This window comes from Amblyomma mixtum, chromosome 6 (assembly GCF_055824585.1).
Source record: "Amblyomma mixtum isolate Tamu chromosome 6, ASM5582458v1, whole genome shotgun sequence".
NCBI lineage: Eukaryota > Metazoa > Arthropoda > Arachnida > Ixodida > Ixodidae > Amblyomma > Amblyomma mixtum.
The window spans coordinates 125,666,057-125,738,145 of record NC_143017.1 but is presented as its reverse complement, the minus strand read 5'-3'; the positions used below and the strand labels follow the sequence as shown (position 1 = coordinate 125,738,145).

Below are 72,089 nucleotides of genomic sequence, written 5' to 3'. Positions count from 1 at the left end.
CCACAGCCCCCGCCACACTCGGCTTTTGCGGCGAAACTTCCCTCCCTCCCCCGTTCTTACGGCTTGTCCGTATCGTGTTCAGCACGTGCCGCGTGCCTCTACATGTATACGCGGCTGGAAGGTTGTCGTAGTTGCAGCGGCTGTGCGCCAGTACCTTGCAGCGCGTAGGGACGTAGAACTGGCGTCAGCCAATGAGAAGACGAGTTCGCGAGGCTCTTTGCCCAACCACTAACCGTTCTTGAATGCGGACAGCGCCATGAAATCGGCTGCTGATTGGCTCGCAGGATTTGTAGCTCCTACCGCGGTGCACGGTTCTATAGCCGAGACGCAGCGTAGCAGCAGCTATAGCGGCAGCAGGTAGCAGCGTCGGCGCTTGGGTCTCGTCGAGCGGAGGCTTTCACGGTACGGTGTGCTTGCTTGTCCGGGGGCATGTAGGTACAAGCGTCGCTCGCCGATGCCGAAATCCATATTGGAGGATCGGGCGTCCGTGACGGCGCGAACCACGCACCGCTGATCGCGGCGGCATTGTGTGCTAATGCGGTCGGATGAGCGCCGGTAGCCGGTCTCTTGTGGGTGTGCACGTGTGCAGTGCCCGCGCTATACCCCTGCTGCACACGGGATGTTAGGCGGGGGAACCCAGCGCATACTCATCTGCGGAAGATGCGCGGAGCGTTGCCTCGCCGAGCAGGGCGAAATCCTGGAGGGGTGTCTCTCCCTAGATGCACTTTCTGTGTGTGTACTACTCAGGCGAAGCTGCTGAAATGGCTAGCCGACCGGTTGATGCTCCGGTCTTTGGGTAAACTGAAATCGAGTTCTCAGTAGTCGTTCCTGTTGAAGCGTATAACATGATATGGACTTAGATTAGGTGAGCAGGATTGCCTTGTTGTTCTAATATCGGCATTTCGGACGAGCCTCCCAAAATTCCTCATGCACCTCTGCCTTTGCCCTCTTCCAAAGCAGTCAGATTGCTACTTCCACTCCACTGGCGCTTGTGGTGACTGGCTGAAGCTTGCGAGCGAGAAGAAAAACGTTCCGGAGCGGCATGCTCAGCGTCATAACTAAAACGCGCGGCAGCGTGACTGCGTTGCAGCGGCGAGCCGCATAAACTGCTCCGAGGGGGTTGGTGGGGGGGGGGATGCGGCAACCAGCGCGGTTTCACGGCGGCCGTTCGCCCCTCATCTTGTTCCTCTTCTTCGGGAGCTGGCGGCGCGGACAAAAGCCGGGCCGCGACGCGGGCACCTATACCTACCCGCCCGGCCCCGCATGCACGAGACGACGACCACCAACCAGCACCACTACTTAACCGGTAGACGTGCGTGCCGGCTCTCGGTCTAGCCCTGCCTGTCCACGATCGCGGTAACCATTTTAGGCGGCGGATGCCTCAAGTGACTGCGAAATGCGGAAGTTGAGGTGGCGGCGGCGGGTGTGAGTGTGTGCGCCTGTTTCTTTCTCTTCTTAGGACTCCTAGCGCTGTGGGAGAAAAGAAAAGGCGGGGAGAGGGCAGGTATGGCGCTAGCGGGGACGCTTGGATGTTGCCCCCTTCTACCGCCGCCATCTGCGCCCGCGACTCTCGCGCCGCGGACGCAGTAGTGGCCAACGTTTGTTGCGGCGGCGGCGTTGCGTAAGTGACAGGTGATCGCTCATCCATCGCCGACATCACGCGGATGTACGCGCTTCCCTCTCCGACTCATCTCGCAGCCCTCGCAGTTCTGCTGTATTCTCTCTACGGCATTCCGCTTTTCTCTCTTTTCGTTTCGTTTTCATTTTCCCCCATCACTGTATATTTTTTTTTTATTCTGTCTCGTGTCCTCCGGTCAGTTGCGAAGGGGGAAGGTGCGGCCGAGGTTGTCGCTGCGGGACGCCAGATGGCACTGTTTGCTGCGCTGAGCTAAAATTACTGTACGCTGAGCTGTACGTCTGTGCGGTCGGCATCAGAGGTTGCTGCCGCGCTTTTGTGTATGTGTATACGCGAGTGTGTGTCCTTTCGCTGTCCTTTCTTTTAAGCGTGTACAGCCAGCTTGCTTCTACGTGCCGCCTGTGGTAAGTATTCGCGGTGCTTTTGAAACATTTCCTGCCCATGGGATGTACTTCTCGGTAGTGTTCCCCCTTAGCTGCCTTTATTTTATTTATCTGGTACCTCTGTTCTTGCTTGGCAGTCGTCAGCTAGCAGCCTAAATAGTACGATGTCTTCTAGTGTCTGTTGTTCGCTGAGTTGCCTCAGTTTGCATCCCTTCTCTAATGTTCCATTCTGGCTCTTCGATACACATTCTGTATACTCTGAACGTGTTGGCGGTGTAGAACGCAATCCCAGGATGCCAGGTTTCTTTTTCTTTCTTCCTTCGCCTTCCTCTATGAGATTCAGCACTCACTCTACTTTATGTATTATAGTGTGCAAGCGTCATACGTGGAATGTCCTGCTCCCTTATCGCTTCCGTTACTCGCTTCTGCTGTTGCCGCGCTTTCCAGAAACTCGCTTATCGCCGCGGTAATCTCTCTCCTCAGATATGCCTGGGCGTCCTTGTCTTCGAGTTCCTCATTCGCTGTAATCGACATCGTTCGATTCGCGTGCATATTGCGATATTGACTGCCGATGCTCCAGAATTACACCTTCCCGTTTTAAAGTAGGCACTGGTTGGTTCCTGGGCACAAGTAGGGCGAGGACGACGGAAAAAGCCCATATTGCCTCGGTCGAAACTCTACCCCGTTCCATTCGGCGAGTTCCCCCCAGTTAAACATTGACTTAGCCAGCCTGTAGGTTAGATTTAGGACGGAAAATCTTACATCTGTGTCCCCTACTGGTGTCCGACTTTTCATAATCTATTCATTCCTTCTTTCTCTCTGCCTGATCTCCGTCATGGTGTGCACGGAACAGTTGCGACACCAATAGTGCTACGCTCGGCCTTCGCTTCGCTTCGGCCCCCGTCGCTTCACGCCACTCTGGATTCCAGCTGTTCTTGACGTACAGGGAAATTGAGGTTTGACGCTGAATGTATGGACCGCTTTAGTTTTCACTGCTCCGGCCGACCGACTTCGAAAAGGTCGCAGGTGCTTCGCCGAAGCGCTCGGTTTGTTTTCTCTGTCCGCCTATCGAAGTGGGTTTCTGTGTGCCCCCGCGCCGTCCTTTTGTCGTTCGGTACGGTTTAGTTCGAGTGGTCAGCGTGCCGGCGACTAGTTGGCTCGAAGATAAATCCTTATCCTCGGTTCGAAATTCATTCGCCTGTGGTGTTTCATATCCGCGTCGGCGCCTTTTCGTGCTTGCTCCTTCCTTCGTGAGCTCAGTCTGGCCGCTTTGCGTGAGTGTATATACTTTATGCAGTTGGGAGAAGTGCTGCACAAAAAAAAAAAAGAGTTGGAAGCCTCGTTAGTATATACTGCTTTCTTCGCATACCAGCTTCGGTGAAGTACGCGTTGCAGTTGAGTGAACTTAGCTGCCCTCCATCATCCGCTAGACACTGCACGTGTTCCGAACGGGCATCATCTCATTAGCGCCCAAAAGGAAGTCGTTTTTATGAATCACCGGTCATCATTATTACTGCGTCCGATCGCGCTGCGTTGTTCGAGAACCCGATACACACAAAGGTATTTTAACGAAAAGGGTTTAAGAAACGGCCGGTGTCCGTATGCTGGTCACGATAACCAACGATATGAGAGTCGAAGCAACAACCGAGTCGCTAACCGTCTCTACGCACGGCTAATTTGGCGGATACGGCCTTACTGCTCGTTAAGTGGCGACTATTTGTTATCGCTTTCTGAGCTGCGAAGGGAGCGCTCACTTAGCCGCCATTGGTGTTTACGGCAGCTCCTTCCCTCATCCGCAGGTGAGCCAAGCTCGATAAACAGGTGAGGCACTGGAGTGGCGACCGCGTGTTATGTGTACGCAGGCGGCGGCTACGGGTGATGCCAGGTGCCCCGTCAAGGTCGTCCGGCGCGACGCTGGCTCTCGCTGCCTACGCCCCCCCCCCCCCCCCCCCCCTCGCCTATCTTTTCCCCTCCCTCTGTCAGTGCATCTTCTCCTCTTCGTTCATCGTGGGCGCTTGGCGGAGAAGAGGCGTGCCCGCATTGCACGTGAGTCGCTTCTCCTCCAGGTAGACCCGAGGTGGACGAAACACGCCCGGCGGACCGAATGAAGTGACCTTCAACCCTTGCGAGAAGCGACGGCGCCGCACACACAAACACGCCGTGCAGTTCATCGAGCCTTGTTGCTGCGACCAGTTTGCCCCGACCCTTTTTTTTTTTTCGCTCGCGCTCTTTTGTTTAGTGCGCGCCAGCGCGCATGGCGAATTTAGCTGTAGCTGGTTCTATGAGGCTACTTAGCTGGCGAAGCTGCCTGGCTACCAGCAAGGTTCGGTACATGCAGCTCGAGCAGTATTACAGCAGCTGTGACCATGGAGGCGGCGTCATTGCTAAAGAGAATGGCGTGAGCGCATACTAGACTGTAGAAAAAAAGAAAAGTTTGGAGAACGTTAGGACCACATAAGACAAAAAATAAGATTTTCATTAAAAAAAGGCGCTTACGTCCTAATATCCTTGTGAGAACCCTCTTCGTTATTGTAGCCGAAAGGTTGGGGGGTAACCTCGGTACTTTCGTAAGTGAAGGCATTGTCAGGGAGCACTGAGCCCAAATCAAAAATATAAAAACCTTCTATACATATGCGCTTTTCACATGCGGTCACTGCTGACAGATTAGAGCAGATCTCCTTACGGGAATCGTAGCTGCGGAAAGCGCTGCTCCTTGGCGGGAATGGGTAGCGGGATGAGTTGTGCGCAGCAGCGAAATATATAGAATAAAAACAAAACAGTTACTTTAGATTGCTACGGCGACCTCGAGTTGTGTGCGGCCCAGCCACCGGTTAATTGTACTTCATCAGGTGCTCTGGAGTGCATTGAGAACAACCAGGCATCTTTTGGAGTGCAAATGATAAGTGGCGCGAATACGACGAGACTTCACTGAAGACGGAGCTCTGAATACTCGACGTGGTTCGTCGGCACCTTCGACCGACGTCGAGCGGCCATCGTAGAGGCAAAGAGTGTACGTGAGTACGACGCCATTCTTTTCCCTTCCTCCAACTTCTCGTTTCCTCGTTTCATGCGCACACTGAGGCTTGGAATAAATGGCTCCACCGCCACCACCACTGTGTGTTTTTTCTGTCAAATGTCTTACAACTTTATCTGGTCGTTATCTAGCTACGAACATGAATAAAGCGACTATGAACGAAGTGAGCCAAGTTCTGAGAACTTATAATCGTCTGTGAAATATCGAATTCATTCCGAATTACAGCTGGCCTTGTTCAACACGCACCAGAATTCCAGTCACAGGCGTTGTTCACTTAGCCCACGCCGTGGTACGGCCTTCCAAGTGACAGGAAATCGAACGTGCGACCTCGTTTCTTCTGTGTTCGACAACTATAGCCACTGAACCACCGCAGTGGACAGGATGATCGCCGCGCAGAGGCCACACAAGCTTTCTACTCTTCAATCGCCAGCGGCTCATCGGCGCTTCTTCCGTTTACATGCTTTTCTATGCGGTTATTTTTTTTTTTCTGGGGGGGGGGGGGGGCAATTGCTGTGTCTTCACTCCGATCTCGTGAAAAGCTTCTAGAACATTCTCAGTTGGCTCGGTACACGACTTTGGAGCTTCAAGTCTACCAGCTTGGTACATACGTCACCTGCATGTTTCCTGCTGGCTCGCAGTCCCGCCTGGTTCAGGTAAGCACACCTATGTGTAAGCACACCTAAGCACACCAAAAAAGAACAGTGAAGGAGGTTTTGCCTACGGGACCAGAATGATGGGAGTGAAATATAAAAGGTGAGTTGCTTGAAAACCAACGCAAGCTCCAACTTCAGGTAAGTATTGAACAGCTTGCAAGGCTACTAATGCACCAACTAGCCCTCTCCAAGGCACCAGCCCTCACGCATCGTTTCTTCGATTACTTTCAAACTGGATTCATCTACCGATTAACCTCCTCGCTTTTCCTCCTCCTCCTTGGATGAGGCGTCTGCGCTGCTTCCGCATTGCGGTGGAATGTAGTAAATAAACAAAGGAAAAGCACGTACTGCTGTCGTTTCGTTATTGACGTATGCTCCCCTTCAGGGCCAATAAGAGAGCACTGGAGTTCTGCATGGCGTCTTTGAAACAACGACATTGAATTCAATGAGCGGCTGACGAGCAGAGCCACTCGATATGTGTGTTCCTTGTATCCGGAGGTGTCGTTATACTATTGAAAGATGGCAAAGAATCCTTCCAGGGAGAAGCGATCTCAGCTGGGGATAAATGAGGAAAAGGATAAGGGACCGCTGTGCACGAAGTTGATCAAAGCCATCCAGGGTTAGTTGAAAACAGCCGGCGCGTCTACGACAGAGGTGGAACGAGTGTCTGCTAATTTGGTATAGTTCGGGAACTACCGCAGTAGTTTACGTGTTGCGCAAATTGGCACTCTGTAATACCGAATATATTTTTGGACTAGCAAATTAATCCTATTTTCTTTTGTTCTTATACCTCATCATCAGGGTTTCGTTAGCATACAGCAATGTTTCGCTAGCATACACACATCCGTTTTTGGTTTCGCTTGGTGTGTTCCGACGTCACTTTCACAAGCGATATCTGAGAGTATGGCAGAGCTATTGATTTATATTACTCTAGCCGTCCAGAACATTCGTACGCTGGTGTAAACTGCGTGGTCCCATCTGACAAATTCAAACTCTGCACTTCCATGCTTGCTACGTGTGGCCAAGCGTCACCAAACTGCCGTAGCAACAATTAATCACACACATCAGATGCAGCCTCTGTTTCAACGACAGGACACTGCGCAAGAGAGATGAAAAGAGAGGAAGCGGTGAGGAGAAAGGGCATGGGAGGAGAAGAAAAGACGGGACATGAAGCTGCCGCAGTGGGTACCTGGCCACGCTGGTACCCTAGCAAATGTATAAATTTAGGAGGCGAAGGCAATGTAGAAGTCTGTTTTTTTTTTTTATAAATTCGGTGACATCTCCTTCATTAATGCAAACGTCCGAATGCGATAACATTTGTAGTGTGTAAGTTAGGGATTGATCTCAAATTGATACTCGGCTAGCAGTTGTGACGGCCCCACTGCGCAGTTCTTTGTAAATACATACTGGTACCAGCCGCAGAATAAACTAAATGAATTCGTAAACAGACCGGAAGCGGCATGCATCCAGGATGAATGGTGGTTAAAGCCGACCTGTGGGGTCACTATTAGTGACTGTAACGTATACATGAGGTGTAGTGCCTACCCTTGCCCTCCCTTTTTCCCATTCCCTATTTAGGCCACGGGCCATCCTACGGCAATAAAGGTTCATTCATTCATTGATGCAGGATCCATCACAGTACCTGCCTTTATGCGTTTGCGGTCACTTGTGGGAAAATGATGAGGCTGTTATGCGCTGCCCTCCGAATGCGCCGCAAAAGCCTGCTCTGGGGTCGCCACTGCATCACCAAGACGAACGTTATTTCGCGACAGAAATATCGCATGAGTCATGTGAGGCGCCACAAGCGAAAAAGAGAGCTCTGGGCGCCATGACAACTTCCTTGGATGAGGTAAACATCGGGTCCAAATATCGACACCTATGTTTTTTTTTTGTTCTTTTTCGTACGTTTACTGGTATAACTGCAACCAAGCGTAGGCTCATCTGCTCTCGCGCTTAGTGATCGGAGCTATTAGACTGATACGTATGCGACTTAGGGGCGTCCGCTGACATGCGAAGCATTCTGCCTTCTGGTTGATTTCATTAAGCGTGTCTGCGTCTGAGATTGACTGCTGTGAGGGCTTTATTTCGACTCGTACTATTTTCCATAACTCCCCTACCGACCGGAAGGAACAATGCCACGCTTTTCTTAAAATGGTGCGTTGTATGTGACAGGGGCCCTGAAGCATCATCTGAGGAGAGCACATCAACTCTCTCAATCACTGCATTGTGTTGTCATGAACACCTGAGTCAAATAATACTTTTACACGCAGCACAGAACCCACAATCACGCGCTAAAGTTTGCGAGTCCTTCCCGGAAACTTTTTTCAAACCCCAATAAACCAAACCAAATCGTTATAAAATCAAACGCAGGCTTGCACACATGCTAGGAATAGAAAAACGCTTCATCAGAACAAAGCAAACTTTGCGTGACATCAATTAAAAAGTAGTCAGACCACGAGGGCAGTGACCATGGCTGAGCATGCACCCTCCCTCCTTATTACCCTGACCGCTTACACAATCAACCTAACCAAGCTATCACGATGTTTAATTCTAATATTTGTGTGTTAAACACCCATAGCACAGCGGTGAGTAACGAAGAAGAAAAAACCTGTTCTTTTCAACAATTTCCTGCGTCTTCTTGATGTTTAGTTTAGTTTAGTTTATGGGGTTTAACGTCCCAAAGTGACTAAGGCTATGAGGGACGCCGTAGTGGAGGGCTCCGGAAATTTCGACCACCTGGGGTTCTTTAACGTGCACTGACATCGCACAATACACGGGCCTCTAGAATTTCTCCTCCAAAGAAATTCTAGCCGCCGCGGCCGGGATCGAACCCGCGTCTTTCGGGTCAGCATCCGAGCACCATAACCGCTGAGCCACCGCGGCGGCTCTTCTTGATGATGTGAGTACAAAAGGTGATTTTTTTAACACCTTTACTGCTTTAAAAAAAAATGACGCTGCTGGTCACGTAAATGCTGTGTTCACTGAGTACGCATTGGGCTCGGCGGACACAAGATAACGTGATGGCGGTCACATTTAGGCGACTAATTAGCCACAAATTTGCTGATTACAGTTTTAATAATTTACTTTATACTGCATTCTGCAAATGCAACAGTGAAACCTGCATTGATTCAAGACTTATCCAATTTACAGAAATCGGCAAAGTGCAAAGTGCAATAGTTGCCAAGATATTCATCAATCGATTCTCTGCTTTTTCGATCCGATTCCAAAACTAGGAGCTCGGCGTGGGCGCGGCGAGGGAGAAAAGGAGTAGGGGTGCAGCTCTTATCATCATAACTGCATAAACTATGAACTCACTGACATGCCGGTTATCAAATATAGCACATAGAGCATGTCAAAGCAGGCGCAGATATCACGCCGTTAAGGTGTGATTCCCAGCCGATTTTGTCCAGCGCAGAAGATGATACGCTGCTACTTTCTATAATTTGAACGGCGTTACACTTTCGCTGCTTCAGCATACGTTTTCTTGCATTCCAGTTCCGTTTAAAATCATCAAGTCCTCATGTCGCCATCGTTGTAATCGGCAGCCCGTTTGATGTCTGCTGCAAGACGAAACCCACTCAGTTCTTTCCGACAGCTCCTGCCCCACGTCATACTATTGTATTTCTTGGCTCCGGATGTTGTCACCGTATGCCTCCATCCTGCTCTCCGCGTGGCTATGCATTCTCGCTCTCTCGGCGTCCGGTCTACGTGTTGCCTTCTTACACGCATGTATGTATAAGGGCCAGATTCGCGAAGTTTCCTGTAAGACTGGTCTCGTGATTGGTCAGTACTATCGCTATCATCGCGACAGCTCTGGCTGACCAGCCCACAAGAGCCGGCAAGGAATGAATCGAGAGTACACGTGTGCAATTTTTTTTTAAGCCGGCCTTCAGATGGCCTGCCGCCCGCAATTTTAAGTTCGATATCTAGCGCACTGTTTCACTCGTTTACCCAGGCTGCCCTTTTTTCGATCTTTGGTATTACGTGCGTCTCCCTTCTTGTCCGTTGTTGGACTGCTGTTATCCTTCGCATTTGGCAACAAGGGTTGGCATAAGAATGGAAACATCTTCCGGCGTGCATGCGTAAGAATACAATGCTCATCTTGTTATAAATGCACCTGTTTCGTTCGTCCTGCATTTTCGAGGTTTTGCTTCCGAATATGGAGGCTGCATCTGAAAGGTGAGCACATTATCAGGCCTATACGATTTTCTGCAAAAACACGCACTGCCCCATGCTGATTTTACACCGGGTTTGCTACATGTCACTCCATCGGCGCGCCTCAATGCTAACAAACGGCAAATTCGGGTGCTTGTTTATGAAGCGGGCTCCTTCATTTTTTGATTTCAGAATAAGTGCTATTTGTCAGCAACATAAAACAATCCGTGTCCTTTTATTGCGTCTAATACCGCGTCGCTGGAATGGAGTACGTAACTATTAACAACTAACGGGGGCGTTTCGTAATGTTATGAGAAACTGACCGGCACGTATTTCTAGCCGCCATATGGCTCCTCCTCTGACTATAGTGACCTTGATCATCCCTCCCGATATTTCAACATGATTGAAACAACTGCAGCGCAATAAACACATTCACATTGGGACGAAATACTCTCACACGCGTACAAACGAGAGTCTCTTCCTAATGTGAATGCATTTGTTGCGCTGCAGTTATGTCACGAGACTGCAACCAACTCACCAAAAAGCTTAATTTATTCAAGTAGATTTCGGCATGAATTTAAACACGAAGCCCGGTGAAGCATTAGCAAACAAGCTTTCTCACAGCAACGCCTAGTACCTGCACAGCACAAAGGCGATTTACAGAGCTGTGGCAAACGCATATTCATGTCGCCGTGAGCATCAGTTGACTCACTAGCAGCTGGCAGCGCAATGCAACAACATTCCTCGCCGAAGGTTATATGATCACTATGATTAATCTGAATTGCGCTACGGCAGCTTGGCCGAGCAGCGTCATGGCACAAGGTGTTTTTCGCCTACACAAGGCAGGGTAAATTATGGATTTTTCAAGAATTTCACCCATGAGAAGGGGAGCGCCATATCAGGGGAAAGCTTGTGCCCTTTGGATACAGATGGGTAGCCGGTGGCACAAGGGATCGAACCCTGCCTGCGCCTCCCGCATACGAGGCGGATGCTGGAACCATTAGGCCAATGCTGCGCTAGGGCCACCAGCGCGACAAGCGAGAACTTTTCCAGTAAATTTTTCAATTGCGGCATCTTTTCAGTGACACTTTGCTAACCCCTAAACGTGCATAGATAGCCAAACTGCTGTTTAAGTCAGTGTCGAAATCAGTTCCTTCGAGAGTTTTTCTTCGAATATCACACGCAATAACGGCGTTACGAAGGCAAAAGAAGTTGCGCAAAGGCGTAGTTGCGATGGGATCATTATATGGCAGCAGCTATCTTTTCTGAATCCGGAGAAGCGGAGAGAATAATTGTGGTATTTAGAAAAAAATTCCAGCGACTCTGTCTAGGGTGAGCAGCTCTTTCAGAATCCAAAGGGTAAATATCTCGCTGTATAAACGAGCTGCAACATTTTGATCTGAGTCTGGACAAGAATTGTCCAGACTCCAGACTGGCGGGAAGGGGGGGGGGGGGGGGGGGGTGGCAGATGCAGACTGGGGGGCCAGTTAGTTCTTCGTTCCATAATATAGGAACGAAGAACGTAGCTTGAGCGCTTAAAAAAGGCGAGGACAGGACGGGCGCGACATTCTGTCCAAGCCACTTTTGAAAGGGATGAGGCTATAAACACGTTAACGATGCGGGAATGCATAGAAAATCAGCAATGCAGTAACTTTTTTGGTTTCATATCGGACCTAGAATAGTAAAGCAAATTTCTGTGTTATGAAATCCGAGACACAAGGGAAGGGGTACAGGGGAGGGGGCATGACGGATTCTGGCGTACATATAAAATCAGGAAGCGCATTAGAGCGATGTGCTCACCCTCCAACAAACTCCTGCGCGAATATCAAGCAGAGACGAAAATACAAGGAGAAAGCTGGTATCATGTTCCTTCCAGAACACTCAAATTTGAAACAATGGATGTCCATTTTGCTGAACTCAAAAAGAAATGCGTAAAGGCGTAACGAGAACCATTTCTTAATTTGTATTGTCGAATGCATTCGGATGGTATCAAGGAAGAGAAGATGCTAACACGGTAATAGCTCACCTGACCCGGAACACGTGCAAGGGAAAGTGGGCGGTTTCAGACAATGCTTCAGCATTCAGGAGACGTGCATTTTCAGAGTGTTCCCGTGCCTTTCTGCTGCTACTGGTCTCGCAAAGCAGGCCACAAGATTCATGGAAGAGTGTATACACATGTGCGCACAATATCTTGGAGGATGTTAGAGTTACTTGGAAAGAGCGGTAGCGCAATCCTCCCCCCCCCCCCCCCCCCCCCCCCCCCTCGATCTAACTGATGCATTCATCTGTGTGCAGTCCTTGCGAAGGCATATTACTTTCCAGAAGATGTCCTTCATTGTCGAAATAATGATATGAACCCGCAATAAATCAAGAAAACAGCACACATCAAGTAGTGTTCGGTTGAGATGACGTTGTGTTTGGCAAACGTCACAATACAAATGCCCCCGATATTGTCATCAAGGACTTTGTCTTGCTGAGGAGGAGTTGTGGCAATTCCACACTGAAATGACCGTTCAAGGTCGCAAAAACAGCCACCACGAATGATGTCCTGAAGACAGTTTGGTATGCCTCAGATGACATTACGGCGTATGCAGTACAGCCATATCGACAGTAAGAGTTCATACGTGCATAAATGGGATGCAAATAATTCCTACGGCAATGCCGAGAGTCTGACAGAAGAGATCAAAGATAGCTAATATATTCATGGTATCATATTCAATAGATTTCGCATTTTACTAGTAGTAAAATGCGTTCTACATCTGTTTTCGTGAGATCCACATATTTTAACCATCTCACACCTGAACGGGTGCCACTGGTTTTTATTCCAAAGCTCGCACGCTAAACTTATGCGTCGCAGCGAGAAAGCAACGGGTGTCGATGCAATTATTTGCCCCTCAAGCACTGCGAGATCAAGTAGCAGACAACAGCAAAGGTGAGATGCTGCGGCTGTGACGAGAAACAAGTTATCTGCCTAACGTAATGTGATGCTCAACGTCTAACACATGCTATTCATCTGGCTATTCTTGGTGGGATAACATGAAACAAAGCATGAACTTGGACTATTTGTTTCATGCGTTCAAATACAAACTTAATTCACCAGTTATGCATACACAGTCATAAATTCTGCCTAAGCGCATTTTGCTTGTTGGTTACTCAACCAGCACAGGAAGAATTCTTGGCAATAACGTATCAAGTTATGTAAGCACACTTCTTGCTTAAATACACTTCGCGGCGGAAAACGTTCTGAGAGCACAAAATGACATATACAACAGTACGAGTATAAACTATACACGAGACAGCCATTTCTTGCACCAACCTCTTATGTAGTCATTACGTGCAAGCCATAAATTATCATCAATCCCATTAAATGTGATTTCGCTCAACATTAGCGTAATGTCGACAACCCCTGATAACAAAACGTTCTGTATTCCTTAACGTATCACATTTTTTCACTGCGGCTTCATATTCATTTGAATAATGATAACGTGTGAAATCAACAAAATAAAACAGTTTGAGGATTTGGAATATACGCAACCCGCCGTGTTTATTTTACGTGTCGGATGAGTGCGACTTGGTGCAGTAGGTTACAGTATTCCTTAGTATCGCAATTAAAGCTTGATTGTTATAATCTTAACAATTGGCATATAAACCTGTATCTCAGAAGAGCTTTTACTAAAGCTTTGTAAATTATCTGTCTAAGGTGGAATGGAGATCTGCCACGAAGGTGATACATTATGGTCGTAATGGCTCTAATCTTTCTAGAAAGCTTTACGATGAGGTTGATCCATGTTAGATGTCGGTCAAAGTGAATGCCCACGCTTAACAGCACTCTCTATTTGCGTACCTTCGCAATGAGATGAGCGTAGGAACAGTGATTTAAGCAACCAATATATGAATTAAATTAAATCAAATAAAATTTTATTTTTCTTTGCGATGCGTGCAAGGATGGTGAAATCCGCAAAAAAGCTACTGCTACCAGCAGCTTGACGAGGCGTCTGCCCCAATGCATGACAGCAGCAGAGCCAAAATTTCGAAAGTCTCATTCGCAAGATAAAAAATTAAGAGCACATATGCTCTATACAAAAAAGAAAATAGCACGGAAAATTGTGCTCGTTATCACAGAAAGGGCGGCTGAACCACGCCAGTTCTCATTTACCACATTCACTTCCCATGTTCATGCCTTTACAAATCACATAGTTCTTAAAAGGTTCCAACAGGCCAAGTATTATCAATATCATCTACACATGCTTTGTAATTTGCGTGGCCTCCGAACCTGTCCCTCGCAAATGTTAGATACCCCGATCAAAATCCCGGGTGCGCGGAGAGCTTCTCAACGTAATAACATGGCGATAGCACCCGAGGTACAGTACAACCTTACCACCTCATCCTCGGTGTACTCAAGCGCATACCTCACACCGCTGTCAGCAGCAAATCACCGGGATCATCCTGCTGCAGCTCTGCCTCGCTTGGCCGAGGTATAGCCGCTTCCAGAACGGCTGCCAAGGGCCATTTTGTGCCATGAAGACATCGACGCACGCTAATCTTGGACATAGTAAACAATGTTGTCATGCAGTTGAATGAGAGGGATGTTTGGAGGAGGACGGAGCCAAATACGACGTGCTCAAAATACTCCTCTCACTTTTGAATGCACCAATTTTGTCTAATCGTTGTGATATAGACCTTTCCAATAAGAGGTCGAAGGGAGCGCAATTTTGTGCACTGGGCTGTGCTTGTAGAACAGGAAAGAATTTAGGGTTAATCCCCCTATGTTGTCTCCCAAGCCCCCCAAAAAACGGTTGCTCTGAGGGCCGCGAAAAGGTCTACGAGTATGAACACCAGCAATCCTATTGGTTCAACACCTTTGAATGCCTGCACAGAAGGAGCTCTGGTCGACCTGTTAACTCACTGAGTTTAATGGGCGTTGTGTCTGTACTGACGTGCGCAGTCTTGTTAAGAAAGGGCGTCTCACTTTGACAAAGCTGCAGGATGGCCCTTTAAACGCATTTGTGCCAACTGCGAGAATAGCTTCTGCCGCATACTGCCTCGTCTATTCAGCCTTCTAGTCCGCACTGCTGCTGACCATAAACCACGCAGGCAGCCCTGGCACCTGCAGTGTAGTCCACAATTTAAGGTTCGCTGCATATCAACATCCTATGATGTTTTTTTTTTTTTTTAATTCATAGTGTCATGATAGGTGGCTCTTCACTAATTTATACGCAAAATATAAACACGGCCAAGACACTCAGCACTGCATGGCTACAAAACACTGTTCACTTTTAAGGCGGAAACCTTTAATGTCTCATCGTTGTAAGCAGCAGTTGTCGACAGAAAATGTCACGCTTTTCAATTGGTGGAAACGGTCGTGACGTCACAGTGCGCGAATTTCAAACGGGGCCAATTGTACTTTGGCTAGTAACCATGCAACCACTTGAAGGGATCGTACAGTGATGCTCCAATTAAGTGGGACTGGGCTTAGTTAATTGCTTAATTACCCAATTAGCCTAATTAGCTTTACTAGTCAGGCCATATCAATAAATAAAACCGATTAAGAAATTGGTCGAGCTCAGGAATCGAACCCCGGTCTTCGGCGTGAGAGACGAGCATGCTATCCACTCGGCCATGCCAGCTCGATGGTTTGGAATGAACAAAGGTGCGTCTAGTGAATACGGTGTCTTCACTCACTCTCATCCTCCTCGATTTCCTTCCCGCGAGGTTTAGGTGTCCACTGACAAATGAGAGACAGATACATTTCCTTTCCACAAAAACCAATTTACTGACGAGCGAGGCGTAGAAACGAATGGGCGATGGCGTTCTATGGACTCCTTGGCAGCGTTGCAAGACGCTGTCGTGTTCCACTCGTAGGGGCATCAGTGACCACACTTTAGGTCAAAAAAGTGCACCCCCTGAATTTTGTGAGGCAGTTACTGCGTAATTTCCTTTCCTCAAATACAATTTTCATTTTCTTCATTACGGCTCCTCTTTATCTATCTTCTTTCACTCCCACTTCCTCCCTTCCTCTACGGTGCGGTTCAGGTGTCCACCGAGATGACAGAGAATTACTGCGCCATTTCCTTTCCTCAAAAAGCGTTGCGTTCAAAGGGCAAGGCATCGCACTGAACGGGTGGTGTTCCGTGGACTCCCTGGCAGCGCTACAACGCGCTGTCGCGTTCCACTCCTAAAGGCGAAGCTTAAGCGTAATTAATTAGTATTCAGGAATTAATCAGTAATTAACCGTTAATTAGTGATTTGTCATCACTTAGTAATTAGTAGTCAATTATATGTGACGCCACCGGTGCCACAGAAACAGCGAAGGTGGTGCGGAAAACGCTTCCGCCTCTACCCACTTAGACAGTCAAAGTGCCCCCTGAATTTTTAACATGGTTCACAGGATGAATTGGTTGGTTTATTGGGGTTTAACGTCCCAAAGCGGCTCAGGCTATGAGGGACGCCGTAGTGAAGGGCTCCGGAAATTTCGACCACCTGGGGTTCTTTAACGTGCACTGGCATCGCACAGTACACGGGCCTCTAGAATTTCGCCTCCATCGAAATTTGGCCGCCGTGGCCGGGATCGAACCCGCGTCTTTTGGGTCAGCAGCCGAGCGCCGTAACCAGTGAGCCACCGCGGCGGGAGACAGGATGAATTGATGCATTTCGCATTTGCACGCAATGCTGCGTAACATAGGTAACATGAAGCTTAGGTCAAAATGACATGCCTTGCGTATATTAACATATTGCCCAAAGAGTAAGCTAAAATACTAATGCTACATTCCACTTAGCATCACAACTTGAAGAATTCAATGCCTGAAGATTATATTTCAGGAGTGGCGCATTTTTTTTTTTGTGTGAGGAAAATATTCATTGAAAAGCATTCTCTTCAGCTCGAAGGACAACACCCATTCAATAAATTAACATGATACATTGTACGAAGAGAGACGTTTTTGTTGCGTCGTTAATTTCGGTGTCGGTGCTTATGGCTTGTATATTGTTTAGAGTATTGCCTTAGCCTATCGTATTAAACATCATCTGACTTTGCTGCACATATAACTCTTCATTTTCCCCAGTAAAACTGTCTTGTATTCGCCCTCGTTTTACTCTTAAATCAGTGTCCACACAGCCTCGGCATCCTCCATTCGACCAGCCTCGGGTCAAATGTGGTCGGCGTAAATTTGAAGTGGATTGGTTTCGTGCCGGGCGACGAAAATGATTTTTTTTTTATGTAACACCATCTTTCATTCTCCCAAAAATGTGGTGGTTAAACTTGCAAGGACGAAGGAGCCAATTGAACACGTGCATTTTTTCGGTCTTCTTGCAATAACTTTGCCTTAAAGTGATAGCTTCAAATTGACTCCCACTGCTGTCAGGGTCAATATAACACGTTCACTTTAGGCCCAACTTACTCGGATAAAGTGCTCTTCCGCAGATGATTTTACCAAGAAGGCCGAACAAAATACTTAGACGTAGCTGGCTGCTTGGTCCCACTGTCCTTTACCTCCACTTTTCCGCTTTTCTGGCGTGTGGAAAGCAACTGATGGTGCCGTTTGAAAAAAAATAAATAAAAAGAATAGAACTGGAGGGTGCACTTAAACTCCGCCTTGAGGGTATGACGCGATATATTTAGTGGTGTTAATGCCCATATATGCAGAATTGGTCATTCTATACTTTACGTTCATAGATCCCTCGGAGTCCTCGTACCACTCCTGACGCAGTGGTGCAGCGGTTAAGCGGTGCGCCACTGCCCTGCGATGGAAGGTGCTGCCACCGGTGGGGCTCGTGAGAACCAGGTTGCTCTTCCCGAGCAACTTCTCTCGGCCAGTCATTAATTTCACTGCCACCTGCAACGGTCAGCAGTTCACAATCAGGGGGCCAGGAAATAACAAGGTCATGTGAGCCAGATGGCGCACCTGCCACCTATGTGGGCCACTTGGGTGCCCACCTAGCTTGCTTCTCTGGGAACGGTGGTCAGTTTGTTCACAATCCGGGAGGCAGGATGTGATGACATCACAAGGTCATGTGACCTAGATGGCGCACCTTCCACTTAAGTGGACCGGGCACCTAGGTGCCCACCAAGATTCCTCCTCTGGAGATTGTGCGCTGACGTCGCCGCCGACTTCGACGACGCCGGGTTTTCCGCGGAACGGGACCCTTGATGTTATCACTTTAAAAACGTCCGTCAAGTACGGCTGGCACGAAATTGATCACCTCCATATTGATTCCGGCTGTACATTATGGAGACGAGGGTCACATGCCTCAAAAAAGTCTCGCATGCCGTCACCTAAGCAGAGCTGCGAAGCATGCGTGAGCCAAATTCTCTAGCTCACAGTACCATCGCTAAGACAGATGTGTAACGACTGTCCTTCTGCGACGTTCGGCCTTCCCCGCAGATGAAGCGTCAGCTGGGCGCTCTTCACGCAGCCACGTGCCGGAGACGCACGAGATCGCCACCAATATGTCGAGAGCCACAGCTGCGGCGCGCCTCCTATCACAGCCTCGCGGCGAGTACGTTTCATTATCACCGAGGGCCCCGTGTAATGAGCTTGGCCCCACTTGACCGCCTCCCCCTGCCGTCGACAAGGGCCGCCGCCTCTTCTCGCAGACGCCGCCGAGACGTTCTCCAGGAGACGTCCGGGGACGGTCGTGTACACCAGGGACTTGACGCGTTTGTCTGGCTGCTTCATTGTCCTTCCTGCGTGCTGCCCGAACCGGTTTTGTGCTATGTTGTGTTCCATTGTGTTCTATTCTGTTTCATTGTAATGTTATTGCATTGCATTGAACGGTACCGCGCTGCATTCTAATACAGGCAAAGGAGAAATTGGAGTTTTCAAGTACTGTGCGTCCGACATTAAAACGTTTAGTTGGCACAGCTCGACTCACAAGGCAAATGACAGTAATAAAAAGAGAAGCTGATCTTCACAGCGGTCACGGTATGCAATGTGAAGTCATAACGCACAGTCTGCATTTGGAGACGGTACACCTGGGGCCCGTTATTTCCTGGTTGCATGACCATTTTGTACTTTTGTGGGCCTCAAAGATTATTGACCTTGCGTCGTATACGGTTGCCGTAAAAACACTGCCCGGCAAGAGTCTGATGTACTTCCAGCTATCACAAGTCATGAACCAAGACGTTAATTCGTATGAACAAGCCAGTGGTCAACTAGCGTGTATCCATGGAAAGGTGCTGTTGCGGCGCCTACGATCCCTGACCATCGTCCTCCTTCTCTCCGCCAACCTCCTCTGCCAAGAACGCCGTTCATCGACCTACGTGGCCTGAAGATATTGTCTATCTCAGTCACATTCCCACACAGCGTGCATGCTCAGTGGTCAAACGACATACCCCGATCGCATCCATCGGCCGGCGGTGACGTAATTAACCGCTCTTGCACTTATGACATCCCATCCCATGGATAACTGTGTCTCAGGCTGGGAAAGCTTCTCATTCGTCTATGATTGCAGGCCTGCGTGTTATATATAGTCGGGGTTTCATGTACCACGAGGCCATATTTCACTGCTTCGCGGACGGCAGGAAAAAGCCACTTTACTCGTGGCGAAAAAATACTTCGCCGCTTGGGGAAGCTACATCAAAAGTGATAAGCTAGTGGAAAGAAAAGAGCAATCTAAACTCAGTTTCACTGTTAAGGTCCTTTGCGAATTAAATTTCGTCGCTAAATAATAAAGTTACTGTCAACGATTCGAAATGTATCAAACGCCCCGCATACGGCGCTGCACATCAACGCCACTATTCTGGTCTTGCTCAATAAACGCACACCGCGCGTGGCTCCGTGAGAGCGTATGCGGATATAGGGGGCATCACGCCACTAGAGCTTGGCTTAATGCCTTATCGCGTTCGCTAATCGCTAACGCGTCCTGGTCGCGCTCGCGCTATGCTACTCAAATAGGAGCAGCGGCTTTTCGTCCCTACAGCTTGCCAGCGGCACGGCGAAAACGACGACCACGTGGTGAAAATATACAGCGTGCCGTACCCGTCAGGTAGGGGTGCTGCCTTTTAAAGGCAACAGTAAAACCAGCGGTATGCCTTCAACCTCCGTACCGAGAGTTGTCTGACGAGAGTTCAGTTGTTCAGGATGGCACTGAGCATTACGATAGAGTCTGCCCGAAATGGAATGTCTGAGTGGCTTCACAGCCGCAGTGACTCAGCACAATGTACTATCGCGCTCAATATGAGTTGCAACGCGCGGTCATCGACCGTGGCTCGTTCCGTGGTGTGCCTCCTCCAAACAGTCGCACGGAATTCTGGGAGAAAGTGCTGTTCCAGGAAACAACAGCACCCCCGCTCAGGAAAAAGTTTCTCCCAGAATTCCGAGCGACTGTTTGGAGGAGGCACACCACGGAACGAGCCACGGTCGATGATCGCGCGTTGCAACTCATATTGAGCGCGATAGTACGTGGACATGACACAAGGACTGAGGAAAAGGTAACTTAACCGTGACAAGAATAGAATTCAGAACACCTGAAAAGAAGCCCGAACATGACAAGGACTGTAAATAATAATAAAAAAAGAAGAGAGCAATGGGAGCGAGGCGGGGCTTCGAAATTGCTGTCACGAGTTCAAGAGACGCATGCAGTCGTAAATTACAAGTGTACACAGCATTTTGGAAACGCCACACATGTTCAAGCGTTGCAATTTTGTTTTTTTGTTCCCGGACTAACGCTCTTTGTTTTTGCCTACCTCAGCGGCTGATGCGGTGGGCCGATCAACTGTACCAAGTTAAAGTGCTAAAACGCATATCGGGAACTTATGCCTGGTACTTATGGGCACTGGTAGTACTCATGGACATGCGAGAAAGGAAAAGCTCGCAACACGTGGTTGGAGAGATCTCCAGTCTGGTTAGGCATCTCGGTCGGCAAGGCTGGAGGGTTGGGGGGGGGGGGGGGGGGGGGCGCAGTCCAGCGCACCTCGTGCTGCGGGCCGAGCGTTGACTTTCAGACACGAAACCCGCCGATGGTTAACGAGAACAGAGGCGGCGACGGCTTTCCCTGAATCCAGTGGCCGACACGTTCGTTGCACTCGTGGCGCAGCGCTGCGGCGGCGGAGGAGCGGGGCCGTGAGGCGCGCACATGCGCTCCTCTCACCGGAGCCAGACGGCGGGGAGACGGACGACGTGTACGCACTCCCCGCCTCGTGCAGCATACGCATCGTGGCACACAGGCGGGCAGGCGCGAGCATTACACGCGTGTGATGCAAGTCGGCACTGGGAACATGGATTACGCGCGAAATTTTTTGCCCGATTTCGTTTTTTCCCCTCTCTCTGTTTCCTTCTCGCCCACTTCGCCGTTGGCTGCAGACACATACACCCTGGCTGGCAGAGGTCTTTGTCGCTTTGTGCTCTTTTATTTTCTTTTTGTTTATTTGTTTCTACGCCACTGCGCTCATTCAAGGACGACGAGTGTCGGCGCGGCCGCTGTGGAGAGAGGAGTAGAGAGCGAGCCGGCGGTGTACCGGCGCGCTCACACGCACGCACACAATGCCGTCGTACGCGCGGGCGGCGACGGCCGACGGCTGCACGTGGCTAGACGGGGAGGATGCGGGCAGAGCGCCGGACAAGGTCGGAGCGACGGGTGGATGCCACTGCCACTACAGAGGAAAAGCGCGAACACAACTGTACAGGGCCTAGCTAGCATGTGGTGCTAGTCTCCCCCTTCCGATATTGATACAATTCGCCGCGAAGTATGGCCGGGCACGAACTACGCTCACGGTGACGTTGCAGTCCGGATGCCGTCAGAGGCCACGCCACGCGAAACGAACTGCGGTCATTAAAAAAATTCTTTTTTTTTTAGTGTGCTAGGGTGCATTGCGTCAGTCTGTGCCCATTATGAACGTTTGTGACGGAAATGCGGTCACCGTAGGTATGGCCTCCTTTAAGCTCTGAAAGATGCCTTGAGTTTCGAGGAGATTTCGGAAGCACAAAGAATCGGGCAATTTGGACGACTCAAAACAGCTCGGACAGAATGTAAAATCCTCAGCTTGCTTGGATACAGGGTTGAAAAAAGAGACGGAAGAGATGGTACCGATACCTTTCGGTATAGCGGAACAGCTCGACGTCAAGCCCCTTCCGAGAACTGTGCGAGTCAAAGACCCAACTAAGACGTTCGTATACAAAGGCACGATGTGCTGTACACGGACGCAGCCAGGGATCAAATAAGAGGTGAGGGCATTGCGGTAGCTGCAACACTAGACCTAATTACGCACAAGTCTGGAATTAAAACCGTGTCCATTGAAAGAGGAAAATAGAGGGGCTAGCCATAGCAAAGGCCATCAGGCTAGCTACGATAGACGAGAACATCACCGCTGTATCCACGGACCCGCAGACGGGATATAGATATGTCTTAAATGGAATTTCACCCAAGGAAGTAGGGGAAGCCCTCAAGGATACCCCTCGCCTCAGCCGCAGAATATGCTTCGTCTGGGGACCAGTGCATGAGGTATCCCCGGAAATGAGCATGCTGATGTGTATACCCGTGAAGAACTGTTGCAGGAGTTGGAGCCATCGGAGAACGCTGTTTGGAGTCAGCTCCAGCAAGATAGCTCGCATCGCCCATCATGAAGCGTAGATTTAACCTCGCGTTACATACGAACAAGTGCACGCAATGTGGAAGGACGCGGCTGGTATCTTCCATTACGTTTCACAGTGCCAATCGCCAAAAAATCGGTACCCCATATTGCTAACCCTACCCGATCCTCTTATGAGGCGGCTCTGCAGGGGAAAGCAGCGCAGGCTGATCGAGCGGGAAAATCGTCAGGAAAATGTTTAGAGCCCCCCGCCCTAAACGTACACTATCGTGAGAGCCCACTCCTGCCTGGGGCATGAGCCACACAGGTGGATCACATGACTGCTGGTAGAACACGCTTACTGATGAGCAGAATGACATGACAGTGTACTCTAAGGTCACTGGAGGTCAGGGGAGCTCTTTGACAATGCAAGTGACGAAACTTCGAATCAGAATCCGGCGAGCCCTGCGGCCGGCTTCTGTACAATAGATGTATGATCTGAGGAATGGTAAAAGCGTCCCTTTGAAAAGGTGTTATGGAGGGTACTCCCATGTTTCGCACTTTTCCAGTGAAGTTAGCCGATGGAAGAGCAGCCTACGAGTCGGAAGTCGCCTGCTGGTGGCGCGAAGCAGTTTTTCTTTCTCCACCATGTCCCTGCACTGAGCAACCTGAGCATTTCGTGTGAATACCACAACTAGTGTGACAAGAAAAAATCCATCAGACTGATGGATTTTTGATATATCGGCCCTATGGGGAGTTTCCTGACATGTGTGGTCACTCAGTTCTGATTTGTGGGAAGGCGATTCCTCCACACTGTAGTGGATTACGACAGAAGAATTGCTACTGCTTCTCCTGTGCTACTGCCATTACCGCTACCACCGCTACTTTGTCTTCAACTACTAAAACAACCACTACTATGACGGTCATTGCTACTGCTACTACTACTGCTAGTATTTTGGGTATAACGTCTCAAATCGACACTGAGGGATGCCGTAGTGATGGGCTCTGGATTAATTAAATGCACCTGATGGTCTTTAACTTGCGCTGAAACCGCACAAAATGCGGTCTTTTTGCATTTCGCCTACATCGAAATGCAGCCGCCGTGACCCGGATTCGAACCCGAGAACTTTAGATCAGGAGACGAACGTCAAAGCTACTGCTCCACTGCGGCCTGTCCTAGTACTACTACTATCACTGCAGCCATTACTGCTACAGCTACTGATATTACTGTTAGTGCCCCTGTTGCTATACTGCGTTAGCTAAAGCTGCATGCCCTCTTTCAAAAAAACTCCGCGCGCGCATGTGTGTGTGAAGCTGAAGCCTCCTCCCTCACTCTTAAAAATTCATCTCTCACATACTAGCCACCACCCACCCACCTGTACCCTCCAGAAGCTCAACTTACCACTATTCACTCAGATCACCCTACGGAAGTTCTCCACCCACCCTCCAGAGGCCTCCACTCGCCAGAAACTCTCAGTCTCGGACCGAGAAAAGCATGGCAAAATCAAGCATCTACTCCATACCTACTGCCCACCTCCCCATTCCACAAACTTCACCGACCTTCCCACCACCAACCTCGACCCATCTTCACTACCAAAAAGGTCCCCACACACAACCTACCCACGTAGCTACCTTTACCGTCCAGAAGCCCATGCAACAGCTGAACTGAAAAGCGGCAGCGCAATCAAATACGAAAACCTATTGTAAGGCGATCAACGTTAAAGCGAAATGTACAACCAATACCCCTAACGCAGATTTTTCGCATCACATCGTAATATTGCCTTTGAATTTTTGCTACTATTACTGGCACTACTACTAATTGTTAAGTGTACAGCCAAGTAACGATTATATTACACCCGAACTGGCGTTTGCAAGCTGAATAGCATCTCCGGCGATCTTCAGCACACCATCGAGCTCTCAACTGATCTAACGTCCTAATCGTACTAGTTCACGCGGAAACTGCAAACATTCGCATCTGCAAACATAGGCAGCACTTGTAGCGTTTGCACGCATTTCTTAAGTTTGACACAAGCGACTGAAATTGTTTTCAAAAACATAATTCAAGGTTCTCAACGTGGTTAGCTACAGAAAAGGCGGCTCGCGCAGGTCAAGCCTATGCCAAGACCGCGCATTTTCTTCCTTATGGGGCAGCACGCGGCGTTTCAGCATCGCGTGTGAACGTGGTCTGTGCAAACTTCGTCGCTCGCAAACGGACGCAGGATTTGGGCGTAAGCGACAGTCGCTGCCGCAACTTAGTCGGAAACGATGTGGCGTGTGCAAATAGTGCATCCTAATATTCCACAGTAATTAAAAAGATGATTTTATTTTCACGCATGGCCGAGACGATAATGCAATAAAATGAAAAGGAAGAAGACAAAGCACTAGTTGCATTACATGCGTTAAGGGCTTATCTCTAGCTGGTTTATTAATGGTGTGTCAGAGGTTCATGGCAACCTTGGCGCCACCGGCAAAAAGCTGCCCGCTGTAATAGAACAGCTGCACGTGGACGCCATTAATACCTCACAACGCCCTCTATGCATCGTCGCTTTCTAGCCTGGCTTATCTCTCGTCGTGGCCGGCTGATTTCCGATTGCCGTCCCGCAGAGCAGGCCGCCGGTCGTCCACCGTCCTGATACGCGGTGCCGCTTGGGTCCAAAACACTGTAGGGTGCCGGAAACTCACTGCTGGGTTCACGAGGCAGGCTACCTCATTGGCGCCGGTTCCGGCCTGTCTGCTCGATCCGCGCCACGTAAGGCCCGCCGACAATCATTCAATGTAACCTCCTCTGAGACACACGCTATATAGATGTACACGGAGTAAAGATAGGTTCCTTTACATTGCTGTCAGTCGTTGTAAGTACTATAGCAGGTGTTCAACGCATGTAAATCTTTTTCGCTTAATTCACTCCTGAATCTCCACAATCCCGCAAGCCCGAAGAGAAGACGATGATGGGAAAAGCAACCTGTATTTGCTGCTGCAGTCAACAGGATCACGCATTTAAGAAGTGAAGCCGACAACTGGAAAGCAGTCAAGCCCCAGAGAACAGGATTCTTCCGGCTACTCCCGTAAATGTATCACTTCTTTTCTGCTTAGACTGTCTACACTGCTGCAACTACTCTTTTGTGCGTTTAACGCCTCTTAAGTTATCCGGACCTAAGTACCGGTAATCAAATAGACGATGGGTCATGAAAAGCCGGTACATTTATTCAGCGGCTGTCCGGATGCCACTCCTGGACCCCCAGCTACCTACCTCCTGGACACGTAATGCCCGCGCACAAGACCACCATTATCCAGCACCTTACGCAACCGTCCACGAAACCTTTAGCTTTAGCGGCTTGCCCCACCGATAACACATCTTCAATCACCCTCACTGCCACTCTTGATCGACAACGTCCTTAACGCGCCGGGAAATGATTGGCAGAACTGCTAGAGAGTGGGACCGGTCCTACAAAACAAACCTTTACCTGCTATTTTAGAGAAAAAAAAACAACACAAATTTTTGAGTCATAGATTTGTGTGATTTGATATCGTCACATGCGTAATACACTACGCAGTCTGCAGTGGTGCAATGTGCTGAGAACATACTTCAAATAGATATTAAATGACCATGGACACCTGATTTTAGTGGCACGTTTTCTTTCAAATGGTGCTTTAGAGATTGAAATGCATTATTCATCACATGACATTGGCCTGTGGCCACTAAATAATTTATAATTGAAGTTCTTCTTGACGCCGTTTCGGTTTCATCAACCGAGCTATGGCTGGGACGCATTGGGAGTGTTGAAGTCATGTGAGTAAAGAAAAAAACTGCAGCACAATCGCTGATACGTTGTTGTGATTTACTACAGTGCATAGGCCAGACTGTTTCAAGAGCTGGAATGGCCACAAATGACGCACCAGAGGATATATTGCAGTTTTTCATGCCCCACGTGACCTAAACACTCCCAATGCGTCACAACCATCATTCTGTTGACCAAACCGAAACTAAAAAAGCATCAACAAGATATTCAATCATAAATTATTTAGCTGCCGTAAGCTAATAACATACGGTGAACCATGCATTTTAATGTCTAAAACATCATTTGAAAGGAGAAGACGCGCAAGCAAAATTAGGCGTCTATGATCCATTAAACGCGACGAACCAGCAATGGATCAGACTCGAGAATGAGGCACCAGGGTGCTTTTCTGGGGAAGAGCTGAGAAGGATGCTGAGTAGTGTGTGAGGTGATCATGTTTTGTGTGGCTAAAGATCACAGAACCTTGCCACAGTGCGCAGTGACATCGGGCGCTTAACGCTAGCCCATGGCCAAATCGCTTTAGTTGAACGAGATGTATTTTATTTCTAATTGAGAAATAGAACTAAGAAGAACTTAGCCTCAAAGACTAACGTATTCGCATCTAGTGTTTCCGAGTTTACTTCGGTTAAGTCATGATCCAGGCGCGACTGTACACGCCTCTCAAATCTTCGGCTCCGTTGTAGAATCAGCTGCTTGTCTCGAAGCGGCAACTGAGAATTGCGTGCGAGAATTGCGAACTGGCTTGCATCCACTCCTCTCATGCAGATGGCGAGGCTCGAGTGTCTTCGCTTTATTTCTTTATCTCTTCGCTATCAGCGACAAACGAGTCACACACCTGGACTGGAAGCAAATAGGACGGCGGCCTTGGCAGCGGCACATGTTGGTTAGCTCCCTAATGCTCGCGCGATTAACACTGCGGCCTTCTTCAAATTTGCATAGCCCACACCTGAATCCGGTGGGTAGGGTGGGCTTGTCAACCGCATTGGAAGCTCGGCGCGTGATTTGATTTTTAGGTCGTGTCGCAGATGCAGCCTCGATGTGCGCCAGCTGTCTCGCACAGACCGCAGACATCAACAAGGCTCTCAACACGGACGAAAGTGCTCTGGAGAGATATTAGTTCACCTTATCGAATGCACCTATTGGCGTGTAGATATTAACAGATGGCACACGTTAGCAAGTATGCAGCTGCATTCAAGGAAACTACGTAGGAATAAAAAGAAATCCCATGCCGTAGCGGCACTCGACGACCCTGAGAAAGCCGAACGTTACTCGAACTCAAGAGGAGCTCTGTAGCCACACAACAGTACGGCTTGTCGCTTTGCATTTGCATTGCCTGCAAGACACTTTGTTTGGTATACCACAGCCTACGGAGTGTCTCCTCTATAGCGTGAATTAATTTAGTCATGTCAGTCTCTGGGTTGGTTCGGCTACGCCGAAAGCACAGGCTGTAATGATTGGGAAGTAAATGCATGCATTAGCTCAGAAAGACTAACGTGGTGCGGAGGCAGTGTTCGTAATGTACGCCATTTCATGTAACCTATACTAATGGCGAACGGCTTTTCTCATAGCTCACCCAAGCTTGCTTCTTAAAGAGTAGGCATAACTAAGGCCCTCTTTCGTTTTTACGTTCTCACGAGAGAGAATGTTTTAAACGAACTACTATATTTCTGAAACACTACGTAAATTTCTCACACACTACTTAAAATTCTAAAACACTACGTAAAAAGGTCTCGTTTTGCCATGTGTCTGGCGCATATGAACCTAAATAGTAGCTTCTGCGCTAATCAGCCCCAATAAATCAAACAAACCAGTGACAAAGTAAATGAAGAGCACATTATTTTCGGTAAATTTGTGTCACATTTAACCCTACGACCCCACGGAAGATGATGTGTTCCATTAGTTGAAAGTAGGCACTTGACTAATACAACGCGATGCCTCTGTTCACTTGTTGCTGTTCTATCCTTTAGTGCTCCTTTCCGAGCAATTTACTATGGGGATATCGGGTGCTTCTCCTCACCTCAGGAAATGCAAAGCTTAGATATCGCTTTCGGCACGTGCAGCATTTTGACACGCGCAGAATTCGAAACACGAACCCCCGATAACAAGAAGTCACTTACATACCGGTCCGAAGGGTAGCCGGAAAGCTGTTTAGAAATGGTGCATGGTCCTGCTGCTTCTCAGGTGTGGGCACCAGGAAAATTCTGACACCTTGCTTCACTGGGGGCGGTTTTCTGCTCCTCTTGAAAACAGTGCGCAAGGCGACGTCAGCCTGAAGAAAATCTGCCGCGACTGAGCCCGTCATAAGCATCAGATAAACGCGTTTGTCAGATAAACAGCGTCAGAATAACCAGAGCGTGACACATGATTTTTTTTTCGAAGAGCCATCGTATCGGCTGTCATTCACCTTAGATGAAGGTCGCGATAAGGCAAGAATAAGCTCTGCCGCATTAGAGTGCAAATCATGGTTGAATCCTTGGTTGACGCCCATTATGTAGTAAAAATACAACGCCTGAGGAATCGGGCTCCTTGCAGTCATTTGTGCGTGCTTGCTTGCTTGCGTGCGTGCGTGCGTGCTTGCGTGCACGTATGTGCGTGTGTGTGTGCAGAGGAAGGGGCTTGAGCGGCACAGAACGCTGTCTTCTTTTCACCCAGAAATTTGAAATTAACGAACAGATTTGTGTTTCATGGCAGCTCGAACTGTGGCGTCAAGCCAGACGTCACGCTTCGGCATTTGTCTGGCCGCAAGTGGCATTACTGTGTTTTTTGATGCGAAGCATATTATTCGCACAACCGAGCTCTTCCTTGCTGCGCCGCGCACGGCCGCGTAGCTACCACTTGACCTTCATCGGCGCACCACGTGATATGACGTCACAACTGCTGTGAAAGCTGGGGCTCAACTCGTGCGCTCGCTTGCGGACGCGCAGCCTCCGCCGGCGGCCTAACTCCCGCTCCTACCGCTAGGAGATACTGACGTCACGCAAAAGGCGACGCACTCGTTGAGTCAGTTGAGCAGCGAGACGTCGGCCAGGGAGAGGGCGGCTCGCCAGACCGCAAAACTATGCTTCGTATCCTAGGCTTAACCATAAGCTAAGCCAGGCCATTTTCTTTTTCCACTTTAAGTTACCTACATTTTGGCGTTTTTGTGGTTTCCACTGCATATGCCGATTTAGCAAACCAGCCACAAGCCTCGAAATGTCTCGGCTTGCATGCTCCCAGTGGCTACTTCTCAGAATCAATTTATCAGGATTATCCAATGCCCAGATCACCGTCAATCGACGTGCGCATACCCAACAATTCTGGACGAAAGCATTTTTGAACGTGAAAGAGTTTATTAACGTAATTTTTTCATATATTGTAAGATTTCACTATAACGATCAATATATTCGCAGATCTCCCGTCAGCACGCTTCCACTTTTTTTTTTTGCTATTCACGTTTTAGTTATCATTAAAAGCGTTTCCCATTGCTTTCTTTAACTGTTAGATGCGAGCGACGCATGAGCTTTAAAAGAAAGATTTTGCTATACATCGCAAGAATCGACCATTACTTCAATATTTCCATAATACTACCTTACAATTTTCCAATATTAAAAATTTTTGTCCAAAAATGTTGGAAATGGCTTGGGCCGTCACCGCACGCACTTAACGTTTACGCCGTTTTCTCTCTATGCAAAACTCAATGTGTGATGTTATTGGCATATTTTATGTTCTTGAAATGTAATTGAAGCAAATATGATGGCGACCTTCACGGTGACACATGTTGGTTAGCTGCCTAATGCACCGACAATTAACATTGTGGTGTTCTTCAAATTTCATAGGTGGTTTTATAATCTTTTTAAGAACAGCAAGCGTTTAAAGATTTTGTATGTGAGTTTCAAGGACGTCTGGGTGCTTTGTTGAGCCGGCACAGGACTTACTGTCATGGCAGGGGTCGCTACTGCAGCGTCCCAATTTTGAGCGGGTACGCGGAAACGCTGTCTAAGTATACGCTGCGCGGATTCCGGTCAACTACAATGCGTATGCTTGCTCAAGTGCTACATGCCTTTTGTGGTTTCATATTTACTTAGCGGCGGCAGCTGCGCTCGCTAGGACGCATATCGTTCTGTCTGGATGTCTCCGTTAGCCAGGAATCCATCAGCACAACGTCCTTTACCGACGCTATAGGCTTAGCCACTCTGTAAGCGTCATCGGAAAAAGGACGCCAGATATGCTAGCTCATTAACGAATGGGGGAGCCAAATGTCCCCCAGAGCAAACGAAAAACAACTTAATTGTAGTCTGGAAACTGGACCTGAAGAATATGCTGTGATACATCCCAGGAATTTTATAATCGCTGCGGTTCGTAGGAACCACTGGGTTGTTTCACCATTGTACTGTCAGTATTTTCTCATAGTGAGCATGATAAATGCTACTTACATATTAAAAAAAAAGATGAGCGTTGCAGTAAAGACAGTAGCAGAAACACCAAGCGCATTATTATCCTCAACTGTATTTTCATTACGCATGCATTGGTTGTATAGCAGCGGGAAACTGGAACCCTAGCAGGCTTAACGTTTAATGCTGCATTATACGCATTGCTGCAGAAATCTCACTGTCTCTCTGCTTTTACGAAGGAATATTTTAATAGCTATATGTCGCACTGCATTTCTCATGAATACATAGTTTAACAGAAATAAGTTTCTTGACACGGTGGGGTGGAAATCAATGGCAGACGGCGCCCCAGCTCTCATGCCTAAGATTCTTGTGCATGATTTTCCTTCCCGGAACTGCCGCGTGAGACAAAAGAAAACAAAGAGTGCGTCAGGATCGATGTGTGATAGCCGCACGGCTGCGTAGCTGCCACGCCCCGATGCGAGAAGTTGCGGAGCTGGAATCAAATCTCGCCCCATAAATTTGGCGGCTGGGTATCCGCCCGCCTAAGGCGGGACGGTGTTCCGAACGCCTAAGAACCTCTCGCCGTGTTAACAACAGGAACGCCGCGCGCTCAAGAGTTGTCTGAGATATCCGCCGCACCGTCTCTCTTAATAGCCACCGTTGCTATCGCCGAGGCTATCGGGACGCTGAAAGCACATCTTACATAGTCTGGCGTCGACCATAATCTGTTTCCTCTGGAGTAGTCATGGATTCTCTTACCTGAAAAATATTTCCTAGAGACGCCCTTCTGAAGCTAAAACATTTCGTAGGAAGTAAAACTTTCGAGGAAGTACAGAAAATATCGATCAGTCGCGTTAATAACATCAAATGTATCTGCCATCATGCTTTTTAGCGTCGGAGTCTGGAGAAGGCCATGGTTTTCGTCGAATTCCATCTTCTAATAGAACAACTTGAGCGAACCCTCACACAGTATCACACGATGACTATAGTTCCGAGACGGCTTTCTAAAAGGCCAGGAAAACGTTACAGAATAGAATATATATGATTTATTGAACAGCATTAGTAGCCGCGGAATACAAGAACGGGTGCGCAAAAGCCACAAGTGGCCTTGTGTGGCTCTGCTCGGCTGCCGTGGCCATCTTCGCGAAACATCAGCTGCCATTTGACCAAAGCCAATAAAGAAAAAAACATCATACAACAGATCAAGATCAACATGATACATTTTCGGCGAGGATTACAAGTTATCTGGCGTTTCCAAGGCAGCTTTAAGCATTTCCTTGGAAGTCAAAGAAAACGCAAATGACTCCAACGCCAACGGGAGCACCGTGATGATTCGAATGCTAAGTTTAGTGGGTTTTATCTAGACCACTTTAAAGCTGTGCTACCAGGCTGGCGGTGAGAAAAAAACGTGCGGGAAACGAAATTATCAGGCATATTGCCAAATGTATAATGCGTATTCCGCGAGTGCACTCATTGTGTAAGAATGCGCATGAGTGCGCTCATCATGTAAGAATTCACTTTATTTCTGGTAGAAAGCAAGTATACATCATGAGCAAGAGAGTTTAAAAGAGGAATATTCTACCAAGGAAGACGAGGCAAAAGGCGTTTCATCTACGCCTGACAAGGCCTCGCCTCCTGGCGAGAAACATTGCACTCTCTATGCTACAAAAGCCGTTGAAAAAAAAAAAATACATTGCATCTTTCAATACGTGCAGAAAACAGAAGCATTGTGAACAAGCATTATATGAAATTAAAACCGTAAGTACTAAAGAAAACAAGAAAATTTTTCTTCAAAAAAAAAAAAAAGCTTACATCACAACCTGTTAGTTATTATTGTGTCAAAAGGTAAGAACCACAGTTGCATAAATATTTATCTCAACAAAAGAATGTGCATCTTTAGCTTGGTATGTCATCGATAGCAGAGCCCGCAAGTCAAATAAGTGTATTTTGGTAAGTAAAACCCCTTCCATTTATTGGCGCCATGAATGAAAGCTCTGCAAGGTTGTTTTACGGGGCTTCTTTCCGCTCGTTTAGGGCTACGCGCTGTGGTGTCCGCGCAAGCGGTGGAGTACAGACTACTACTGCAGGAATACATCTAATGCTGCGAGATACTTACTACGTGGACAGTCACTGGCATCAGTGACGACTGCACCTATTCTACTCCCGTGTCCATGCGCACAGCGTATGCTGCACGCCGCTATTTACGCAGTATACGCTGGTAAGGGCGCACTACAAGCAATTCACTACTCACAGGAGGTCTTCTTCATAAGCGTGGCTTCTTGGGCTTGTTGGTGCATGCTCTTCTTCATGTACTACTGATACTTACTCTTTATTTTACACAGTGAAAACAAACGATTATATTTGTTGATGGCTGCAAAGCTAGTTTAATGGTTTCACAACTGATTAATTAACGGGCACTCTTACACATACTAGAAGGATGTTTCCTTGCGCAGCTCTGGTCGAGAATATCAAGTGTTGCCGGTCGTGAAGGGGAAAGGGGTAAGGAAGAGCTGCCAGCTTATTTAATTTCAATTCGCGTGACTCCCCATTTCGGGCATTAAGAATGATCTGCCCCCCTCCCTCCACACACAAACATACACACCTGTTTCCCAATTCTACAGCTGCAGTTACTCACGCCTGTTTCAGAGTGCCGGGCAGACAATTTATCCCTTATCTAAACGACCAAAACGCTCGAGGCAAACAAATTGTCTCAGTGCCAGCCGCTTCGTGCGCCGTGCAACGCCGCGGGTGAGCCGAGGCGCGCCACCCAAAGCGCTCCGAAGATAAACCGACCCCAATTAGTTGCAGCACGCGCTGTTATGTTTCTACCCCCCCCCCCCCCCCCCTTAACTCTCTTTGTGTGTTCCCGTCACACCTGTGTCCACTCGGACCACGTGGGCCCGATCATGCAGCTACCGTGAACATTCATCGAGGTCGACAACCTCGCGACGACCATGGGAAGTTGGATGCTTGGAATGCCCCTCCGAGCCTCAGCGGATTAGTGTGGCAGGAATGTCAAAGGCCATTGTCAGCAGTAATCCCAGCGAAATTCCTTGAGCAGAGTGCAGCGGCGACGAAGGCAGGCGAGGCCCAGGAGCTATTGTCCGAGCAACCACCGTGAATGCGGAGGCGACCTGGCGGCGCCGGTCACGCTGGCGGATAATTGAAGAATTCTGTGTCCCCGACTCGCGTTCTGGGCAATCGGCGGGGAGGCGAGTTCATTCCCCTGCTGGAGGACTTCGGGAGATTCCTTTCCCGCAGTGCTGGATGAGTCAGCATTCTCCCCCTCTCATCGGCCCAGCTGTGGGAGAGTGGAAAAGCTCGGACCTGCCCAGCCGTGGGCGGTAACAAGAACGTCCCCTTCGGTCCATCCGATTGGACAGTGTTCGTCGACCATTATTCCCCAGCCAGGGATCTGGGGAAACCGAACGATATTTAACTCGGCCGTGAGTGTGGCCGAGAGAAGCCTGCTAGCTCCAGTCGACTACGGTTGACGAAGACGTTCCCCTTCCACTGAGAGCCATTCTCAGTCCCGCTCTTGTAAATATTGTAAATATGTGAATACAGTTTTCCCTTCACTTCCCCTACTCCCCGTCTCCGGCCCACGTTTCCTTCCTCCTTCGGCACTGCGGCGGTGCTCCTGGACCCGATGCCTGGTGGGACACGCTTCTAGCATCGGCAAAATATATCAACTGGTTGGCAGCGGCGGGATCTTCCACGCTTGGTCCTGGCTTCAGCAGTGGTGAGCGCTTGACTTTCTTTAAGAATCTGCCAGGCTTGATAACTCTGGAAATTTATCACTACCTGTAGATTGTTTTTCTGCACGTGCTCGCTTAAGCATTTCACGTAGCAGCTTATTTTATGAAAGTCCTCGTTCGGAAGTTGCCATGGATTTGAGCAAGCTAAAGAAGCCAGAGTTGATGTTGCTGTGTGAAAAGCTGGGTATTGAGGCCAGGAAGAGTCACAGAAAGCCGCAGCTGATTGAGGCTATTAGGGAATGTGGTGCTAAGGAGGGAGACAAAATTTTGGAGACCTGGGAAGTCATTCAGGAGGGAATCAGGAACGCTAAGGAGGAGGCCGACAGGGTTGAAAAAGAGCGCAAGGAGGAGTCCGACAGGGTTAAAAAGGAACGCAAGGAGGAGTCCGACAGGGTTGAAAAAGAACGCCTTTGCCGCAAGGAAGCCGCTAAGAAGGAGGCTGACAGGATTGAAAAAGAACGCTTTTACCGCAAGGAAGCCGCTAAAAAGGAGGCCGACAGGGTTGAAAAAGAATGGCAGGAGCAATGCCGTAAGAGACTCGCTGAGCTCGAGGAACTACGAAAACTAGAACAGCAGGAGCTCATACGTACTACTCAGTTTCTCAGACAGCGAAGGGCCCGAGATCGGTTGCGGACTTTTCAGAGAGGCGAGAGCTTCAGAACGTTCCTCGCGAATTTTGAACAGGTATGTGCGGAGGAGGAACTAGATCAGGGCGAATGGTCAATGATGTTGCTGGCTATCCTCCCTTGTGATGTCGCTGCCGTATTAGCGCGACTGTCCGATGAGGATGCCCGCAACTACGACAAAGCCAAAAGTGCCCTCTTCCGATACTTCGGAATTCGTGTACAGACCGTATCTAAAAGCCGAAGTGATAGCAGCGGGCAGCGCTCCCATCAGTGCGTCAGTGACCAGCCAAAGAGCCTCGCTTGGTCAGCTACGCACAATTTAACTGCTCAGAAGAACAGTGGCAGTCGGGAAGTTGAAGCGATAATCTGCAGCACAGAGCGTCGTTGTCAGTCACCTGACAGCGACTGTGGCGCTCCAAGCCAGAGCGCAGCGTTTGCTGAAAAGCGGGATGCCGCAGAGATTGTCCTTGCAACCCAGATAGGCGTAGGCGCAGCGCAAAAAGGTAGTCCTCCAGAAAGCAGTCGCGCGCTGAACGCGACAGATGAAAGTTCTACTGTAAGCGAGGAATGCGCCTCATCGCTGCTTGGAAACAAAGATAAGTTCAGCGATAAGGGAACGACAGCCGCTCGCGACCGAACACCCGAAAACGAGTTATGCGTCAATGAAAACTGCGTGTCTTTGCCAATTGCCTGCGTCGCGATCGAGAGCCCGCTCGGGGTGCGTCTGACCGAGGCAGCCATCTCCCAAAACCTGCCTAAGCAGCATCCCTCGATTTTCCCTAATCGCTTGGATATGCTGCCCCAAGAAAAAGGCCTTTGTTTTGGAGATAACGCTGCGAAGGTCCTTACCATTTCGAAGGCTCGTGAGGTCGCGGCGCCAGCAGAGCACGTGGTTGAAAAGGGCAAACCTGAACCTGTAAGCCCGAAGCCTATAAATTCTCACAGTGGTGAGCCAGAGCCGGCTCTAGTAAAGACTGGCGATGAAACGGACGCCGGCGACTTAAACCGTGACGGCTCCGCGCTACCTAATGACGAGCCAGCCCAGGACTTACTCACTTTTAGCACAGGGGTTAAGAGCACCGATAGTAGTGCAAGCTACAGTGAGTCTTCCGAATCAGGCGCAAGTGATGAGCTGGAGCTAGGTGAGGAATTGAATACCAATCTGGTGTTACCCCACTCGGATGGCTTTCTCGAACTCCTTCGTGTAGACAGGGAAACGTTCACCGCTGAGCAAGAGAAAGACCAATCTCTACGCAACTTGAGTCACCAAAGTGACATAGGTGTGTCACGGAAGAACATACCTTTCCAGCTCCGTTCTGGCCTGCTGTACCGCCAGTATAAGGATAGGAAAGGTATCCAATACGACCAACTTACTGCCCGCGTCGCGAACGAGAGCCCGCTCGAGCTGCGTCTGACCAAGGCAGCCGTCTCCCAAAACCTGCCTATGCAGTATCCCTCGATTTTATCAAATCGCTTGGATATGCTGCCCAAAGAAAAAGGCCTTTGTTTTGGAGATAATGCTGCGCAGGTCCTTACCAGTTCGAAGGCTCCAGAATTCGCAGAGCCAGCAGAGCACGCGGGTGAAGAGGGCAAACGTGGCCCTGTAAGCCTTATAAACTCTGACGGTAGTGAGCCAGAGCAGGCTGGATTACAAACTGATGATGAGGCGAACGCCAGCGACTTTGCCTGTGACGGTTTCGCGATTCCTAGTGACGCGCCACGCAAACCAACAGCCAGGTTTTCCACAGAGCGGCAGCGTATAGGGGTGGCCAAACGGGGAATGTTAATGAAGGGGAAAGTGCGGCTCATGTTGACTACTGCACGAAAAACCGAACAGCCGTGTAGCCGCCCCAATTTGGCACCTCAGCGCTCAAGAGATCGCACGCACCGCATGAAGGGAACACAGGCTAAGGGGACGCAACGCGCGAACCCAATCCGGGAGAGGCGGATTCGCTGGCACGGCATTCGCACTCGTTCGTTCCCTTCTCGCATTCTGCTTTCTGAGCGTCAGCTAAACTTCAGAACCGCGAGACTTGGACGAAGAACAGTGCAGGGTCCCAAGCTGAAGTTCCTAGCCTTGTGTAATTTTGCACCTGCTAGAGTAGCTATCGGACCGCGGCCGCGCAGGGGGCGGCTGAAAAATAGGAACCAGTAAATTCCCTGAGTCGCACCGCTGTTTGCGGGCGGGTTCGAGGAATAACCCGTTCTTGAGTTGAATGCTTGTCTCTTTTGTTCATTTAACTCTCCTGTACAGAAATGCAAGCTGAAATTCCTAGCATTATGCAATGTCTCATCTGCTAAAGCAGCTGTCGGACCGCGGCTGCGCAAGGGGCGGATATGACGCATAATCTCATATTGAGTTTAATGCTTGTTTTTTGTTTTTTTTGTTCATTTAACTCTGATACAAAAATGAGAGCGAAATTTTGGAGCTTGGCATTGCGGGACTCAGTTTACATGCGTTTCAGAAAATTGCGAGGTAATGACAACGCTGATGGCCTCAGCCGAAGCTCTCCCGTGTAATGCCCTTTCCTGACTCCCCAGACGTTAATCCGCTATGCAAATTTGTATTTTGTTTTTTTTTTGCTTTAGCGGGAATCATTTTTGTCTGTTTTGTATGTGTGTTCAGCAGCTCCACCTTCCCTTCGTGCTCTCACGGGCGGTGGCTTTCTGTGACATAAACCGTGCTACGGCACCCCCCCAAAATTTTAGAAAATTTTCCTCCCTTTTGGCTAAACAAGCTCTGTGTATTCTGGTTTGGTCAAACATGTCAACTTTCGGAGGAGGACGTAAATTTCACGCTACAGCTCATTTTCTCTAAAGAGATTTTGTTGACCGAAAACAGCTTGGCGGTTCTTGAAGTCAGTTTGGCGCTTTCTGCTTGTTGGGCTTTGGACTTTGCTGGTTGAGCTCGTTACAGCTGTCAACGAAGCAAGAAGAACCTTTGGGCCCAGCTGTGACCAAAGGCCGAACGGACACAACTCCAGGTCTCTGCGCGCAGCAGCGTTGGCTGCAACCACTACGAGACCTCTTCGGGCGGCGGACGTGCTGTTATGTTTCTACCCCCCCCCCCCCCCCTTAACTCTCTTTGTGTGTTCCCGTCACACCTGTGTCCACTCGGACCACGTGGGCCCGATCATGCAGCTACCGTGAACATTCATCGAGGTCGACAACCTCGCGACGACCATGGGAAGTTGGATGCTTGGAATGCCCCTCCGAGCCTCAGCGGATTAGTGTGGCAGGAATGTCAAAGGCCATTGTCAGCAGTAATCCCAGCGAAATTCCTTGAGCAGAGTGCAGCGGCGACGAAGGCAGGCGAGGCCCAGGAGCTATTGTCCGAGCAACCACCGTGAATGCGGAGGCGACCTGGCGGCGCCGGTCACGCTGGCGGATAATTGAAGAATTCTGTGTCCCCGACTCGCGTTCTGGGCAATCGGCGGGGAGGCGAGTTCATTCCCCTGCTGGAGGACTTCGGGAGATTCCTTTCCCGCAGTGCTGGATGAGTCAGCATTCTCCCCCTCTCATCGGCCCAGCTGTGGGAGAGTGGAAAAGCTCGGACCTGCCCAGCCGTGGGCGGTAACAAGAACGTCCCCTTCGGTCCATCCGATTGGACAGTGTTCGTCGACCATTATTCCCCAGCCAGGGATCTGGGGAAACCGAACGATATTTAACTCGGCCGTGAGTGTGGCCGAGAGAAGCCTGCTAGCTCCAGTCGACTACGGTTGACGAAGACGTTCCCCTTCCACTGAGAGCCATTCTCAGTCCCGCTCTTGTAAATATTGTAAATATGTGAATACAGTTTTCCCTTCACTTCCCCTACTCCCCGTCTCCGGCCCACGTTTCCTTCCTCCTTCGGCACTGCGGCGGTGCTCCTGGACCCGATGCCTGGTGGGACACGCTTCTAGCATCGGCAAAATATATCAGCGCTAACACCCGTCACGACATGCAATACAGTGCGCTTCGTTCATTGCAAGACCGAGGAGCCAGCCTGTCTGCACCCGAATGCACAATGTCTTCAACGTGCGGCGCTCATGAAATGCCGTGGCGCCTGCCACAACTCGGCACCACCGCGGCAGGTACCTCTGGGTGCTTGCTCCCCGTTCGAGTGAGCGAGTAGGCCCGGCTTCACGTGCGGGATGCTGAGGAGCATGCTGCCTACGTGCCGAGGGGCGCGTGCGCTCGCACCCGGCGGTGCGCTCTCCACGTACACCTCAGTGTTGAGTGCGGCGGGCAGAGGCGAGTTTAACGGTGTTGCTCCACTTTGTGGCCGATGGCCGCGTACATGCTTGTGCTGCTACGGAAAATACGGAAGCCGAAAAATAAAGCGAAACGAGAAGCTCTTGCGCACTGTCAGCGGTGACAACTGCCACACCGAAATACACTCACCAAAGAAAACACGCGGCAATTCGAAGCAGAATAACCCGGAAGACATGGCTGTTTATTGATTTATTTATTTGCGTGTATTGTTTTATTTCGTAGGAAGACATTATACGAGTGAGTGCACGCAGAAGCAATGACATTTCATCGATTTGCATAGCAAGACATTGCAGGAGGCAGTACGTGAAAAAGCAATCATGTTACAGCAATCAGTACGCGGAGAAACAGGGCAGTCGTAGCAGCTTCGGCCAACGAAGTCCTGAAATAAGGACTCCTGGCCCGGGGTTCGTACTCAGTTTGGTAAATAAGCGTTTTCACGAACTATCCGCACGTGGCAGCGGTGGTGGCTCGGCAAGCCAGTCGGCAGGCCCTTGTACTTTCCTTTTAATCTTTCTCTTAGTCGCAACAACAACAAGAACAACAAAGAAAGAATTTAACACACATCACTCAGCAAAATATTTAAAAACTCCGCGTGCGGTAATGCATGAAGTGACCCGTCAAGTGTGTTTCAAAATTCTAAGGCCTGGGGAAAGACAATATTTGCACGAACAGAATGTATTAAGGGTCGGCGAAATTAATGCAGGAATGCGGAAATGTCTAATAATGTAGGAATAAATTTCGCCCCTACATTCGTCGTTCATGCAGTACTTTTACCTAAGGTAAAGAGAGCCCGTGTCCTTATAAGTGCTAATTTCCTGCATGACTAGAGAGAGCAAGCACAGGAGGAAACAGTAGTCCACAAGAAGATACGCATGGGTTGTGTGGATATAGAGTGTCTTTGTTAGCGCACGCTTTTTACATGACCGTGTACAGCATGCGCTATATGGCTATTAAGATCAAAGAACAGGTGCAGTCAGCACTGCCGACGAAATCTCCTCGATGTACTCGGCACCTCACACACAGCATTAAACGCACTCTTGCAGCAGCTTATTTTGGGGTTAGCGCAGACACGAGTGAAATTTTTTTTACGATCGTTGTTAGTAATTTTTAGAGCATGTCGTCACCCATTTCTTTTTCGTGGCGGGGTTACCGCTCCTGGCGATAGCCGAGGTAGATGTTTTTTACTTTAAAATGAACCGCTTGATCGGAGTTCACAGCGGCTCACTTGCTCCGAATGCCAAATGGAGCAGCAACAACACGGCAGTAGGGGAATGCTGTGACCCATGCCGATGATCCCCAAAATGTGCTGAGAGAAAAAAATGAAAGTCTGCAGAAGGGGGGCAGGTCAATTTCTGGCTATTCTTTGCACGGGTGCCGGGCAGTGGTTCTAACATGGCAAATTGCTTTAGACCAAACAAACGCCGCTCGTCTTGCTCGCATCTGGGAAAGCATGCACCTGGCGACAACCTACTAACAGAACATGATTTGCAGACATGAGGAGAGTGATAACATGTTTTTAGTTTCAAAACTGTTCTGCTGTCTCTACTTTTTTTTCCTCTGAGTGTCTATTTAGAGCACAGATTTTGAAAAAAATATCAGGTACCAACTAGCCCATCATACAGTCTTACTTAAATCTGTCTTGTCGTCAGTGTCATCTGCTTCTGAAAGAATGCGTGCCGTTTTGTACACGCTAGAAAGCGCCCCGCCGCGGTGGTTCAATAACTGCGTTCGGCTGCTGAGCCCCAAAACACGAGTTCAATCCTGGCCGCGGCGACTACGTTTCGATGGAGGCGAAGCGCAAGGCGCCCGCTTACTATTCGGTGTCAGTGCACGTTAAAGAACCCAACGTGGTCGTCGCAACTGATCCGAAGCCCTCCACTACGTGTTTTTGTGCCCACGTGTCGCTTTGGGAGGTTAACACTACATATCATACCGTTTCGTACCATATTAGCGAACAAATAACTTTTAGGCTTTGTGTTGACGAAACATGCATACAAAAAAAAAAAATGTGATGGCGTGTGCAGTGGCTTTCTCTGTTTAACTCTGACGCGCGTTTTCGTTGGTTACAGCAAGACTACGTGCATTGCAAAACAACGGTTTACGAAGAAGACATGCAATGACCCGTGTTGTGTACTACCGGCTTGCATTGCTCATCACGCGCTTTTCACTATGATGCAAAATACTTCACGGGCCCTTGCGTCAGTACGACGCAGAAAGGTCTTGAAACCGCCTTTGTCTAGAAACAGGTACATGTCTGCGAGTGGGGCGGCCCGGTAATTACATATACGTGCCTACTTTCCTTGAATCACGAGGAAGAAACAAATTGCTGACACATGCGGAACGCTGGGCGCTATGGCTTGAATAGCCATTGAACAACCCATCTCTTGAATAGTTTGTTCCTGGGCAAGTCAGGGAGGCCAGCATCAACACCATGGGGAATGTCCTCCCTGTTGATGTGCCCAACATGGCAACCTTGGACGACTTCAGAGGTTCAGCTTCGGCAGTACTCGGGTGCTCTCAGTTTTCGCCATGTAGTACAAATACAGGTGCGATTTCCGACGCCGACGTGCACATTAAAAACTACGACTTGCCGAAGCTGCTTCCATCCAGTGTGCGCATAACCGACATTCGTCAAGACGCCTGAAGGTCGTGTTCGAAGAGGAAAGATTGCCGCCGCGTCTAAAGGTAGGCCTTGCCAGGCGACCTGTCCATCCATATGTCCCACAGCGTTTACAGTGCTGCAAATGTGAAAGGCTTGGCCACATAAGAGCCGCGCGAAAAAGCCGGCACCCACAGTGGACCTGCATGCACAGTGGAGGCGCCGAAGTGTGCTGTGATGGAACACATGAGGCAGCCTCGAGGGACGGTCTCAAACTAAAGTCTAAAATGAAAATAGTCAAGCCAGCGCTCGTAGTGTCTCCCCTCTTGTTCTGTGTTCTCTGTCTAAGTTTGCGCTGTTGTTTCACCATGAATAGTCAAGAAAATGGTCAGGGATCGCTCCACGCACAAGAAGGCGGCGAAGGCAGTCCGTCGCCGCAGAAGACGCTCACGTAGGCAGCACAAGTCGGCCACTGCAAGCGTTCAAGCATATATTCCTTGTTCAAGCGACACGTGAAGAGGTTCCCGGTGCTGTGCAGAAGCCAATGTCAGCGCCTCCCCGAGTTAGTGTCAGGAAAGCACTCAGGTGGCACCTGCGACGTCTCAACGTGTTTCCACTTGCGCAGATACAAAAGCTATACCAAAGGAAGACCGAGTGCAGAACCCATCGAGTGCCCTTTCCCTGAGCCGTGCATGCATGGCATGCACCAAGCAGGACTCTGCAGCGTGGTATTCTCTATCATCGCGTCACCTGGTGCTACTCAGAGTCTGCCAGAAGAGTTAACAGCAGACGAGCAAATCAGAACGATAGTTAAACAGCAGGCATGTCTCTTCGCGTGTCTATTGCCGGAGTAGATACGCTGGTTGCCAGGCCAGCTGTGCTCGTCTTTGATGAGGTTGAATCTGTTTTTGTTCCACCTAAATAGCGGTCACATGTTATGACAGCGTCTTAGATGAGGTTGAATCTGTTTTTGTTGCACTTAAATAGTGGCCAGTTATGACTTCGCTGCTATTGTCACTACAGGAGGTCGCACCAGGTGTGTCGCTCATACATTAGCTCTTATCATGACTTTCTGTGTTTTTTGCTGCCTGACAAACGTCAAAATAAGCAGGAAGTGTCAGAGAATCAATTTTCGCTCATAGTTTTCACTCACATTTCTACTTTCATTTCACCATAGCGCAGGAGAAACGCAGGACAAAGACACTCACATTTCTACTTTTATTTCACCATAGCGCGGGAAAAACGCACGACAAAGACGAGACGGGACAAGACGTAACAATCTGCGTTTTTCCCGCGGTGTGATTACTGTGTTACAATAAATTACCAACCTGCCCAAGCCTATTCCGTTCCAATTCTTACTGAGAGCAATAATGGGATTTAGTTATTCTCCCTGTCACTTTAATTTTACATTTATATCATACCTTGCAATCCGTATCCCATTGAATGGCAGATCAGTGATCGATCAGGGAAAGGACATAATTTGTAAGAACCCATACTGGCCTAGCAACATCTCAGCAACCTAAAGGGTAAGGTTTAAAAGACAATTCACCGTCTTTGTCACCATTGGTCTGAAAATACGAAGTGGTATTGAAGGCAATGCAAACGCCCGCCGTTGAGGTCGTAGTCGTAATTACACCCCAACACAATGGTGTTGGGGCATAACAGAGTATAAAACCACGATGCACCTCATCCGGTGTTGCGCCCTTTCCCTTTGTGCATTGTTCTTCAACATGAACTGATTTGGCGCCGCCAATGCGCGAAAGCTGCTTCTTGGTCGGTTTACCAATAGCTACAGACGTACAGGGCCTCTACGATACACTGCACAGCATCTCATTAAAAACACACAGTAATAGCATGGAACATTTCAGAAAGATAGGCATGTGGCAAGGATTCATTTTTCGGGAGGGGCCTCAGGTTCATTTCTTCCACTGAACTTCCTTGCGGTGGATGGCAGGCAGTTTTTAGCGCCCTACTGATCATATTGTATTGATGCTTCTTCATGCTCATTCATACTTCTATTAGAACCATTCTTTATGAATTTGAACATTTGTTGTGCCGAACATCTTTTTCTTTTTGCAATACTGAGGCTATATTTATCAATGTACTTACATGACGTCTTGTGTACTGGTATATATTGCGTATTGTGTGAGATGTGCGGTTTTTGTTCTACTTTCGTTCATTCGTGTCCATGCTTGTGGTGTTCAACAGTGCAAACATGCAGAATAAAGGAACCACCGCCCTGTAACGGCCCCATGGGCCAACAGTATCAGTAAATAAATACAGTTATTCCCCACGGCTCCCTTTGGATACGTGCCTGTCGAAAGTACTTGTTTCTTGGCGGCCCCCACTGCGTTCCAGACCCGAGCTCACATGGATGACCGTCACACTTGACACCAGGTGAACAAGGAAGCTGCGGAATACGCCTTTACTTGGATGGGGATGCTGTTGCTGGTAGGAATTCACACATGCTCCTAGCGTTCTAAAAGGGTTGCAAATGCAGCGTGGCAGCCTCGCTGCTTCTGACGTCTTTAGAGGACACTGTCCTTCTCTCGAAGTAGTTGGAGGTACAATCCTTTCTTTCACGGCGAGCAAGAAACAGTATGAACCGACATTACGAATTCTAGCCAAACACAACCTGCAGGTAAATATCATCGCCGTCGCCAGTACCTCTACTACCGGGTAACATTAGGATATGCAACAAGGCGCCGGCCAATTACTAGCCGTCCTTAGACGTCAGCGGCTTCGTGCAATCTGCCTCCGATTATTTCGCGTCAAGTATAGCATCCGAAGCGCTGCATTCTTCTACTGATGCAGAGGCGGCTTTCGTGGATGCACTTATGGCAAGCCCAGGTGTGCGAACGTGGCCGCGGTTGCGTGGGGCTTCTCGTGTTTCAAAAGTTAAGATGCCTTCCCACCCATACATGCCACTGATCACAGGGGCGTGGGTCTGCACTAATGCAGAGTAGAAAGGGTTTTATTACTCTTGATGAGCACCGGCGAGTCACGCTTTGTGTGCGGGGTTCACACGCCAGTTTTATACAGCGTATAAGAGACGCAGCTCTTAACACCGTATATGAAGTCGTAAAACAAGTCCGGTGCCAAACTCCCCGCGCAATTAAACCGTCCGGCGTTCCCCACCTGCCGGTAAGACTAAAGCACAGAAGGTAGGCGGCGTCAGTAGTAAGCGACATGCGTGCGCATAATGAGCACAGTGCGAGTTAATGCAAACGAAATGGGTGCAGCGCTTTTTTTTATGGTGACGATATGAGAAACACCTTTCGGGAACTTTAGGCAGGTGTTCAAGCCGCACCCAACCGAGATCTCGTGGTCTCCACCCACATGAAATGACGTGGTCAGTTAGGACTATTTTGTTCACCGAGGTTTTCTTCAGATACAGTTTCTCCATGGGAACGAGGCAAAAGGTGACGTGTTAGTCACCTGACTCGGCCTTTGACATCACAGCTGACATGTGCAACACAACATGTCAGCAGGCACGTAACCGCATAAAAGGGGGTTACAAGTCAATGATGCCATGCACACAACACACGAAACAACTATTTGAACAACGTATGAACACAGTTTTTATAGCAGTAAATGCTATAAGTCAACGGGAAAAGAAAAGCGATGAACACATAGTTCCATAAAGCACAACTTAACTTTTTTCCCTGAAAGTGAAAACTAGAGATGATTAATAATTTTATCAGCTGTTTCAGCGAAACAATTTTAAATATTGGGAATTTCCGATTGAATTAACTCCATTCCGTACCCGTTTCGTATTCGAGGTTGTGTAAGGTTTGTTTCTGACCGCGTAATGCGGTTCTGCGTAATGCGGAGGCTAACAAAGAGGGTTCAGCTTAAGGACAACGCAGCGAGATATGGAAAGAAAATTGATAGGTGTAACGTTAAGAAATCAGAAGCGGGCGGAATGGGTGAGAGAACAAACGCGGGTTAATGACATCGTAGTCGAAATCAAGAGGATGAAATGGACCTGGGCAGGGCATGTAATGCGAAGGCAAGATAACCGCTGGTCCTGAAGGGTAACGGAGTGGATTCCAAGAGAAGGCAAGCGTAGCAGGGGGCGGCAGAAAGTTAGGTGAGCGGATGATTCTAAGACGTTTGGGGGCCGTACGGTGGCCGAAACTGGCAAAGGACAGGGTTAACTGCAGATACATGAGAGAGACCTTTGCCCTGCAGTGGGCGTAGTCAGGCTGATGATGATGATGATGATGAATGCGGCTCTGCGCGAATAAATGAATTCAAAAATACTGGTCAGTCAGATTTCTATTCTCGACGTACAAATTCCGACAAGCAGGGCTCTAATGTTTAATTATTGGGTTTGCCTAAATAATGCTGAAACAGAACCATATATTGAAAGTTCGTAAATTCAACCAAGGCCTTTCTTTCCTAAGACATAATTTTTTTTATCATCTTTGTCTTGGGCCCCACTCCCAACACCAACAAGCAGTACTGGACACGTCGCTGGACAGTAGTAAAATGATGCTGCTTTACGAGGCCTATCGGTAGCAAGAGGCAAAATTTCTTTACCAACTCGTTATGAACTCAAGCTATAATTCGTGGAATAAAATACCCGAATATCTGTGTACTGAAACGCCCTCCAAAACACTAGTGGAAGGAGATTGTGTAAGTTATAATAAATGGTTTATTGAGTGCTGACATGATTATATATTTGTATTTGTTAATACTTAACTTGAACTGGTTGGCACAAAGATACTCGACTGTCATTGACCCGAAACGGTTACTAGTGTGAGGGAAAAGGCACCCCTGTCGTCATCGTAGGAAGTTCACATGACTGATCACCACAAGTGACATGATAAATTGGTTGCGCGATCTTTGCATTGCCAACCGGTCGTGTTGCCGCGCAAGTGGGCCACAAGTTGACCACGACCCCATCACACATACAGTTCTCTATGATCCCCTTGCACATTTTCACCCCTCAAAAACTCACCCTGAAACTCGTGTCCCATTACGTGAACATGCCATCAACCTTTTTTTTCTTTTATTTTTATACAGGCCTTTTACATCTATAGTTGGTGCTTATCAGTTGATAGTTGGATGATATATAAGCTTTGAGGGCAGCGCGTTTTAAACAACGTAGTAAGAGATACGCAGTTTTGAGCTCCCCTGCCGAAGACATTCCTCGAGGAACAAATTATTTGCACAAATGCATTGAGAATGTGCTTTGGAAGTGTTCACAATAGACATAGAGCAGCCCTGAGCCGCACTTATTGAGTTCGACTGTGCATGTAGAACCGTTGACTCGAAAATGCCATAAACGATTAAGAGCAATTCGGAAATCTTGTGGGCTTTAGAACGAAAAGCCTCTGCTATGACCATCGAGGCGAAGAGAGGTGCTTGAACGCGGTGCAGCAGGTGTACGATTCATCAAAAAGCTACACAAGGCTGCTATCTCCCTCTCTTCATGTGACATGTATTAGGCCTTCGTTGCATCCTTGTTTTTTGTTGGTACGACATTAAGTTTGGAAGAAAGCCTGCTCAAGATTTATTCAAACGGAAGAATAAGCTGAAAAACGACGAGAGAAACAACCTCTCGTCTTATCTTACTCTTCCTAGTTTCTTTCTTAAATAAAAAATATGGAGAAAAGGAGTCAAGGAGGCTACGTACACATTTTCTAAGAAAATTAAACTTGCGAAATTATAACCTTGATCATGCATGCTCACGCAGATCTTTCTCCGAACTGAGCGCTCTTACCTTGGCAGCGGGTAGTGTCGCTTTTTACGACTCAAGCTTGGCTTCCTGTCGCCTAGCCTGGACAAGTTTTTCAGACTTTAGACGTCTCCCCAGAGATTGTATGATAAAGCCCAACGTCTTTTTCAGTCTCAAGTGGCACGTTAACGATGCGATTAATAATAAAAAGAGGAAGAGGAACCGGTACGTCAAAGGCGCTCAACCACTACAGCTGCGATAGAGGTTGCCGCCCACCGCGGAAGCAAAGGCTGTCTTACCTGCCTGCGTCTGAAGGCGTGGCGGTCGGGAACTGGACACATCGACAAAACTAGGTCGCACCACTTTCGCGTCGTCGCTCGCCCTCCGTATGAAAGGCGCCTCGCTCGCGGGTTTCCGTCGTGCCGTCGATAGCTCAGTTGGTAGAGCGGTGGACTGTAGAGGACAACGCTGGCATCCATAGGTCGCTGGTTCGAATCCGGCTCGACGGACAGTGTATTTTTGCTTTTTTAAGCACTTGCGAGGAAAACTGCTCGAATTGCATCTAAAGTGCTATATTTACGACAGAGGTGGCTTATGTCAACACTATGAGCGCTTTATGTCACGTAAACCGCGACGCACCATAGGAAGGGGGGTAGACAAAGGGATGCGTTACGAACTAGAATTCTGAATGCAGTAGATGCGATGTGTGATCTTCAAGTGGTTCTATGGAAGATAGCGCGCATACGTATGTTTCGAGTGTAAGCGGCATAAGTAGCATCAGTTGCCTTTGGTAACGTGTGGCGAGTTATAATCCCATATGAAATCGGCCGTCCGTATATTGTGGCATAAGAGCTCCGCCATATCAAACACAGTGAATGGAACAGGGAGCTTAACTTCGACTAGAGTGTTGTGGGTTGGGACGTAGCTTTGCAGAAAGCATGCATGTTGGTAACAGCCAACAAAGAGGGCCAGTTGCTATTGGCTTCTACAGAATACGCTGCAGCGTTCCCATAGTCTTTCGTAAGAGGCAAAGCTTTCTTTTTTATTGCGAAAGCAATACTAGTTGCACTTTCAGCCCGTCGCGTAGCGAGGCCGGTAGCTACCAAGCGCGGCCTAACTCCTGCTCCTGCCACGCGCGACGCGCTTAGCGGTCTGACGTCACAGCTGCAAGAGCGGGACTCCAACTTGCGCCGTCGCGTAGCGAGGCCGCAGCTACCAAGCGCGGCCTAACTCCCTCTCCTGCCGCGCGCGGCGCGCTTAGTGGTCTGACGTCACAGCTGCAAGAGCGGGGCTCCAACTTGCGCCGTCGCGTAGCGAGGCCGCAGCTACCAAGCGCGGCCTAACTCCCGCTCCTGCCGCGCGCGGCGCGCTTGGCGGTCTGACGTCATGCCATCTGCCGCAAAACCGGGCGCGCAGCGCGCCGGCGGGCAGACGTTGCAATGCCGCCTACCGCGAAAGCCGCTCGGCAGAATGCAAAGAGGAAGCAACAGCGAGCTACGGAGACCGAAGAAGAGCGTGAACAAAGACTTTCAAGATTGTCGGAACTTCAGCCGCTACTGCTGCAGGGGGTGCAGCATTGCAGTCTATAGGAGGTGGACCAACCGGAGGCAGTACAGTCACTAAGGGTGTTTCTAATGTGCTCTCTGCTGGTGTAAAGAATGCCGTTGCAGCCGGTGCCAGAGCAGCAGTTGCGCACTCTGCATTAACCTCACCAGCAACCAAGTACATCATTGCAGCCACAGCACTTCTCGCCTCGCTACTAGTTGTACATAGAATAACCAGGTAACACCTTTAATTAAAACACCATCCCGTTTCCACATTGAATAACTGTATAACCGATGCATCACCACAAGTCTAACCACAAGCACCACCACCAGCTACACTACCAGCTGAACCATGGCGTAGCTACGGATATTGCTTTCGCAATTACCGGGCTTAACCAAGCTAAGCCACAGCCAATTTTTTTCTTCGGAACTGCTACATCTGGTCACCCCTCCATTTCTGTTCCTAGTCGCCACATGCGAAAATCGAGTGACAAATTGACAGAGCATGTTACGCTCATACATGGGCGCGTTGAGCAGGCATTCCGGCTAAAAGTCTCCAAGCCGTCTGAGTTGGCTTTGTCACATGGGATGAGCCGCTTTATACCTTATGAGAAAAGAGAATTGGATATTACAGGCTGAGTCAATGCTTTAACATGCGCATGTGAATATCTGTAAGGTAAAATCCACTCCCGCTTACTGCGCCGCAGCTGTCCAACCAAAACTTTTTTTTTTCTTTACCATAGTTGAGAAGAAAGCGTAGAGAATAGAAAAGAGGAAATCAGTGGGAAAAACAGACAAGCCGGGTAGAGACATGATGTCCATTCCACCTGGGTGGTAAAGCAAGGGGAGCTGCATACGAGACGCTGCTACACCAGCTATTACCTGCCACAGTGGTGGGTAGAATGCACATGATAAGGGGCCCGTGCACTGGGCCTAGCGCGCAGTTAAGCTGCAGACGCTTATTCGCGATGTCTTGAACTGGCAGCGCGATGTCTACGGTTCCCAATGTTTCGACCAAGCAAATGTGACGCAACAGCGCACTCTTCCGGGAGTGCAGGCTCGTGGCCAGCATTTTTCGGTCGAGGCGCTTCACGTGCTTCCACGTGGGGCAACAGCGCCACGGTCACGCGACGGCGAGAAAGCAATCCTCTTGTTTGTCAATGTCTGAATCACGGGGTTAGAACGCAACTGCTACGAGCACGTCAGTGGTGGTCCAGATAGGGAGTCTATCCAGCAAATCACCCACAGAAAAAAAACGCATCTCATTCCAATTGCGCATACTAGGCCACATGAAGAAAGCCAGTGTTTTTCTTGTAAATTGTTAAAATACAATAAGTAACTAAAGGTTGATTTCTGTGCTTCCGGTTTCGTCTAACCTCTTTGAGACTTATTAGCGCGCGGTTGGAAAGTCTTGTTGGTAAGTTATATCATGTCTGCTGCACAATATGGATTTTGGAAAAAGATAAGTGTGTTGTGATGAATACCCACCTGAAAATGCTCAATGAAATGAAGTGTAAATCGACCCTTCCTCGACCTTCGTAAAGCTTTTGATTTCGTTAATCACAAGGTACTGTTATCTAAGTTTAACAACAATGGTTTATGCGTACGTGGAGCTGCACTGGCTTTAACGCGTAATTATATGGCGAACAAGCAATAGCATGCTTACGTTTCAGCACGGGTGGAAGTAATGAGATGTGCCTCAAAGGGATTTATATTCGGACCGCTATCATTTATTCTTTACATGAATGACCTATCCGACGTACTTAACTTCCCTCGCTCTATTACATACGCGGGAAAGGGTGATATGGCTTTTTATCCACATTGATTACAAATTTGGAATTCTTAGATAATTAGTATCTGAATTTATTATCACTATAGATGCATATTAGAAAACTAGAAGTAAACTTCAGTAAAGCTAAATATATTCTTTCTGCGCCATTCAGTAAGCCCATTAACACAACATAACTATACAATTAAAAATCATAATAAGTGAAGTGACAACACAGGAAATTTTAGGTGCCGCGCTTCGGACGGGTGCATCCTGTAACACACACGTCTACAGACATGTTCTAAAATTATATACAAAAGTAAGCAATGTTGTCGGGTGCCTTTTCAAAGTAAGTGATGTCACACTCTTTTCGTTGAACAAAATGTTTTTTAAGTTATTTAACTACATATAATCATTCTGTGGCTTAGCATCGGACACTACATCATCTTTCTACAAGACCTTGAGAATTTTTTAGAAATATCGGAGCCTAGCGCACGACTTACGCACGAATCCCGCAAACCGCGTACGTGAAATACCAAAAGCTAATTTACAGTGGTGGTTTAGACAAACACAACACATTAAATATAGCAAACAGTACGAGAACACCCTGTCTACTTCACAAACTCGGTACCGTCTGCTACCACCAATTTATAATAACTCTACATGAAACTTATAAATTGACAACTCCCTCTTAGGTGGAATTGGAAGAGTTTAGGAAGCAGAATTGATTTCACTGATCTTTTATTTGCGTGATATCTGACAAAGTTTTTGCTAAGCATTGATGAATGAATGGTATGATTGCATACAGATTCTTATGTTGTATATTTGGCTTTGTACTGATTTGAAAATTTGTTATTCCTGTTAAATATTCCTAGTGTTGTTTTACTGTAAATTCAGAACATATAGATATCCTATTCCCTGGAATGCCAGGTAATGCGAGAGTCTTCGTTGACCTGTACCTTTACCGCTTGCTTCCTTTTATCTTCCGTACCTACTTAAAAAAACATTAAACTTAGACTTTAACTTCTCACCTGTCGCTGTTTTTCGACGTATGCTTCGGAGCTCCATGTCCCTCATAGCGGATAATTCTCTAAGCATATGCTAGAGCAGATGAAAGCGAAAATTACACTATACTTACATTACTGCACAAATGTTTCCGTTTCGAACCGGAATGAACTAAGAAGAATGTAGTTTGTTAAAAAGCTCTGTTTCAAAATAACGTCGCGCTCCTCTGCAATGATCATATTGGATTCTACATTGAATCACTCAATATGAATTCCAATTTGTTAAACATACCATTCCTGGACAAGCTTAGGACAAAATTATGCGTTGAACGTGCTAAGCACCCTGGAAAACAAAGGTCTTCAGTAAGATGTGTGAAATGCATACGCTGAGATAGCACTGCTCTTGGTTCCGGAATGCACTGGAGCAATACAAGTTGCCAGTTTAAACTGCATATTATGGCTCGAAGAAATAAAAAAATATAAACCAGCGATGTACTCTGCCACAAGGCGATCAAACATACCGGAAACGTGCAAAACAGGGACAGAATGCAGAATATTTGTATAGATTTTGAAGGGAGTGTTTTTGCACAAAACGAATAATAGAATTCCGTGTCTTACACGAGGCTTGCTTTGTTTCTGAAGGAAGTACAGCCTTGCAAATCTATGGCCATTTGCGCGGCAGATAAACCAAAATAAACAACACGGATGCGTGGCAACATGTGCAAAGAGCAAGTGGTCTTCTGAATACTGTGCTAGTGATTGAACTGAACTACAGCGGTAGTCACCGCAAGAAAGGAGTTCACTCTAAGAAGACGTTAAAATTTCTTCTTCCGTGAAGCTTCTAAATATACGCTGGAAACCAAACGTCAGCGGACACACGAGAGTTAAAAAGAGATACGGTGGTTTCTATCCCGGAGAGCGCTTTTGCTATCAACGTACGTCTCCCTCCTTCGCTCGCTTAGTAGAGTTGACGCGTGGGTGTGATAAGACCAACCCTTTGGAGGAAAACCAGCTGACTCGCAGCACCTGGACGCCGATGACAGATTTCTGAGTACGGTGAGTGATCCGCCTTCACCCTGTGTACTTTCCCTTCAGCATGGAAGCCGCTTAGTGCTTTTATTTTCAGTTTTATCAGACGGAAGATAGAAATGCCAGAAAATTCAGCGATAAAAGAGACAAAGAGAGAACACTTGGGCCAGAGTCACCAATGCCAACTGGTCCGTCAGCTGGTCTAGTGGCGCGTACCGTTTGCATCTTCCGATGCTACAACAGCCCATATTGGAGCAAATTTAGCCGCTTTGAAATGCTCTCGTAAACCGACGAATCACAAATACGCAATGTCTTCGATATCTGGAAAGGAAGTTCCGTTTGCCTCACGCCGGAAGACTGTGGTCCCCAGCTGTGCCTAGAGTTGGCAATGTTTCGACCCGCGAAAGCTGAAACAAGATGGATCGAGGCAGGTGGCACTCGTGGACTGCAGTGACGAGTTGGGGGTAAGGAGAACGTGCTCTTTTTTTTTTGTTTCTGTTTCTGAGATAAGCCTTTTGAATATTATTTACTCACAAATTAAAGCCTCAAACTTTACCTTGTAACGTTCCCTAGGTACTTGGAAAAAGTGTAAAAGCCACATCGAGGTAGCAGGCTTCTAGTATGGTGCCGTAACCTGAAAATTCTTCAGCGATGTGATTCCGGCTGTATGTTTCGCGACCGTCGACTAACATTCGTTACGCTGCTGTTTCTAAGTCAATCTTTTTTTTCCCTCTTCGATGCCGTCTCCTCTAAAATAGTCAAGCTTGATGATTGTAGGTTGTTTCGAATTGCTATACGGACCTTGCATGACTCCCTGTCTTAATAATAAGTTGCTCCCATTGACCGTGAATTCACAAATTTTCGATATCCCTATAGTGTCAAAAAAAATTCGAAATCCTAACGTTTACGTTCATGCCTTTTTATAGCCGCAATTCGAATCATCTGTTCGAAAATTTTTGGAAAAAGAACTACGCTCATATTCGCCGGCCCATTGCATTCTTTTTTTTATTTTTTTTTTGTCTAGGTGCCCTGCTCTTTTGGAAGAGGAGATGAACTCAACGTTATCTTTAAACTCTTTTGGTCAATCATTCTGTATCTTATGGTTAGCATCTGTTCTATTTCCGAAGTAGCACTCGTATTCTCAAATAGCTAGCTCTGAACGAAGCAAGGCATTGCTGGGTTGAAAGATGCTATCTGCATGGTTTCGAGGGCCTTACTCATTTTCTTTGAAACTATTTCTCTGGATCGTGCTTAGTATGTGATGGCAGGAGGGGAGTTGAGTACAGGAATAAATATGACAGGTGCTTCGCAGGGTGCCATGCTGGGGCCCTTATTGTTTAATATATACATCAGCAGTCTGCATTTGCATAATTTTTTTTTTATGTTTGCAGAACACCTTGTCATCGCCTCTTCCCAGCGAGACAGCCCCAAATATGCAAGCAGGCGCATTTTGTTTACTAGAACGGGTTTTCATTAACAAAATTTATATAAATGCCTCGAAAACAAATCGGATGTGTTTCCACAACGAACATCAGTAATTACAATATCTTAGGAAATTCACCTCCATAGTACTATAGTTCAATTCGTGCGTTTGTCCTCTCTTAAAACTGCTTGGTTTGGTTTGGTTTATTGGGGTTTAACGTTCCAAAGCGACTGAGGCTATGAGAGACGCCGTAGTGAAGGGCTCCGGAAATTTCGACCACCTGGGGTTCTTTAACGTGCCCTGACATCGCACAGCACACGGGCCTCTAGAATTGCGCCTTCATCGAAATTCAGCCGCCGCGGCCGGGATCGGGTATGCAGCCGAGCGCCCTAACCACTGAGCCACCGCGGCGGGCCTCTCTTAAAACTGCATAATGTGTTTAAATGTCCCGGTTTGTTATTTGACGAAACCACATCGTGGACTGCACCCACTGAGCAGCTCGGAAAACACTTACGCCCATTCATTGGCAAAGGGCTGTTGAGGCATATTCTATATCAATTGAAGTATTCACGAAAAAACCTCATCTTTTAATTACTAGCTTTTATTTATTTTCTTCAAGCTTCTGTATACACAACCTTCATTGATATGAAGCGCATTTTTGTGCTTAACGTTTTTGATTTCAGTTCGTGCATGACAGTGCAAATCATCCAGTTCACAACTGTTGTTTTCATCATGCGTAACGACAGCGCAAGGATCACTGTAATTGTAGCCATTAGCATGGATGTCGTGGAAGATTGTGTGGCAGCTGTTTTCTTTCTTTTTGGGGGAATTCCAATCTCGTAAACAAACGTTGCAGAATGACGCGGCGATCTCCGAGTGACTTGCTCTCTTTTTATCGCACAAGCATTTATCACCCGTCGGCGCTGCCATACAGGGGATTAGCAGGAAGGCGAAAAAGAAATAAAGATGGCAAAAAATATCGAAGCGCTTATGTCCTTAGCGCATCCACTTTGTGCGCGAGAAAGATAGTGAAAAGCCAGCTCTACCCGCGCAGAGCTGTTATCGACACAGAGCTGTGTCAAATCCGCTCTTTCCGCTTACACGCGAAGATTTTCCGACCAGTGTATCAGTTTGCAGTCGGGTTAAGGACCCCGGTGAAACTTGCTATATCTTCCGAAAAGAAAAAGAAGCAACATCCCTTGCTCAGATAAGATATATTATTTGTGCCAGTCATGTTTTCTATTCTTATATTAAACGTCCATCGAAGCTGTTTTAGAATTTGACCTGCTTAAAGGGGTTGAATGAGAGAAACTAGCAGGTAAAGAATGAGAAGTTTTTTTGTGCTAGCATGCAAAGAGGTAATCGCTGAATGAAGTCGTATTGACGTTCAGGCTTCTCCGCAGTGCACAGAGCCGGTCATGGGCCGTAATGATGACGTCATGTACGGCGGCGCTGCGTTTACAGCGAAGAAACGATTGCTAAAAGGAAGAAAACCAACGCCGCCGAAAGTAAAGTCCACGAAGCGTTCTTTGGCGGCGTCATGCGACGTACGACAACATGTGGGCCAAGGCAGCGGAAACTTGAAATTTCGGCAACAGTGACGTCATTACTAGTTCCTCCGTATTTCTCCGACGCGGTTAGAAGCCTGAACATAGTGAACACTGCAGTGGCTATTTCATGAGTCGAGGTAAATTCTAGGCATGACGCTAATGGACCTGTTAGCGACATCGCTGCGAAAAACAGGCCAAGGCTACTCATACGGCTCAAAACTGTGTCTTCTTTCATTCTTTTGCTAGCTCTAATTAGAAAATGAGAAGCTTTTCTCTGGTCAACAATAACTGATGGGCACGTTGGTCTGACATGATTTCTTGTGAAACAGCGCAACGGCACAAGGCTGGTTTCGTACTAGATAAACAGTAGGCTTCTTTCGTTGATTACGAAAAAAAAACTGACGTCCGTCGAGCCGGGTTCGAACTAGCGACCTATGGATTCCAGCGTCATCTTCTACAGTCCACCGCTCTACCAACTGAGCTATCGACGGCACTTTTTTTTTTTTCTTTCATGGTATTTATTTACATGGTTTTGTATACAAAGCATATATATACATATGTGTGTGTGCATATACACACACAAAAACAACTATTTACAGAGCACCTAGGTAGGCGTTAGGTGGCAGAAACATAATAGTAACATATAGCTAAAAGGCCGGTAAAGATATACAGCGCATCAGGAGAGGAAACCAATCCGGTACAAAGTCCGATTTTTTGTAAATGTCCGTTACCTGCAGCAACATTCGGCTAAAGTGAATTCTGGGCGAAACAACAGGTTCAACGTTGCGATCTTGCATGCGTGTTTTCCAAAGACTATGAAGTCCAATCAGAAGAATCATATCATAAGGATTCGAGTCAGGTTGGGAAACAACAAGGTAGCGCACACTGTAGGAATTTAGGAGAAAATCTTTCTGTAGCGTCCTTTGCAACACATCCCAAAACAAAATCGTGTCTTTGCAGTCTATAAAACAATGTTCAATTGTTTCAGGCACATTGCACAAGCGACAGTTAGCTTTGTGTCTTCTGTAAGCTATCGACGGCACTGTGACGCCGCCTTTCCTGAAACGTTTTTTCGAGCTCTCAGAACGGCGGCAGGAAAGTGCGGTAAGCCCACTTTCTAACGACAGGTTCACTTCCTCCCCGGCTGCCACCCCTTGAAGCGTCACTATCAGCGCTGTCTGTTAAAAAGCGCACCGAAAGAGAAACGAAGTTCCTTTACGACGGAAGCCTAAGATGCTGTTAGCTTCAGCATGCAGCGAGTGCCTTGAAGAAACTATGACAATGCAAGGAATAATACAAATAGAAGGGTGGCAAATAACCTCACGAGCTTGTTGATTCAGAATTTGTAGCACTAAAATCGCTCAGAAAAAAATCCCCAGTAAACCAAATTCGAAGGAATATGCTTATTAAAAAATCTTGTTGCAAACCGGTGTCACTGAATAAATTAAAGCTTCTTTGCTTTGTGCCAGCCTTTATGCTCTTAAACAGAAAAAGCTAAAAAAAAATATCTAGGCCGCGGTAAAGATGAAAAAAAGTTCAGTACCACTCAGAAGGCAAGGGATGCTGATAAGCAACTGTTGTCATCAACATGGATGTAGATGGACTGAAGAGACCAAGTGTAAAAAAGGTTCAAGAGACCCAGAAAAAAAAATAGAAATGGAAGGTAATGCCAGCTATATTTCCACTTATAAAATGTTACGGCTGCACGAACTTCGCAGAATAATATAAGCACATCGTACAATTTAGCCTAAACACACGAGGTTTCAGACAAGAATTCGCGAACCCTCAACGCAGGTTTTGAGGATGTAACATCTTGAAATGTGATGGCGCGTTGTTTTGGTGGTCTTATTTTTGACTTCGTGTACTTGTGTTTGCTGTGTTAATTTGCCTGCACTTTTGTATACTTGTGCTACTCTCCTCCCGTTGCATCACTTTCACTAGAGTCACTCCGGTACGCTATTACCACATAAAGAAATAAATAAATAAGTTTGGTTTGGTTTGGTTTATTGGGGTTTAACGTCCCGAAGCAACTCAGGCTATGAGGGACGCCGTAGTGAAGGGCTCCGGAAATTTCGACCACCTGCGGTTTTTTAACGTGCACTGACACCGCACAGCACACGGGCCTCTAGAATTTCGCCTCCATCGAAATTCAGCCGCCGCGGCCGGGATCGAACTCGCGCCTTTCGGGTCAGCAGCCGAGCGCCGTAACCACTGAGCCACCGCGACAAGTAAAACTTGAAGCAGTGAGCTGAAAGACAGGAAATACTTTGCCAGAGAATGTCATGTTTGTAACTTACCACAAAGGCAAGTCGCAGTGAGCTGAGTGAGCCTTGAAATGAATCAATTAAATAGTTTGGAGACTCAATCACCGTTCCCTCCCCCAGAAACATTGCATTATTTCTCAGTCTGAAAATTTTCTCTCTTTTACCCAACTAGTAGTTAATTTTGATCAAACATATCAAACAGATATAGCAACTGCCCCAAGACTGTAGATTATGGGACACTGAACAGACGATCATCACAACTCCGCTTTTGGGTAAGTTTTTCTTCTTCATCTTTCATGCCTTTTCAATTAGGCGGTTATTCTGCCCCGAGTGGTCGATCAACTAAAGTAAACAAATTAACAGTAACCACACAAGAGTACATCAGAAAGTCTTTACTTCTGTGTATGCGAGAACGCTACTAAACATTTATCCATGGGTGTCGCGGTGTCAGCAGAGTGAGCCATAAGCACGAAGTCACACGCAAAGAAATTTATTGCTTTATGCGGTGCATTAGAAGGTATAACGTTGCCACGTTTTTGCAACACTAATTAGAGCGTGTGAAAGGCATGAAAGCGAGCTGCGAGTCCACTTCGCTGTTCTTGCGCAGCACGGACGAGCACTTAGTGGACAGAAGGGCGATAACTCCGTAGTTAAAACGCTGTAATGAAACGATACGCGAAACACTGACGGTTGGCGCCGGATGCATCCAGAACGCTCAATAGCGCAGGTACTGCGTGTTTCATAAGGAAGCCGTCTACCAGGCAGCCGCCAGGAAAAAAAAAAGAAAAAAAATCTGTGCTGACACTAATTTACATCGTCGGGTTCTTAGACTAACCCCTCCCCCGACAAACTCGGGTACGCAGAGAGAAAAAAAAAAGCGACGAAAACACTTACTGGTTTTTATGAGCGTTAGAGCACCAAGTGTTCTGATGGTTGAATTTACATCCCCTAGCTGTGCTTTGGTATAGTCTTTGCGCGTTGGTTGCATAGCAGGCGCCGCGTGGCGGAGAAGGTTAATTGTCCAGAAATTACGCCGCAGAGGGCCATTCACGAATGGCTCTGCAGCACCCTATGATGTATATAGTCGAAGGCGAATCCATTGTCTCCTCAGCAGACTGTACTGGGAGCAAACCGTACGTAACTTCATCAGACCAGAGCGGGGTTGATTAAAAGCAGTGAAGGACCATACAGTCGGCGCTTTTGATCCCTTCGTAATAAGCCGGCGCTTTCCTGTGATCCTCGAATTGTTTCTGCGTGACCGCACCTCCTGTTTAGAAAGGAAGCGCTGGATAGAAGAGAAATAAAAGATATTTCTTCTGAGACGGGGCGCTCCAGCGGTGCGTATCCGCAACATAGCGATAGGCCAGCCATTGGTCAGTGTCCGAGTTCGTCCTTCCCGAAAGTTCGTCTCATCATCAACCGTGACGCCGCTCAGTGTTAGGCTACGCGTAAGTGATATGGGGCTATTAGTGTTGGGCAACAGATGGCCCTTTTAATAGTTACTACGAGGCCGTCTATTCATCAGGAGTGGAGACTATTTAATTTTGAAATGCTCGCACTTGACCTGGCGTCCGTCTGAAAATTAACTGCTCGCGCAGTAATGGGGGTGGGGGAATTCTCTAATGCCTGTCGCAGTTTAAACAAGCGTGGCCGCAACTACCCTAAATGACGTGCTTTACGTTTCTCGGTGGGCACCTCAACATTGTACGCAGGTCTAAGAACTCCGCGACTCTTCGCCTCAAATTGTGAGTAAGTGGCTTTTTTAGTAGCATCAGCGTCGACGCGCAGAGGCGTTACGCAAGGTAGTCGCGCACTAAGGTGCACTGCTTCTGAGACTTGATCTGCGCCAGTAACCGCGCACACTTCTTGTCACATTGTTCCTAAATCTCGTGGCGTGAGTAGTAGCAGTAGTAAGCAATATTTATAGCGTTATTTAAGCAGTCATACAGGGTCGTGACTCCCATTTGGGAGTGACTTCCTCTGTCCAACCTGCGAGAAGGGCTTGAGGCTTCTTTTCAGGTTTGACGATTAAATCGTGCCATGCTTCTCGTCAGGGAGCTGGTAGGAGATCTTCGGGCGGGGGTTTGCCCTAGCATACCCAAAGTATATGTTGCTCTGTACAAATTTCAGATGTGTTGCAATTTTGACATTTCAAATCAAATTTTTCTTTAGAGATTGCATGTAATCTGTGAGGACTCAGGACAGACCCTACTTGGATCTTTCTGAGCGTTCTGGCTTGTGCTCTAATGAGATCTGGATGATGTGGAGGAAAGGCTCTCCTTCCTTCCTTGTAGCCCTTGGTTATCTCATTAAATGTGCTCGAGATTTTGGGGACGGAAGGGGGGGGGGGGGGGGCGGTGTTGTAGTCGGGCCGGTTGTATTGGCCTCGAGCCAGCCTATCCGCCTCCTCGTTATCTGAGTTTCCAGAATGTGCAGGAACCCATAGGATATAGGAACCCATAAGATTTTGGCGGCTGCCGCAATCGCGGAGCCCTTCTTATAATTTGAGATGGCTCTCTTTGAGTACGATTGTGGCTATAGAATTTGTGGAGACGGCAAATGCTACCGGCACCTCTTCTGCCACTATGGATGAGCTGCCCTCCGCTGTGGGCCAGGGACCCGACGTCTGACCCACGTACCACAGGGGCATAGTAAATTTCACTTATTTTTACGGCACCAAGATAGGCAACTGCAGCATCCCCTTGATATTCATTTTCTGTGGCTTTCCCCCTGGCCGCTCCTCTACCATCATGCCGTTCTGGTTGCATGTTTTTGGGACGGGTTTGATTTTGATGTATGGCCTGATTCGATGCGGAATTTGAACTCTTTGGCCTGATTGGAAGTTTGGGATCAGATCAAGCCTTTCTAATACTGATCTACCAGTATTTGTCCTGGACAGCTTGTTTTGGAGGCTGTTTTATGGACGTTTATGAGCTCACCCACGATATTATGAAGTCTGAGTTTGAGCAGCTCGCCAGTTTTTGTGTATTTAGGGAGGCCGGTTGCTGCTTTGTATACCGTTCTTATAACGATGCTGATGGCCTCCATATCCGCCTGCCTCAATAATCAGTACGGAAGCGCTCATGTGAATCGGCTGTTGATAACATTCGGAATAAGCAGTGTTATGTCTTTAGCGTTATCATTTTATCTTTTTTTGCGCAATGTAGGGCGTCCTCATAACCCTTGCCTTCTAGTTCTCCACGACACATTGTCTCGCATGTACTCTCTATAGCTACACAGCCTTTATTTTCCTAATTCCCTTCCTGTGTCCGATCATTGTGTGAGAATGGTTTCTGAGATAGGGGAATGATCAATCGGTCTAGTGCTTCCTGCTTCAGCCAAGAGGCCACGAAAGTCTCAGAATTAACGCTTTTTTTTAGGTTTCTGTTCGCTCACTATATACTAGCACGTTCTAAATTTCCTAACCCCATTGAGTCTTTCCCTTCGAGCATTCTTGTCACTGTCACAATGTTCTAAATAAATAATAAAGACGCCTTAGATATTTAAGCCACAAAATGATGACACCATTCATTCCCCATTGATTAACACCACAAATAAAAAATATATACATATATTTACAAAAAACTTCAATTATGCTTTCCTTGGTTTCAGTGACTGCTGGCTTCTTTTATAATTAGTCCAATGTTATCAGAAGAAACACTGAGGGTAGAACATCTTTGAATTAAGGAATGATTGCTCAACAGCACTGAATTAAAACCTACCCGACTTGGAAGTTTTACGTAATTACATCAGACAAATGCCATTACAACTTCGAGTTGCTGATCAGTTCGGCCTCACCCTATACCATCTGCTCGACGTTCTGCTTAGGCTAGCTGGCGCAGCGACATTCTCCGGCAGCTGGTGGTCCAGGGTTTGATCACAGGTCCCAAGTTTAAGAAAGCTGTATAGCTTTCTTTTGTAGGTGTTTGGGTACGCTCAGGGGAATGCCGTGAGTGATGACTTGTAATTGTAAGCTCTAACAACCATTAGTAAGATGCTGAACCGCTGACTGATAGTTTCAGGACAGTCTGCTACGCTTTGAATGATGCAAGCTCGTATCTGTAAAGCGGCGAAGTTCTGTTCAGTCTCCTCTCTCTCGCCCTTCTCTTCGCCTGGCGCTGCCGGTTCACTTCCGCGAACGATGACCCCGGTCTCGGCTCGTAGCGTCGCGACGCGTGCGCACTCGTATAGACGACACGTGAACCTATAAACGCGCAGGGTGATGGTGCCAAAAGCGTGGTCATAAAACACACTCGTTACGGCCAGGAGGGCTTCCAGCACGCATGTGACGTAAGGTGGGCACGCACAGAACATTTCATTTCGGGCCGAGCAGTGCTGTTATTTTTAGCGCTACCATGCATGCAAACCAAAATTCTGCTGATGTTCACGCAGTTAGCAGTTCGCAGCCATGTTTGGACAACATGAAACGAACAAGGCGTGCGAGCTTCGGTTCCAATGCTTCGACGCGAGGACTCTTCTTAGTTTGGAAAGGCGTACTTTGAGGAGTTTTCTGTGAAACACAAAACGTGTCTTCTGTGTGTAACACGCCTTTTGAGATGTGGTCTGAGCCAAGAGCGAACCGAGTGTTTCCCAAGGATGATCTCAATTTGTTTTTTTTTTTTGCTTATATTAGCGCGAATCACATGTGTGCTGGACTTACACCGGCTTTGGTGTTATGTTTATCCTAATTTAGTACTGCTATTGCTTGAAGTGAAAAGAAGTAGCAGATAATACGGAAAGATGCTCTGCACATACAACCCCACCGTTTCGTCGAAAAGAAAAAAAACGAAGCAGAAAGGAAGTACATGCACTTTTTCGCCTTCGGAGCCGATCTTCAACCTAGCATAGAAGAAGTATTGAAAAGAATATGCAAAGCAGCCGCGCCGTACTCCAGGTTTTTTAATATGCGAGTGGCCAGGTAGTTCATGTCCAAATGAGTTAGTACGCCTTCGTACGCAAAACAGTTTGGCTTGCCCCATGCTACTGGAAACATAATCGCGGTTTTGGCGCAAGGACATCTGACGTAAGTTCGTCTGCCATCGTCTTGTGGCCGTAAGCACTTTGCGCCATTAAGAATTAACTAATGGGACAGTCTACTGACGCTTTAAAATTGTTTCTTTTTGCACCAGTCAGTAGCTCCTTGGCCATGCAAACGAACACCCGGCAGTGGTGCTGAGGAACAGGGAAGTACAATTTATAAACTACTTTTCCCATATGGCAGCGTCGCTTTCTAGTTGTAGGCAGCGTCTGCAAACCCTGATGTCGGGAACACGATATATTGTAGTACAGTAACTTTACGCAAGTCCGTGGACACGACGACTGCCACGGCGCCTAGGCGGCGTGCAGTGGCAGTAATGAACGTGGCATTAACGGAGATGCATAGGTCTTATTAAAGCCACAATTGAGAGAACTAGGGCGGGTTGAAAAATTCCATCAATTAAACAAAATGTGATGTCTATGATAGACACCAAAAACCGCTTTCGCTGGCAGCAGCAGTGCCGATGGCAGCACAGTTGACCGCCTTTCTAAACACATTTTAAAGCAGGTGATGAGAAAGCATGGTTAAACTATGCCAGAAACACTGACTAGTTGCAAGAGAAAAAAAAATCGAAGCGTCTGAAGTTTTACCGAGCAAAAAAATAAATAAAAAATAACGCCCTGTATTGCGCTCAACCTTATTTCAAAAACAAAGCAAATCAGCTGCAGGTGAAGTTGCCCGACTATTTTGGAGAAGCTTTAACATTGTATAGTGCAATCACCGGGCCTGGCCCGACTTTTTTTTTAAATTCAAGATACAAATTCCTGCTGAAACCGCGAGTGCTGCTCCCGAGATTATCATCACAGGAAAATATTTGTAAGAATTTGTGAATGTCTCCGGAAGTACGTTATCCTTTTAACGCCAGAAAGTCGGACTGATGGTCGAATTGGCGGATGTTCGCAACACCAACAAGACAGACTACACGTTTTGTTAACATGAAAAACGTTCTAAAGAACCAGCCTATATATGATTAGCAACGGATCCCATGATGAGAAGAGCGGTTAAAGATTTCTGCAGCACGCGACAACGGCTAGTGAAAATGATGCTAACTGATGTTTAATTCTTAATGGCTAACGGTAATTTATCCTCGTTTTAAATCATATCTAACTTTGAGGGTTCTCCTGAACAGTTTAGACTACCGCCTAAGAAAGCGACATAGCGCACAGTTACTAAAATTATTGGTTTGCTGCAAATAACTTTCTTTTTCAAGGCCTTTTTTTTTTTGCAGTGCTTGGCAGAATGTACGACAATAAAGACAGCAACATCACGAGCTTCTGGTTTGGGTATTGTGCATTTATTTATGGTTGCTTTTCACTGCTGCCGCATAGCGGTGAAGTTAGCGAGAATGGGGATAGTACGTACACGCAACCGTAATCTAGGACAGGTCCAGAATTTGTTCATTTGTGCCAGTGGATGTTTTCGGAGTAAAGGTATAGTGAAAAACAACCAGTACTTTCTTCCTTTCTATTTTTTGTCCTTCTTCAGCGGTGCAAATTTGGCCTTATTCAGTTTAATTTTGCCATGTTTAGTAAGCATAAAATTATCGCTCCTTAACTTTCAGGACAACATTCATGAGGGCATCATTCAATAATTTCTACCGACCAAACCGTTCTTCTGCTCACAATGCCCTTGAATCTTTCCTTTGTTTCCATTTTGTAAATTGCCTCATCGAGCGCCTTTTACTTCGCACCGCGGTTATTAGCGCTCGCACGGGCCATTGCCCTTGTACTCCTTCCGTTCCGCGCCTCTGCTGGTCCTATAGTGTATGGTATAAAACCGCGTGATCCCCTGTCATCCCTTATTTTTGTTGCATGAATATACATTGGATGATTAATTAGCTGACGCAAAGATCTTGTATTCGCAAATTCAAGCCGCTAATTACAGACCGACGATATTTGATCTCAGCAGTACGCGCGTGTTTATTTGGACACGGGCCAAGCTCCGTAAGACGTCTTGCAAACAGAAAGCCCGCTATGAACAGTTTCCTCGTACGCCGTGTTAGTTGCACATGCGCGTGCAATGCAGCGCTCCATCGTAAACCCAAGGAGCATTGAGTGCTCCCCAACACTGACGCACGCTCGTTAAATAGTGACGTCAGAGCCCGCGATGTGCGTGGTCACCGTTGCTCAGATGTACACAAAGCTGAGTTCATTGAACGTGTCGATACGCGTTTGTTTTCCTGTTTTTGGAAGGACTACAACAAGATCAGAAACAAATTACGAATGGTTGGTTTTGCCAAATGTTGCTTACGTGGACGCGCATGGAGCCCTTAGTTGTGGATTTCAGTCGATGCCCTTGCAAATAAACATCCGGGTAAGAAAAAGTTAATGTATTTAATTCTCTGAAAATGGCGATTTGCAAGAACTATAGGCTGCGCCGCAGTTGAGCCAAGATGGCAACCGTTGTGAGGACTTCGTCTGTGATCATCACGATTGAATAATGCTTTTCATTAAAAGGGAGCGCCTGGTTTTTAACTAACACTTTGTATTAGTCGGTGCAAAACACAGAACCGATTACAAACTGGAGATTGTCTACCTGTGTCAGCAAAAGCCCGCCGTGCAAGCGAAACCGTGCACATGATCGTCGCCCCGTCCAGGACGTTCTTAGCGATGTAAAGATCGCTAGTGCTGAATGTTCCTAGACGGCGAGGAACTCAGGAAAATGCAAACACGTCTCGGGTTTACTGTTGCCTTGTTAAGCGAAGCAGGACTTTGCGAAATCACTGCATAACACTGAAATCTAAAATGTTTCGCGATGGTTTCGCTTTTGACCGCCGTGTGCTTGTATTTAATATCAGCAAGCTGGACGCCACTAGCACTTATGTGTAGCCATCACTTCAGTTGATCAAGCAAAGTTCTTGAATGGAAGTTCACGAGAAGACATGTGTAGGGCGCTGGAGCGCTGTGCTGCGGAACAAATCATAGCATGCAAGTGCCGTGTTAAGGGCAATGTGCTCGTTCCTTGCTTTTATTTCTGTGGAGCTTCGCTTCAGCGCAAGCACTATCCTTGAAACGTAGAACATGCTCTAAAATTTCACCCTATTTGTTCAGCAGAGGACCGCTCGAGCGCTCCGATACAAGCATGCTCACGTGTGTACAGAGGGCAAAACGTATGTCTAGAACACGCTCTGAGCGTGTTTCGGGCGTAACACGCGATAACTAGCGATGAGACTTGGTTAAAAATGGTCTCGATATAAACACGTGCAGTTAAACTCATAGAATTTCATCGTCATTTTTTGCCTTCTTGCTCGCAGTGGCTTTGGGAGCTCCGGAACACACAGTTTGGTTGTTCTAGGCATGTGTTTTGCCCTCTGTACGTTGCGGCGTAAACACGATACCATTGAGTCGGGGCGCGCCCTCGGAGGCGTGACGGCGCGGGTTTCTTAGCTTAGAAATTTTATTTTATGGACTGTGAAGCACAAGTGTTTACAGTGAACAGAACACACTAAAAAATATAAAATGCAGAGAGGATAGATGTTGCCGCTTTAATTCCAAGTTGCGTAAGGACGAGGTGCAACTTTGCGAGCATTGCGGTTGCATCGCGGCAGCCGTTACAACGACCTGCCAAGATTATCACTCTAGTCGTTGAGTTTAAACCACAGAAAGCTACAATGGCGCTGAGTCCTTACTTGTAAAAAAGAAATCTCCCTGAAAATGCCGCGAAGACGCTACCATCGCCGCTGTGACTGGCTTGCCAATCCGCACTTTTTGCATGCACCCAAAGCTGCCTTTTCTTCGGGCTGCTAGCAGTGGTTAAACAAAGGCATATACACTTCCCAGCTTTTCGGTCTTGTTTATGTATAAAAAAGCGTGTACCGATGCTGTCGGGCTTTCTTTCTGCCACGACGTTCCGGAGACGATATCCGAAAGAACCAGGAGGCAGCACGCAACGCGAATCTGTCGGGTGAGTTCTTCGTAGACGGGATCGCGGAGCGGCCGCAGTGTGCGGCGTCCATGTCGTGAAAAGCGACAGTATTTTTGCAGGAAAACTATGAAAACAACGCGTCTGAATGCTGCGACAAAGCACGCGCAAAGAAGCAAACAAATGCTTCTTCGTGCTGCCGATCCTTCTCAGATTAGTTCGCAGCGCCGCCGCAGCGGGGCGTCGATTTCATAAAAATCGCCAGTAGACAGCCTTGCTTTTGACTTTCGTGTTCAAGTTAATGCATGGAAGGCTATGGGAATCTACAAATATTTTAACGAACTGCGAAACTATTCACTGAAGCCAGAAAGAAGTAAACCTCATACAGCTCGTGGCTTTAAACTTCTGACTTAGGCAGTGGATTTTAGAAATTCACAACTAAAGCGGAAAAATCTTTAATACTGAAAACTCTGTAAACGCGATATCAACGAATCAGCCACACTACAGGTTCTGTGGAAAGAAACGAAGAGTACAAATTTAGCAGGGCCAGAAAAACAGAGGAAAATAAAAGTGCCCTGCCCGCACTGCACAAGGCACAACGATTTTGAAGAGTATACTGTCGGCATCACCAAATCAGGAGCCGAACTATAAAAGGACCTCGCACACACACGCACAAAAAGAGATCGTAACCGTACCATGACCAGACCGCGGTCGAGACTTCGGCCAGAGTGACAGCCCAGCGTACAGCATCCTATGAACGCAGCCACGCACAGTTCCATGCACGAACACATCTTCAGCACTCGCGCCTCTGTCTTCACGATTCCAGACTTAGTTTCTACTTCATAGTCTGCAAACTGTGACATTAGATATAGGCGTTGTGACTATTACCAATGTTTTGTTGGATCCGGAAAGAATGTTTCGATGACTGTGATAAATTGTTGACGCAAGGGTAGCTTTGGCCAAAGAGTGCCGAGGCGCAAGATGCTTCCGTCTACGCAAGATGGGGTGAAAGAGCCATATCCCGAGCAATAAACCTCAAAGAAGCGGCGCACCAGGCCAGGAGAAAGTTTGTGCCCGCTGGAAACAGGCGAGCGCCCGGGGGCACTGGCAATCCTACCCCCGCCCGCATACGAGGCAATTGCTCAAACCACTAGGCCACAGCTGCGGTCAAGACTGCCTCGAAGGGAAGATTTCGATTGTGATGGCCCCGCCTTATCCTGCCACATGCCCGCGTAACAATGAGAGTACGCTATACTCACGCAGCTGCAGCAGCGAAGCGGCCGTCAGCCGCGGAGAACTGGAGCAGCGTCGTCGCTCGGCTCCCGTCCGCCACACGAGGTGCATACACAGAGCAGAAGTGAAGAGCAGCGGACGTGCGCACTGTCACGTACGCAGTTGGGCTTTCGGGAGTGCGCTTGTATCGCGATTGTAACGCGTCAATAGCGGACGCAGCATGAAACGTTCCCTTTTCGCAGACGCGCATCACTTTTCGACGGGGATTCCATATGAGCAGGTGTTGACGACATGAACGAGTACGCTTCATTCGTGACCTCTTGACCGGGGTGAAGCGCTCATACCCTTCAAATGTTCCTTCACCTTGGCAAATAGCCAGGAGCTTGATGGCGCGAGTTTCGAGCCCTAAAGGAGGGCGGAGCAGAACATCCGTAATTCCATCGCGGTACCTGCTTCAAACGCACGATCACATTGTTCGCCAGTTCTTAGGGCAACTGTTTTAACGTCAGCGGCGCCATCTGTAGAAAGCGCTGTCTGAGAGAGCGATCTCCATACTTTGATTTTAAGGTAGCGTTTTTCTTCCGTTTCAATACTGAGAATTTTACGGTCCAAGCGGAAAAATTTATAGAGAACTACTCCCATGTTACTTTAAGAGTGCGAACCGGCAAATTGTGATGTTTTGCTTGCAATGAGAAATTGTTTCTATGCGACATAAGACTATCATGCTTACCAACAGTGGAAACGACAAAAGTCGGCAATGTATACTGCACGCGCTAACTAAAGTGTTTGCAGGGTCTGTTTTAACTGTCCATCACAATACTGGAAGCAGTCTATTCAGGAGCGTAGAGACGCCAAATCCCGCCAAACAGGCCAGATGGTTCAAGCTTGGAGCTCGGACGTTGTCAAGGCCACAATATACTGTATGAAAGAAGCCAACAGTCACTGACACTAAGGAAATCATAGGGGGAATGTTTACATTTTTTTAAATTGGTGGTGTTCGTCAAGAGAAATTAATAGTGTAATTATTTAATGGCTGAGATGTAGTTGATTAGAAAGTCGAAAAAAAAAAATAACAGCCACATGCTGCCGGTGAGCCCGAATCAATCACCTCCGAATTTCGCGTATGGTCCGCTAAAAACTGCAATGCTCCTAGACTTGTGGATTTGAAACGTCTCTGGCTATCGGCATGTTGATGAACTTAATTCTAAAATGCCATAAAGGATGCAAAAAGAGTGATGCTTTAGCTGCTCTTTCGTTGTTCATCATTCCGACTCCCGAGACAGGCTTGGATAAGACTTACAACAACAACAACAACACCAAAAAAGGAAAGCAATAGAGACTATATCGCAGTTTTGTGTTTGTCTCTCGCAACGCTCGCGACCTAACAAAACTTTGACGCCGTAGTGGCCGTTAGGCTTTGAAAAGTGAAACCAAAAGAAAATGGGAGAAAAAAAAATTAATTTGAAATTATTCACGGTACGCAGGCGAATTCCGTGATGAGACCACTGTGTAATTACGTCTTATGCACCATTACAAAGAAGAAATTAAACCAAGAATTTGTGCGCATACTCATTCATAACTATTAAATAACTGTGACGCACAACCGACTCATTTTAGGGCGCGAAAATACTGCTGAATCTCAATTAATGTTAAATGTAAAGCTGTATCAACTGAAAAAAAGATATATTCTTAATAAGATTAGCAAATTTTGAGAGCTAATGAATAATTTTAGGCAACTAGATGCCACCAGTGAGCAAGGGCGAGATTTTATAGCAGCATGTTTATTTAGTTATTTATTCATTTATTTATTCAATACTGCCAGCCTTGGTAGGCCCAGGCAGGAAGGGAAATGCAAGATGAAGAATGCAAGATCAATATTTAGGACACCAAATAAAAAGAGAAGCAGATGGATACACATGCATGGATTCAAATACACGATAGATAATTCAACACAGCGAAAATTTCCTGCCAGAAATTCACATTAAAAATTCACACGTTAGGCTCAAGGAGAAGGGCAAATACAATGCAGTACACGTTAAGAGAATAAAAAGAAAAGCAGATCGCAGGGTATGCAGAAATGTGGCCAAACAGATAACATTCTTGTCTAAACTTCCAGTGAAACCTTTCAAGTATGTATGCATGGGACATGCGCACCGTGCTATTGCAACTATTTCCTTCCAGTAATGCAATATGGACACGGAAGACATGTAGTACGCACAAAGGCGCACTTGAGCGCCTATGTCTTCCTTGTCCTTGTTCGCTTACACTGTGCAGTGCAATACGAGTAAGCTTTGCAGACCCACTTTCAACGTATACGTGTCACAGTAAAATCCATGTCTAACGGAAGCGTGACCACTACGGTGCACTCAGGAGGTCGTTGTTTTAAATTGCATCCCGTTGAGAAATCTACAGCCTCCAAGGAAAGATTTCTCAAAGCTAAGAGGACTCGTTTCACCGCTTTACCTACAATTCAAGAACACAGTGAAGTCAAGGCGGATCAAATCAATCCGCTATTCCACTATCGGGGATGCATAGGGACACGAAGAGAAAGACTTTGAATGAGCTTGACTAGGCCCACGAGCCTTTATTAGATGGCAGCATAGTATGCAGCAAGCGTAGATTTTCTCTTATTTTACATCTACAGAACTATGAACTAAAATTTAAACAAAGGAGAATGTTCATGCAAGGCAAGCCTCAAGGTGCAGTTCAATGGCGACAAATTCTATGCATAAACAAAGGAAGAAACTGCACAGCATAGCAATGCAGTCCATGAGGTTATAACATGCGTCAGATATATCAAACATGAACAACTTTGTCTGTTTATTGAAATAATAAGTGGAAAAATAGAAATTCGAAGATTTTTCGAAAGAAAGAAAAGAAAAATGCTACATATATCCAAAATGAAGGCAGAAGATGACATGGCATTTTAAATCCGTAATTTATCGGTGACAATCGCATTTTCGGGTTCCCACTTGTCTTCGATATTTCCAGGTTTCGATATTTCTTTTAGGTTTTCAGATAGCAGTAATAACTAAGGTATTAATATTTCCTTTCACACCAGCTTCGTAGTACCTTAACAAGATGGCTTTGCACCTGCCTAGAAGATGAAGTAGCTTTAGTTGAGTGAAAGGGGGTTGGTATAACTGTCAAATGGCATATTATTTATTATGTCATTGCTTTCGTTTGTAGAATATGAGGTTGGTTGATGTTTTAAACGGTAGTAAGACCCCCTTCTAAATGACCGTAATTTATACAAGGCAAAGAGAGCGAATTATATATTTGAAGCTTATCGCTTTTCAGTGATAACTTTAGCCTTCAAACACGCAAGACAGTGCAGTTTTGAACTAATGGAAATACTATTAATACGACATTAGTATTTCTAGCTTTAGTACCCTGGAAATTCACGACTTTTAATTTCCAGGTCACATCATAAGAAGATATCGCAGAGAAATATTCTTGAAACAGTAGAGTTCCGAATATTACTTGTCCTTAGTTAATTTCCATACAGTCATGAAACATAATCAAGCGCTGTAAGAACCATAGCTGCGGCTTACGTAGCACTGAGGCGTTGAAGTGCAACCTAATACAGGGTGCAGAAGGTGAGTATTCTTGAGATGCTAGGATGTACCTGAGTTTCAGCTATGGTTTCTTTATCTGGAGTGCAAGGCGATACCCTCCGCGTTAAGGTGGGGATACGTGCAATCCATTTAATTTAAATCTAAAGCTAGTTCTTCTCAAAGAAGCGCAAACTTCTGACGTAAGTGCACTCTGTAGCAATTAGTTCTGGAGGCTTTTACGAAATAGTTTAAACGGTATTTAGTGCAAGCTGTCTCAGTATATTGACGATTCATATACATCGTTTAAAATTTCAATGCATTTGAAATTAAAATATAGCTGATGTAGATAACATCTCTCGGGT

General features: G+C 47.4%; 2 non-coding genes across 2 annotated transcripts; one reads left to right on the top strand and one right to left on the bottom strand.

The window, feature by feature from the left end:
• Positions 1-47,878: 47,878 nt before the first annotated feature.
• TRNAY-GUA (transfer RNA tyrosine (anticodon GUA)) lies at positions 47,879-47,965 on the top strand. The gene is given in 2 exon segments: positions 47,879-47,915; positions 47,930-47,965. It is a non-coding gene; the product is annotated as a tRNA-Tyr (tRNA).
• Positions 47,966-56,178: 8,213 nt separating this feature from the next.
• On the bottom strand, positions 56,179-56,265 carry TRNAY-GUA (transfer RNA tyrosine (anticodon GUA)). Its single transcript is given in 2 exon segments — positions 56,179-56,214; positions 56,229-56,265. It is a non-coding gene; the product is annotated as a tRNA-Tyr (tRNA).
• Between the last annotated feature and the right edge of the window lie 15,824 nt (positions 56,266-72,089).